This window comes from Manis pentadactyla, chromosome 10, assembly GCF_030020395.1.
Source record: "Manis pentadactyla isolate mManPen7 chromosome 10, mManPen7.hap1, whole genome shotgun sequence".
Lineage (NCBI taxonomy): Eukaryota > Metazoa > Chordata > Mammalia > Pholidota > Manidae > Manis > Manis pentadactyla.
In genome coordinates this window covers 45,460,353-45,532,441 of record NC_080028.1, presented here as the reverse complement: position 1 = coordinate 45,532,441, position 72,089 = coordinate 45,460,353, and the positions used below count along the sequence as shown (strand labels likewise).

Below are 72,089 nucleotides of genomic sequence, written 5' to 3'. Positions count from 1 at the left end.
AAGTGCCTCTCTTCCCTCCTCATGTGCCTGCATCTCTCCTCTTCTTAGAAGGACAGCCGTCATATCGAATCAAAAGCTTACCCTGATCCAGTATGACCTCGTCTTAACTAATTACATCTGCAACAACCCCGTTTCCTAAAAGGTCATTTGAGATACATATGAATCTGGTGTGTGGGGGGGGCACTATCCAAGCCCATAAAAGTGCCCCGCAAAATGCCAAGGGTGTAAGAAAAAAAAATACTGGGAAATCGTCACAGACAGGAAGAGACTGGGGAGGTATGTCAATTAAATACAATGCACTAACTTTATTGGGTGCTGTCACAAAGAAAAAACAGTAGTGGGAAATTGGTGAAATATGAAAACCTATATAGTTTAGTTCATTTATATTATAACAATGTTCATTAATTAATTTTGACAAATACACAATGGTTGGATAAGATACTAAGATTAGAAGAAGCAGGATGCAAGGTGTATACAAACTCTCTACTATCTTTGCAACTTGTCGGTAAATCTAAATTATTCCTACATAAAAAGTTTATTTTAAAAAGTAAAATGATGGAAACAGACTATACAAACAATAAGAAAAATAAAAAAATCAGAATATAACTGAAAAGAAAGCTATAATGTACTCAAACTTCAGATGACTTAATATTTTTAAGTTTCAATATTCAAGAAATGAATGGATAGACAAGATTCTGATCAGCATGTAAGAGTTTTGTGTTTTCTGGAATAAACTTTTAATTTAGGACAATTTTAGTTTCACAAAAAACTTGTGAAGATGGAATGGAGTTACTAATAATTTCCCCTATTGTTAATGTTAATATGGTATATTCATTACAATTAATGAACTGTTACATTATTGAATTGATAACTTATTATTAACTAAAGAACATATTTTATTTAGGTTTCCTTTTTTTTTTTTTTTCGCCTGATGTACCTTTTTTCTGTTTCCTGAGCCTTTCCCAGGATACTACAATACATTCGTCATCTTCTTAGACTTCTTTTGTCTGTGGCAGTCTCAGAATTTTCATACTTTTGATGACTGAGAATTCTGAGAACTCTGATCAAGTATTTTATATAATATACCTCAATTACTATTTATATGATATTATTCTCAGTTTAAACTAGGGCATATGTTCTCAGGAAAAAGACCACAGAGGTAAATTTGGCATTTTCATCACATTGCATCAAGAGTTCCTAGTAGCAATATGATTTATCACTGTGGATGTAAACTCTGATCACCTGATTGAGTATCATTTGTTAGGGTTCTGTACTGTAAAGTTGCTCTCCCCATTTTACACTGTAATCTTTGGACAGAAGTCGCTATGCACAGCCCACATTATAGGAGTGGGAATTATCCTCTGCTTTCTTGAAGATGGGATATCTGTATACATTACTTGGTATTCCTTTACAAGGAAAATTTATGTATTCTCCCCACTTATTAATTTATTCAATTATTTATTTATATCAATATGGACTCATGGACATTTATTTTACATTTTGAGTTTTATACAATTTATTCTGTTGCTAAATTTTTCCAGCTCTGGCCATTGGGAACCCTTTCAATTGGATACTGTTTCTTCTGACATACGTTTTCTAAATCACTTCCTTATTTTTTGAAACTGTAAGATGTTTCAGGATCATCTTGTGTACCCTTTATATAGCCCTTTGAAATCAGACATTCCTCCAATAATACTTGGTTCTTGAAAGGAATGCAAACTCAACAGTCCAAGAGGGTTTATTGCTAAATCTGAGAGGGATCCCTCTGTTCTGGCCAGCAGAACAAAGGAAAGAGACCTCTAACAGGCCAAGAGGCTTTTTATGGACAGGGTTTTGGCAGGCTCTTTGAGGGGAGGGGTCAAGGGAAAGGTGGGCTTGTAGCTTGCTGATGTGTCCTCTGGAGGATGCTTATAGCCTAGGTAAGATGACTCCTAGGTCTCTCTGTGATGGTGGGTGGGCCTATTTGAAAGGTGGTACTCAGGTCCAAATTCTATCAGTTCCTTTTATTGGAGAATGATATTTGAAACCAAGATCTGGGCTCTGGGTGTGCTCATTGCTACTATGATGTCATTTCCTTCTAGACCCTCTAAGAACACAGAACTGGAAAGTATATGTGAACCTACCAACCTGTGTGTAAATACATATATATAAACATTTCTATATGTAATATTCTGGATCTATTTTAAGCTAAAAATGAATTCAATACTGATATTGCCATTACCACATGGATCATTAAGGCTTCCTCCTCTTGCTTTTCCATAAGAGAATCCTGGCTCTACCACCCACAGTGCATTTACATAAATATTCAATTCCTATATACATATATAGCATTATCAGAATTGTTAACCTCTACAACCACACAAAACCACTTTGTTAACTAGAGTATACTACTCATGCACATTTTCTTTCCTTTTAGTCTTACAGACTCCACTCATGTTCAGTTTCTTAGGTCCCAAGGTTTCACCCTCACTCTCTTCAGGAAGGTTGTTTCACACATTTAAAATAGAGTTCGTTTTTTTTGGTCATATCCTGCATTCCATTCTGTGATCACCTGACCTCTCAGATCATTTCTTAAACATTTGTATAAATTAAGGTTTACTTTTTGTAATGCAATGTTCTATGACTTTGACAGATGTATGGTACCATGAATTCACCTTTACAATATTATACAGAATAACTTCATTGCCTCAAAATCCTCTTTTCTTACCTCAATAAGCTTTCCGTTCTCCATGGCAGTCCCTGGAAGTCATTGATATTTCTATGTTCTCTATAGTTGTGCCTTTTCTAAAATATCATATAACTGTATTCAAATGGCATGTTGCCTTTCAGATTGCCTTCATTCACTTAGAAATATTGATTTAAGGTTCATCCATTTATTTTCATGGTTTCATAGCTTGTTTCTTTCTCTCACTGAACATATAGATATGCCACAGTTTGTTCATCCTATTGAGGAGTACCTTGGATGTTTCTAGTTTGGGGTGATTATAAATAAAATGGCCATAAAACATTTATATGGAGTTTTTGTGTGAACGTGAGTTTTCAAATCAGTTGTGAATACCTGGGACTCCCCAGTTGCTCATTGTGTAGAATACTGCATTTGGACTTTTAAGGAAGTGTCAAACTGTCTTCTAAAGTGATTGTATCATTTTGTATTACTATTAGCAATGAATGTATGAGAGTTCCTGTGCTCTGCATTCTCATTAGCAATTGGTATTGTCAGTGTTTTGCATTTTAGCCTTTCTAAGATGTGAAGAGTGGTAGCTCATTGCTGTTTTAATATGCAATTACCTAATGACAATGATGTTGAACATCTTTTTATAGGCAGTGTCCTTCTCTATATCACCTTTAAGGAGGTGTCTATTGGAATCTTTCGCTTGTTTTTTAATTGGATTGCTAATTTTCTCATTGTTGCATTTAAGAGTTGTGTGTGTGTGTGGTGGTTATTGAAATTACAAGCCTAATAAGAAATTCATATGGAAAGCTAAAAACACTAAAATAGTCTAAATGACTTTGAAAAATAATAATGTAATTGGAAAACATGAAATATTTTATTTAAGATTTAATGTATACTTTAAAGACAAAATTTTAACACATATATCAGATAGTCAGAAATGAATGAAAGAGTAGTGGACATGATTTTATTCATTTATATATATTTTCTTGTGAATTTGTATTTTAGTAAGCTTATTAAACCATTATGTGTTATAAAGCAGATTAAGAGAATGTGGTGCTGGTAAAATAAAAGACAGATCAAGGGACAGAATAGAAAATCCAAAAATAGACTCACATGTGTATGTTAAATTAACTTTGAAATAAATGCCAAAGCAATTCCATCACATTATTTTTCAACAAATAGTGCCGAAAAAGTTGAACTTCTATAAGCAAAAATCTGAACCACAGCTTATATGTTTTATCATATACAAAAGACAATTCAAAATAGATTTTTACCTAAATGTGAAATCTAAAGCTTTATAATTTTCATCACCTGCTGAAACCATGTACCCATGCAATGAAATACTCACAACAAAAAAAGAATAAACTAATGATACATGCAACTAAAGAAAGGGTGAATCTCAAAAGCATCACACAAAGTGGAAAAAGAGAAACTCAAAACCTTCATGTTATGATTCCTTTTACACACCATTACGTAGAAAAGCATGACCAGAGGACCGGGAACCAGGGGACCCTTCCAGAGCCGTGGTTGAGGGGTGGGGAGGGACTGACTACAAAAGTGCATGAGGAAACTTTTTGGAGCAATGGAAATATGATTTATTTTGTCAAATGTTATAAAAGTATACACCTAAAATCTAGTGTTTGCATTTTTTATTTCTCTAAAGGTGGCCAAAAACCAGAAAAGAAAACAAAAATGTAAAGAGTTACTTTGGGCGGTGTGAAAACAAAGCAGTTTCAGGGTAGTTGATGTGTCTTTGAGACAGATATTTTGGGGGACAGAAAAGCCAGGGGTTTCTATGTTACTGATAGTGTTGGGTTTGTTAGCCTGGGAAGTGCATGGATGCATTTGTTTCAAAGCATCATTTTAATTTGCCGTCACTGGCTTCATATGCTCTTTAGTAGGTAGAACACATTTATCAATAAAAACAAAAATATAGTGATGAAGAGATATATTTTAAAATGTCAATATTTTCATCATATGCACATTATCTAATTTTGGATCTATATATTTTTACGATAAAAATATTAAATGTTAAACTGCAATGACCTCATTATTTTTAAATTACTTTTTGACAGTCTTCATTAAAATTGTCAAGTTACTGCTTTTTATTTACAGATGTGAGCGCTTCTTTCATGTGTAGAACGCTGACTGAGATGCAGCTCTTCCACTTACAAGTGTGACACCTCTTGGAATTTAATTCTCCAGGAGTTCCTGTCCCCAAAGCCTTTGCAACCCTATCTGAACGTGAAACTTTATATTACCATGGGGCTGGTGGTCGGGAGGCAGGGGATACGGGAAAGGCAAGGCTGACTACTCACCTTAAAAACAGCAAGGATAGTAAGATGGTTATTATTATCAAATAATAGTAACAGTGATTAAACAATTCTAAATTCTTTTTTCCTGGTTAACATTCAACGCATGGACCTTATTGTGATTGATATTAATGTAGAGTTTGAATGTGTACCTCAGGCTTTGGCCTAAGGTTTTCTTGATGATTGCCATCCAATTAAAAAAAAACTTTTCAAAATGCGACTGTATGGATAAGACTGTCTCATGTACTTATGGAATTGACTACGTAATATTGTTCCAAGGCTTATGATGTGCCCAGATTTTGTGATTTATATGGTGAAGATTGAATCTTTGATCAGTATTTTAAAGAAATCAGGAAGCAGCAACATAAAGAATGAAGCAGTCCCGGAGAAAGACCTTTACTCCCTGATAGCCTCTTCCATTTCCTCTTCTCCCCCAATAGTTTTGAGATGTACATGCCATGTTAGACCAAGTCATTCATATTATTTTAAATATTCTTCTTTAGGGCAGCTCAAACACAAGTATAATGGCATTTTCAAACGTGCAGAGAGACTCCATAGGACTCAGTATTTAGAGAATAAGAAATTCAAACCCAAGTATGGCCAGGAGCTAGTATTAGAAGAGTATTTAAGATTACTATGCATTTAAATTCATTCCACAACATTCCTCATCTGATACTGTAATGCCATTCAAAATGCTCACACATAATGCAAAAGGAGTGAGCAGGGATTGACTGCAAATAAGCATGAGGGAACTTTCTGGAGTGCTGGAAATATTATTTATTTTGTCAAATTTTATTTGACCCATTCTAAAATTGAACACAGCAGATAGAGGTCTTTTCATTGCTTCTCTGCACAAATAATTTACTCTCCTACTTATATTCCCTGTCATCACTGAGAAGCTCATCATAAATTATGCCTCTTAAGCCAGATTCCTGGATATCATCACTTTCTGTTTCTCCCAAGAGACTCACAATTTTTACGACCCTCATGTCAAAAAAATTTCGAGCTTCTTGAAAATGCATATCTTCCTCACTTCCTTCCTTTTCTTTCTTCCTTTTCTTCCTTTCTTTCTTTCTTCCTTCCTTTTCTTTCTTTCTTCCTTCCTTCCTTCCTCCCTCCCTCCCTCCCTCTCTTTCTCTCTTTCTCTTTTTCTTTCTTTCTTTTCTTTCCTTTCTCTTCAGTACACATATCTTATTTATGGATCATAACCATTCATTGAACCACTGCAAACCCAGGTCTTCCTTCAATCCATCCTAGGTATTCAAACTTTTACAGTTATTTTTCTATCTACTAAAACCCTTCAATGACTAATAAAACCCTTCAATAAAAAAGATCCAAGTTGGTGCTTGGAAATAGTTTTAGGAATTATTTCTGTAATTGGGAGTGTTAATTTTTAATTTTAGATTTTAGCCTGGGAAAAGAAGAGTGTTCACGTCATTATTACAGTACTGCCATCTCTGACTCACAGTGTATATCCATGAGTGGTTCCTTTCCTTATTAAGAAACTAAGGATCTGTTGTATTAAAAAGTTCTATTCACCTAAAAAATACATACATGCATTCATGATTGACAGAAAAAAGAGGGGATGCAAACCCAACGTCCAAGCAGGCTTATTGCTAAACCTGAGAGGGACCCTTCTTTTCTGACCAACAGCACAAAGGAAAAGGGGTCTCTACTCTAAGAGTCCTAGAGGGTTTTTATGGCCAGGTTTTTTGGCGGGCCTTTTGAGAGGAGGAGTCAGGGGAAAGGTGGGCTCGTGGCTTGCTAACATGCCCTTTGGAGAATGCTTGTAGCCTTAGTCAGACGAAACCTAGGTCTCTCTGAGAGGGTAGGTGGGCTTATTCAAAAGGCAGTACTCAGGTCCGGATTCTATCAATGATGATCCCAAATCTTTACATAATAATTTAGTTCAAAGTTAATATGTTTGGAATTCTTATATACATACACACAGATGTGGATTTACATATATTATGTGTATATTTAAATAGGTTTGTATATATAGATGTATATATGCATGTGTGTATAACTAGTTAAGTCTGTGTCTAGGATCCCCTGAGGACTTTATTTCTAATGTTTTAATATTTTCTTCTTTTTCTCTTCCTTTATTAGTTGATATTATTTGTTAATAGTAGGAATGGTGTTATACGTTTTGAAATTTGTCTAGGTAGATTGTTTGCTTCAGTCTATTGTTAGATATTGAAGAATGTAGAAGCAGAATGCCAGGTGAAACCATAGAAGACATTAATACACTTGTGGATCTATCTGTCCTGGAAAATAAAAACTGGGCATATAGCAGTTAGTTGCACACCAGAGGCCACTGAAGAGAAGAGATGGTACTAAAAATGGTCTATTTTTGTTGTTGCCAGAGCCAGCAGCCTTCCAGGCTTTCATTCATCTATTCATTATTCATTTGTTCAATAAAAATACAGTCCATTAGATTTGGGGGTTCTAGTGACATAGTTAATGATAGGAAATTCTGCCTCATTCATACTGCACATTGCTCTCAGCTCAGTACTCAGCCCTCATTAAACTCTGCAAATCATGAGATCACTCACTATGTAATCCATGAATTTCTTAGGATAACATCTTTAATGCTTTCTTATACTCTGCAGAATAAAATAAAGGGAGGAAAAGTTAAGCAGCTGAATATACTATAAATTTTATTCCTATAGTTCCTAACACATACAATCTCTAATAGTAATTCTTTCATATGGAGCTTTGCCAAATAGTATGTTTGACATGTAAAGGGGGAAACGAGACCATGCTGTGTCTAATATTCTGTGAATGTTATTTCAAGTGGTAATTAAATTCAGTTAGGTAGTCAACGAAAACCCTTATTCACAGAAAAAAATTGATCTTCTTTCTGTATTCTTCAGGTTCTTCCTGCCCTTCATTTACCCCAATTCTTACGACTCTCTTCATAAATTGAACTCTATTGATTTCACTTTGAGGGATTTAAGATGGCATTTTTAAAGGACTACATTTAAAGTTTTCCCTTAATGTCACATGAATTAGAGATTTAAAAAAGAACTGAATATTTATGAAAACAAATGATCATATAAAACACAGTTCTAGAGAACTGGAAAATGCACCACCAATCCTGAATCACAAAGTTGCTTCTAGATAAAAGAAAAATGTGTTTTTTTTACAGAAACACAAATAAGTAGAATGTCTTAGAAAATTATTATAATGTTTACTCCAGCCTTAGAGGAATTTAACTAAGCACAGGCAGCCTGGAAAAGGTCTAGGCAGAAATGTCATGGAAGGTACAAAATTATGGATGCCTTCCTTTTCTATTCTAGTTATCTATTCATTTGGCTCACTTCTTTCTGAGTATTTTCATGTACAGGACAACGGGAGGATAGCACATTTTATCTTAAATTTCTAGGTAATTTTTCAACATGTTTAAATAAATTTTATTAACAAATTTAAAGAGACTTTTAAACAATGTTTTTAATTTTATAACATGTTTTCTTGATGATATAGAAGAAATTTTAGAGATATTAACACATGTATTTTTGTTTATTTCACAGAAAATAAATTTTATATTTGTATATGTTTTTTAGTAAGCTTCTTAGGGCAACTTCTATTTTTTTTTGTATGAATTCATAATCTGCCTTGCTTGGATATGAGAAACGTTGGAGATTATTGACATTTAAATTTAGTTACACGAGTGAAGATTGACTTGTTCCCATATACCTAAAATTGTTAGGACCCAGCTTTTAGGTTAATAAGAAAAGGAGGCACTGATAATATACAAATATGTCTAGCTGAAAGAATGAAATTCGCATTTGAAGAGTTTATTTAAAGAAAGAGAATTTGCATTCAGCTTTGCTTTCCAAGTTGTATGCTTTTCACAAAATCACATTCATTTATTTGAAGGAAAGGTCATTCTCTGGACCATGTTCTTAAAGGCTAGCTTCACTTGCTGATTTATCAGTGTATATATGAAAGGATTTAAGAGAGGAGCCACTGAGGTATTGAGCACAGCTACTCCTTTGCTTAAAGTCACTCTTTCCCTTGCTGAAGGCTTAATGTACATGAAGATGCAGCTGCCGTAAGAGAGGGAGACGACTATCATGTGGGAGGAACAAGTGGAAAAGGCTTTTTTCCTTTGACTCGAGGAAGGAATTCTCAGAACTGTCCAGACAATAATTGTGTAAGAGAGAATTATTAGTGTTAATGTGACCATAAGTGTCACCACAGCTAAAAAAAATGCCATGAGTTCTAGAAAGCGAGTGTTTGTGCAAGAAAGCTGCAGAATTGGAGAAGAGTCACAGATAAAGTGATCGATTACATTGGAGGCACAAAAATCCAACTGCAGCAGCAGGACTATTGGAGGAAAGATGATCAGGAATCCTGCAAGCCATGAACTTAAGACAAGAAGAAGACAGGCTCTGCTGCTCATGATGGTCCTGTAATGCAGAGGTTTGCAGATGGCCACATAATGGTCATAGGACATGGCAGCTAGAAGGTAAAATTCTGTCACCCCCAATAAAATGAAGAAAAACAGCTGAGCCACACAACCGCTAAAGGAAATGGTTCTGTCTCCTGTTGTGATAGTGACAAGGAATCTGGGAATGCAGACAGATGTGAACGATATTTCTAGGAATGAGAAGTTTCGAAGGAAGAAATACATTGGAGTCTGCAGATGGGCATCAGAAAGGGTGAGGTTGATAATGATCAGGTTCCCAGTCACACTTAGCATGTAGGTAACAAGAAGAAATATGAAAAGTACAACCTGCCACTGTGGGTCATTTGTCAGTCCAAGAAGAATAAAATCTGTTACTTTTGTGTAATTTCTCATTATTCTCCTTCTTTATAACAGTATTCTTTGTTTTAGCTGTAAAATAGATGAAGAAATAAGAAAGCTATGACACTGGCAAAGAAACTCAAATACAACACATATACCCACACATGTATTAAAAAGATATTGTTACCTTTTGCTTTTAGAGAAAAATGATTTTATAGTTCATAGAAACAAAATATTTTTCAAAACTTATTTATTATAACATGTATTAATTCATTATTCCTATATATCCTTCATTGTATCTCACATATCTCTGTATAAATCTCTGTCACCTGAACGTCTTGATATATCCTAAAAACAAGAAGAAAATAGAAAGGTTAAAACCTCCTCAAAGAAAACCCTGAAGGTTTACTGCCACCATGCTGCAATACTCGTTTAAGATACTTTTGTTTTCTTCTTCATAGACACAAAATTTTTCTATTTTGAATCAATATTTATTTCTCCTTCTCCATTGAAGCTTTTACAGTTTTCAGAGATGACTCAGTTACCTATCTGGTAGAGTTATGTGGCCCTGGCAATAGCACAGATGTATTTAATGGATGTGAGTGTAACCCTGATTTAATCCCAATGTCTGCACTGCAAGACATGCAACTTTAATTGCTAGTCTGATGGAATGGGCTCTTCTAGGATTGTAAGCATATTGTTCTTGAATATATTTTATTTACTGCCAAAAAATTAAATATATTGTATGAGTCCGCTCTGATACATAAAGCAGTGCTTTTACTTAAGTCCTAGTTTTATTTTTGCAAAAGTGCAAGTGTTTTTACTAATTTCTAAATTCGTTTAGCACTTCTCCACAATATTGCCTATTCTTTTCTTGAGGGAGATGAAAGGGAAGAGTTCAACATCCTCGATAAGGTGTGAGAAGGCAAATACTGTTTCTTTTCTCTTTTTTTCATCGTATTTGGCTTGTAATATAATGCCAGATGTTATTCAGGATTCGTTTTATTGTTTTTCCTGTTTAAAGTTATAATTTCCCATAAAGGCTTTAGATGTGCTGTCATGTAAGATCATTTAAAAAAATACCTAAGTGTCCAGGCAGCCTGCCTAAGTTTGGAATGTCTCATTTGTTTTCTATATCCTTCAGGGGTTCCAGAGATTCTAAAAGGAATAATATTTTCTCAGGAAATATATTAATGAACTTACTAATTTTTTTACCTACAGAATTGCAGGAGGGATATATTCCTTCTTCCTGTCATCTGTCCTCTCTGTTTGTGATCATAAGATGTGCTCTTATTTTTGTTGTTTGGTTTTTCTTTTATATCATGGGTGCTAACCTTCACTATATATAAAATTCACAGTGTGCAAAATTAAAGTCTACAGTATATCTGCTCAGTGTTATAATATATCATATAAATTGTTTTAAATCTTTTAAAAAATGATTGCAGTGTCCTAATATTATATTAAAATGATTATTAAAAGATATCTAGATGATAACACAACCATGTAGTCCTATCAATCACAAATATCTGTTATAATGAACAAAAATATATGAAACTATTACATTGTAGTAATTTAAAATTTTTTCTTCATTTATGTATTTCACATAAATTGTGTGGTTTTATTTTATTTATACACAGTGCTGTTTCTAATTCATATCAGCATACATATACACTATTAAAACAAAAAGTATATTCCTGAAAGAAACTATTAAAGACATACTTACTTTTATGATAAACATGGTTGGTTAAGTCAACATCATGTCTGATGACTTTAATTTGTTTAAACATAGTGTTTCAGACTTCAAAACTCTTTGCAATCTGTTTCTCCTGATCTTATATTCATAACCAAATGTTCAAATTATTGATAGTAAAGAATAATTCCAAAAGCTCCTCCACAATTTTACAAAATAAGACATACATCAACCCATTTCTATACATGAATCCAAATTTCTCTAAGGATATGATGTCTCTCAGGTCTCCTACCAATTGCCACTTAAAGAGGTTTATCTTGATACTTGAAGTGAAGGAAGTTATAGTTGAAATGAAGGCTAAGGTATGTCTTTCCAAGTTTGATGGGCAAGATGGTATGATCTTTTGTGCAGAAGTAAAGCTATTCGGCTTGGCCATAATTTTATCTGTTTCATTTACAATGGACTCAGGGGGATTAGATGAATAAATAAACAAAAGGCACCAAGGAGATTGGTGTTCTCAAGGCACCAAGCATTAACCAATTGTCCAAATTAGTACACAGTTTAGAATAGAATATTTAGGTGATGGTGGCCTGAAGTTTTTTTTCAGAGCAGAAAAAAATATGCAGAAGGATTTGAATTTGTGTAATAATCCATAACTTCACAAGGAGCACAAACTAAGTAATGGACTAATAGAGATTAGCAATCTCTAAGTGGCAACAGACTAAACTGTGAACAAATGGGTTTTTCTCTAATCTTAGGGAAATTATTAATAAGTCATTGTGATATTTTAGAGCAAGGCTGAGGTCTCCGTTTTTCTACACCATAAGACATGGCAGGTTTGTTCTTAAGATTTTACATATTTCCCATTGAATGGTGACATCATGACTAGAATCACTACAAGTTATTCATTCAATAATTACTTTTTGGACATTTATTATGTATTGGGCTCAAGCTTAGTTTCCGAGAATACAGAGATAATAAAAACAACCCTTTGCATATCTTGTACCTCTTACAGAAAAGTGTGGGAATTCTACATTATTTTTGAAATCTCAGATTCCCTTTCTCATGTCCAATATCCACTTTCCTGAATCATTTTATTTTCCACAGCACTGACAAATCAAAAAGTCAGGAGGCCAAGAGATGTCTGAATTAAAAGGGTTTATTGATCCTTCACAGATGCTAGCCAGATAAGGACTAAGTCCTGGGACAGTTTCTGCTTCACCAGCAGCTAGGCCAGTTAAAAAGAAATAATTGTCCATTGGACTCAAGGGACAGAGCACATTTATGATGGGTCTTAAGGAAGGAAAGTTGTTTAAATTCACATTGGCTACAGATAAGGAAAGTGGACTAACTTGAAGTGGGGAAAGTCTGGGGACAGGTGGTTAGTCTGTAGAGAAGGCTCATAGACTATTGTTGATGATGGTCAGACACTGGTCATGCACGAGAGGAAGACAGTGGCCCTGGGAACCTTCGAAATGACTGTTGAAGTGACTTCATCCAGGAACATGGATTTCCTAGTTAGCTTCAGCCTATGGCTATTGACTGAGAACGTCCCCTTGTCTCTCTCCCTCATTCTTTGCCACTTAATGTCACATAATTTAAGACATTTCAGAATTTTTCCCTTGTCATTTTCCCCATCTCACCAAAGTATTTCATAGAAATCACTGATGAATGCCTGTTACGAATTTTAACATGTTTAAGACGGCCCTTTTATGTTCAGGCCATTGTCCCATGTTACTAGGAAGACTCATTCCTAGGAATTCATGTCCCATGGAGAAGGGAAATTTAAAGGTACAGTTGATTGAGATGAGATGTCCCAGGCCAATTATGGTCAACAAGAGGGTGACAGAGAGAGAGAGAGAGAGAGAGAGAGAGAGAGAATAATCAATCAACTTTCATCAGGTATCTTTAGTTTCCTTTCCTTAAAAAGCATCTTCTTTGGGAAAGATGTAGGTGGCTAATTCAATCTATTGAGCAAATATTATTTTGGCTGAGGTTTGGTTTCTAGCCTTACATAACTGGGAGAAACAAGTACAAAGTTTAAATGCAATAACAGTAAACAAAATTAAAGTGGGGCAACAAACATAATCTGAAAGATAATTTTAAGCCATGTGCTCCGTGACCTGAAACATCATTTTAGAATCTCCCCTAAAGCAGGGTTGGAACACTCAGAGCCCTTATTTTGTAATAGCAGCAGTGGAATTAAAGAAAAATTTAAAAATTTTACAATTGTGCTTGGGCTTTAGATTTCTATAGCCTGATTGTCCATCTTTAGTGTTAATAATTACAGAAGGGAATAAAAGAGAAGGAATATAGTTTAGGGAGATTTTGAGTCTTTCAGGACAAACAGGCCTGTCTTCACTCTGGTAGAAGCAGCCGGCGTTGAGATGTAAGCAGCTTCTCTCCAGAGTCAGGTGGAGTTTGAGATAGCAGATGGGAGTGCTGGACCATTCTGCTGGATTAGCCTTTTTATAAGTAGGAAACATGGATCCAGGAGTTAATTCCCAGGATTTTAGCTTCACATAAATTCATAAGAAGTACTGGCAACAGATCTTTCCAGTGGGATTGTAAAGAACTTCTGTGGAGATGTCTTTTTCAGTAAACAAAATCTCCAGGTTGGATTTTGGGCAATGGAAAGATATTCTCCTTGTTACTGTAAAAATTGTTTTACTAAATATTGATTTTCATTAACAGCCTTAATAAGCTCTTAGCTATAAATAAGGATTCCTCCTTTTATAACTAAAGAGTCTAAGGCCACTGGGAAAGATGCATAGGTCTTCCTGTTATGATTTCAGAAGAGGAAATCTTACATTTTCCAAAGGGAGTGGATCTCAGTTTCAAAAGAACTGTAAGTAAGACTTTTGATCAAGGAATTTTAAGTCTTCCATAAATTTGGCTGAGTGTTTATAATTCCATTTATACATTTTACTAATCCAGAGGATTAATGAAATGTAATATTGGCAAGATGGCGCATCCTTGCTGTATAATTTGTCCAGTAAAACTAGTTCCCCTATCTCTATATGGCACAGAAGGGGTTCCCTAGGCTGATATAAATTTCTCTATCAGTGTCTTAGCCACACATGTGACAATGGCATGACAAACAGGAAAAGCTCCAGCTCCTCCAGAAAACATACAATAACAAGAACCTACTGATAACCCATCCAAGGTGGCCATTAAATGAAGTCCAGCTACAGGTGTTCAAAGGGTTCAGACAGAAGAGGTGAAAAGCCTTCTGTATGTTATATTTGTATAGGTATATAACTGTTCTAGAAATTATGTATAATTCCAAGAAATCTAATAGGTCTTGGTATAAATGTTATCACTTGCAATTATTCTCTTACCTTCTAAAACTGTTACCATCAAAACTGAGTCTTAAAATAAAAGAATTGAACCTGAGTGTCAGGGAGATGCCCTAGCTGACTTTCACGCTAAGGTAACAGCAACAGAATCTATATGTATAAAATGTATAAAAACAGAATCAAATGTATAAAAAGGATCTCTATTTATACATTTATACAATTATAAGAAGCAGCTGGAGCTTTCCCTGTTTGCCATGCCATTGTCACAGTTTCAATTGAAAAAATAGAAGATTGTTTGGAGGCCTTGAGTAGCCATATAGCAGCAGGGATTGTGGGATGCCCTCTCCTCAAGATAGTGGAAAGGGTTATCGAGGAGAGAGGGAGGGACACTTCAGCAGGAGAAAGACACCCTTCAGCACCACTTGGAGGAGCTGGATGATGACCATGGGATGCCCTTAAGAAAGAGAAAATTACTGAGAAGACAGGTTGTGCTCCTGGAAGATATATTAGCAGCAGGGAGGGAAGAGGCAGCCAGAGAATCCGCGTTGCAGGAGGCTGTGTGGTGGGGGTGGGGAGGAAGGAAAGAGCAATGCCTTCAGCCCTGGAGATGGTAGAGGAGATGTTGGGAGAGGGTGAGGGGATGGGGCCAAGGGCTAATCTGTCACTGAGGCCACTGTCCAAGGCACCAGCATCTCCTGTATTAAAGGCCCACCTGGTTGTAATTAAGAAAATAAAAATGCAACAACTGAGGGCTCTCCAGAGGGAGAAGCTGCCCCCTCCCCAGTTTGTGGACCACTCTGTGCTCTGCCCCTATACGCAGGATGAGCTAGTGAACTGGAGCATTGGAACAAGTCATTGGAACTTCTACTTACATGGCTTTTGTGTCTCTGGGTTATGGGGGTGGAAAATATTGTTATATCAGGTTCTGAAATGGGTAGTCTGTCTTCTCCAACAACTCACCCTTCCCTCTGGCAGCAATTGCAAAGTGCCCATCAAAACTCAGGGAATCAGGCACTTCTGGATTTGCTGAAAGCAGCCATCAAGGCAGGTTGGCCTAATCAGGGAGATTTACCATACTTACCCACTACTGGGAAATGTATGCAGAGCTCCAGCAGGTGTTGCAGGACTGGGCATAAAAAATATCATCAATGATATGGATCCCCAAGGTCCCAGTGAGGAGTTGTTCACTGTAGGAATGAGAAACCTGGTTCTCCATACAGCTCCCCCATCTCTCTGTGGGTCCCTAGTGACTATTTTTGCCACCCACATAGGGCAACCAATAAGTGAGGCTATTCTTACTTTAGCAGATCTGGGGGAGGTTGAAATAAGAACATGGAATGAAGTATGGGCTATGACTGAAAGGAGAGGTGCAAAGAGCCCCTTGAAGGTCTCGAGGACCCAGATGTGATTTGATTTGATAAAGGCAGGGGTAGTGAAAGAAAAACTTGATGGGTAGTCCAGTAGGATCTTGTTAGAACTGCGGCACAATTAAAGCCAAAGCAGAAATTCCAGCTACTGAGGTCCAAGACATGAAAGCCAGAGACAAAGTCCCATGCCCTCCTTGTGTCCTTGCAAGACTTTCTGAGGGACAGTACTCAGGCTCTTCCTGGGCGCTCATCCCCACAGGATCACGATTGGGTGTTGTGGTTTGAATGGGGGAGGGTAAAGTCCCCACCTTGGGAGATGTGGTGGGGACCAGAAACCACATAGGAATTAAAAATTCATTGATCCCCTGTAATGTACAATATGTCCTGCCACTGGTGGAAACAGGAGCTGAATGCTCTGATTTATGGGAACCCTGAGCGTTTTCCTGGGACCTTGATGGTTATGGGGGTAAGGCAATTAGAGTGAAAAAAGCCCAAATCCTATTGGGGATAGGATGTTTACCCCCAAAAGAGAATATTGTGTACATTTCTCTCATCCCTGAATATATTTTGGGTGTAGATAATCTGCAAGGACTGTGGTTACAGACCACAGCAGGTGAGTTCAGACTGAGGGTACATGTCATAAAGGCAGTTCTGAGGGGACATGCCAAATACCTCCCTGTAGCTCTTCCTGTACCTCAGCGGATAACAAATTCTAAGCAATATAAATTGCCTGGGGGTGGGTACAAGGATATTGGAGAAACTCTATAGGAGTTGGAGAAGGTTGGCATCATAGAGCCCACTCATACTCCCTTTGATTCCCCAGTGTGGTCAGTGAAAAAGCCAGATGGATTGTGGCATATGACCATGGACTACAGGGAATTGAATAATGTCACACCACCTTTGCATGCTGTTGTCCCCTCTATAGTAGCACTTATGGACAGCCTCAGTCATGAACTAAGAATGTATCATTATGTTGTGGACCTTGCTAATGCTTTCTTCTCTATTTATATAGCACAGGAAAGTCAGGAACAGTTTGCCTTCATAGGGGAAGACCAGCAGTGGACATTCACTGTCCTTCACAGGGATACCTCCACAGTTCCACTGTCTGTCACAGACTTGTAGCCCAGGACTTGGCCACACATAGAAACTACAAACATTGTGACTGTATCATTATTTGACGATATCATGCTCACATCTGATTCTCTTGCAGATTTAGAAGGGGCAGTTCCTACACTGCTGCAAGATCTATAAGAGAAAGGATGGGCTGTGAACAGAACTAAGGTTCAAGGACCTGATTTCTCTGTGAAGTTCTGGTGAAGGGTTGTCTGGTCAGGTGAAACTAAAGTTATCCCAGAAGCAGTCATAGGCAAGGTCCAGGCTTTCTCTACCCCTACCACTGTGTCAGGATTACAGGAGTTTTTGGGTCTTTTGGGCTGCTGGAGAGTGTTTATCCCACACTTGGCACAAATTCCGAAGCCTTTATACTTGTTGGTACAAAAGGGCATCAGGTGGGACTGGGACAAAACATGTGCAGCTGTTTTATTGCTGCTAAGCAAGCAAAGCCATACAAGCCTTGCCTGTAATGGACTCAACAAGGCTCTGTGAGCTAGATGTTCACATAACTTAAGTTGTTTATGGATGGGGTATTTGGCTTGAATGGACAGGCCAAACTATTGGATTTTGGTCACAACAATGGAAAGGAGCAGATCTCTGGTACACCTTGATAGAGAAGCAACTGGATGCTGTGTACCATGTCTTGCTGGCTATGGAGCCCATCACCAGAACAGCTCCAACCAAAGGAATAACTACCTATCCCATCTCGGGTGGGTGAGAGAGTGGCATGGAACAGATGCCTACACTGGCCAAATGGGGTGCATATTTACAGCAGCATAAATCCCTCTCTATTAGGCCCTTAATAGAGAACTCCAGCACTTATTGGGGCCAGTAACCTATACCAGGGGAAAGAAGGAAGAACTTGCTTTTGACTCATTGGTAGCTGAAAGTCCGTATCAGGAGGGAAAAGCCCCTATACCTGAAGATGCTTAGTATACATCTCCAAGTTGTGGGCAGCCCCAAAGTGGAGAACTGTGGCTTCCCATCCTAAGACTGAGACAATATGGATGGAGGATGGAGAGGGGAAGAGCAGCCAATGGGCTGAGTTGCAGGCAGTATGGCTCATGATCACCCAGGAGCCCTCCCCTATAGTTGTTTGCAGTGACAGCTGGGCCATCTATCGGGACTTGACCCTGTGGTTACCAACATGGTACCATGCCAACTGGATGGTTGGTCATCAGCCCCTTTGGGGGCAAGAGTTGTGGCAAGACCCTTGGGCCTCTGGTCAGACTGAGACTGCTACTGTACATCATGTGACTGGCCATTTGCCTTTGGCATCCCCAGAGAATGATGAAGCAGACACATTGGCCCAGGTGCGCTGGCTAGAAGGAAAGCCTGCCTCTGATGTAACCAAATGGTAACATCAGCATTTGTTGCATGTGGGGCAAAAGACAATGTGTGCTGTAACCCATTGGTGGGGCTTGCCATTGACCTCTAAAGAAGTCAGCTAAGCCTGGAAGGAGTGCCTTGTGTGCTCTAAGAGGGACTTACACTTTGTCAAGCAGCAGCATGGGGCAGCAATAGTAAAAGGGCTGTTACCCCTTGTCAGGTGGCAGGTAGACTATATTGGGCCTCTGCTCATATAAGAAGGATATCAGTATGCCATTACTTGTGTGGATATAGCTATTGCACTTCTGGTAGCTTTTTCTGCACATCATGCAGATCAGCAAACCATCAGAAGGGGCCTAGAGCATCTCTTTTAAGTCTATGGCTGCCCACAAGTGATTGAGAGTGATCAAAGCACTCACTTTACTGTACCTGAGTTACAAGAATGGGTGCAGCAATTAGGAATAAAGTGTACGTTTCATGTACCATATAACACTACTGAGGCAGGCATGATAGAGAAGTACAATGGTTTGTTGAAATCTGGCCTGAAGTCAGACACCAATAGTCTATGGGGTTGGTCAGTCCACTTATGGATGGTGCTACAGCATTTGAATAAGAAGCCCCAAAAAGGAGCTTTGAGCCCTGTGGATATACTAACACACTTTGCTACCTCTCCTATACAACTTTATGTGCAAATCAAAGAGAAGTTATTAAAGCCAGGATATGTCCAGCACAGCAACATCCTGCTGTTAACCCCAACTGTGTTAAACCATGGAAACTGTTGAGTGGACATGTCCCTGGACATTTTGACACATGGACCAGTGATGGCTGGCCCTTCTGGCACTTGGGGAAAAGGCCTGGAAGCTGGCCTTCTGTGTATTCCTGGATAACAGCAGAGTGGCCCCCAGAGATCATGGTAGTATACCCAAAATATCTGGGAGTTAAGAGCATCTTAAGGGGAAGTTTTGTTTTATCTTTATGGCCAGTGCATATACCTTTTGTAACCCTGTATATTGACCCATCTGTAACTCCCACAGGGACAGGGTTGAAAGTCTGGTACTCTGGACCAGGATGAGATCCCATTCCTGCCACTGTCTTAACACAGGACCAGTCTCTCGCATGTATCCTACCTGATTGGACAAGATTTGCCTATGCTGTTGTCATTAAAACATGTATCTTATCACCCTTAAGGTCATTTTCTTCTACAGTCCTTGTATCCTGGATGTGCCCCCCTGGCTGCAGTTGCCTTGTGATGATTGTTCTGAACTCTCTACCTCTTCAATTATTGACTGCCTGTAGAATGAGAGAGCTATGGACTTAATCTGTTTAGGACTTTGAACCTAGCTGAAGCCTCTGGCTTGAGGATTATCATGATTTTATTGCAGTTATTATTGTATATTATTTGTCTGGTTACAATGCTCTTTTTTTCTCACAAAGGGGTCATTGCAAAAGATGGGGAACAAGCAGATTGTGAAGCAAGTTTTCTGGAGGGGTGGACTTTTGTAAAATTGCAATATTTCCAGAATCTCTCACCTGGCTTTAGTGCATCTCCATATCAATAGGTGTTTCCAAGGGGTGGAGAGAAATAGCCTATCTCCATATCCATAGGTAATTACAAGGTCCAGCCAGGGCATATCTCCACCAGAGAGGTTGGGTCTGGCCCTGTCTTCTGCAACCAGGTCGTGAGAAACACAAGAGAGCAGAAGTGGAGGACTGCTAGTACACAATAAATGGGTTTCTCACTTCATTTCTCCTTTGTACTGATTTTGATTTCAAAGGTATTTTGCTCTGGAATTTTACCCTGGAGTTACAGTTGGTATTTTAGTTGAAGTTTAATTGGTAATTAGGCCTGAGGTCATATTTTCATACGAGAGGTTGTTATATATATCAGTTGGTTATCTAGTATGCACATGTGGGTAAAATTGTAATATTTCCAGAATCTCTCGCCTGTTTTTTGTGCATCTGCATATCAATAGTTGTTTCCAAAGGGTGAAAAGAATTAGTCTATCTACATATCAATAGATAATTACAAGGGCATGCAAGGATTTATCTGGACCAGAGAGGCTGGGTGAAGCTCTCTTCTGCTGCAGACTGGTCAAGAGAGACATGGGATGACGGCTTATAAGAAATAAATGGGTTTCTTAACTTTATCTCTCTCTTTAACTGATTTTGGATTTAGAGATATTTTCCCCATGATTTTCCTCCTGGAGTTAAAGAACAATAAAAAATAAATGAATATGTTAATATTTAGCATTTTCCTTCATTTTATAAATCAAGAAAGAAGAATGAAAACTAATAAAATGAATATGAGTAAAACTTAAAAAAAGAAGGGAACTGAATAAATAATGAGTAAAATTCATGTATAACATTTTAATAAAAGCCTTTCTTCTTTGTGTGGTTCAACTTTTTCATGTTATTGTCTAGTTAACAAAGCAATCAATGCTCCTTAGAATTTCCTAAGTCCTTCTTCTGAGATAAAATGTCTTGTAACATATTCTCCCTAGATTTCCTAATTTTACCATTCTACAGTGATCTTGCTGTAGAAATTGTTGTTGTTTTAAGATGGTGGTTTTGTATTTCCTTCACTTCTTCTGCATTTATTAATTGGCATTTTTCTCTAAGAAAGTTAATCCTATTCCACTTAAATTTTTCCATCATTTATTTTTATACTGCATGTACTATTGAATATTATTTAGGGGGTTATAATTCAATACTACATTCTTCATTTTGTTTTTTAAATTCTCCAACTTCAGTCACTGGCTGTCCTTTCAATTGGCTCCTGAGTCATTTCAACATGACACCTTTAAAAATTTTTTCTTGAGATCCTCCTAGAGTCTGTCAGTGGGCAATTTATTAATCACTTAAGAATCCAGTGGAATTTTTGCCATCCATTCAAGGTGATATAGTAAATCCAGAATTTCTGATAGATGCACTTATTTCAATAAATTCAGCACAGTGTGAAATTATTTCTTTTTCCCTAGACATAAGCCATGAGAATTCATCCAAACATAAAACACCATATTAATGTGAAAATAAATTAGCTAAAACTTGTAAAACTTAATATGTAAGCCTTCTCCTTCTGACTTTGTACCTGTTTACCATCTCTAGGATAATGCCACATTCTGAAACATGTTATAGGTCTGAGAACAGTCTAGAAATGGTGTACACAAATTTAACAAGAAATTTAGAGCTAACTCCTTCATGTGAAGGAATTATAGTTTCTAAATGATGCAAGGTTGACTTCATGGAGCTGAGGAAGACAGATGCTTCTGATGGTTACAGAGTTTAGGTGGTGCTTCCAAGTTCAGGTACTCAGAGTCCTCTGAATCCACATGATGCCTTTATTTCAATTCTCTATATCCCCAGTCTTACTCAATCAATTCACATTAGACATGTGGAGAGGTTGTAAATTAAATGAACTTACATTAAGGAACCTATAGGACCAGGATTTAATATTAGCTATGTCATCTCTTCAGTTAAGAGATTACTGAAATGTTACAACTACATTTTATTTCTTTAAACAGTCTAATGCATTGGGAAGCAGCCAGCCCACTGCACAGTATTGTATCCTTATTTGAGTTTATTTGACCTTGTTTTTAGTATTAATTCTGTATGCACTAATAAAAAGTAGGTATTTAATTCTAGGTGACCTCTGCTTTGTTAATGTGTACATGTAGACTACAAGTGTCTTATTGTCTAATTTGGAATCATTGCTGACTTCTGATAAAACCAGGTTAATAAATTGGTCCCAGATTCTTATTGTTTTGTGAGTCTGTTACCTGGATATGCTTTCTGTATATCGATTGTAGTTGCAGAGAACAGAATTCACCCTAGCTACTTAAACATAAATCTATTTAATATAAAGTAATGATTGGCTTAAGGAATTATCAAGAGAGCTAAAGACAGATTTTAGGATGAGCTTCCTAGAATGATCTCAAAGCCTTTTCACAAAATTAAGTCTTCATGAAAACTGCTCTTGAGGAATCTAGGAATCTAGTGCTATTCCTTAGGATTTAGGGTCATCTGAATCTGCTATGATCCATACCAGCAATATGGATAAATTAATAAAAAATGTTTTTGGAATAGTGATATCCAAAAGAAGTCTAAATTATTGACATCAATAAATTAAGTAAAAATTATTATAATCATCAACTTACAGATGGGGGTACCAATACTATACATGGACAGTTGTCTTAATGACACTATTGTGATTCATAAAGCAGGATTATTTTTGTCTAAATTGTATGTGGATGGCCATATGCCATTCAATTAATACTGGCATTGTTTAAGATAATAGTAATAGTTATAGTTTATTAAGCACTTGGAAGGTACCAGACAAGTTTGTAAGCTCTTCTTAAGCCTTGTTTAAGTAAATATTCACAACCACCTCTGAGAGAATTCCTATTATTCTCCCCAATTTTCATATTAATAAACTGACTCTTTAAGAGTTAAGCTAATTTGTCCAAGATAGGTCAATGGATTTGTGCTTCTGGAGATTATACAGAGTAAATGAAGGAGTAGGTGAACAACTACTCAGACTTGATGAAATCCACCTCAAGAAAGCCACAGATACCTGTGGAGTGACAGCAAGAAAATATCCCTAAGTTAATAATAATGTTATCATCATGGTACTTCTATATTGTCTAAATGACATCTCAAGTTAAAAAAACATTAAAAGTGTGATATCTATGGGAGTATAATTATGCAATTCATCTGGTAACTTAATGATTACAGGAGAGTGTTTGTCCTAAATATGTCCACAGTGGAGACCCAGAGAGGCAGATCTAAAAAGAAAATAGAAGTTCTGCCTGTTGAATAAGGAGCTTAAGAGGTGGCTAGCACTGCTCATGGTTTCAGCTATGTCTATCTATGGTTCTGAAACACAGGAAGTCCTAGAAAACCCAGACATAGAAACTTATTCACACAATATGTCAGAGAAGAACAATGATGAATTTAAGGCAAGAGATATTAATAGTTTAGATAGGAAGTAGGCATTTTGTGACTTCCATTCATTTGTTAATTTAATAAATATTTTAGTGATTACTACAATAAGCCTTTTGGTATGCAGTAATGAACAAAATGTTCTCTTTTCTTGAGAAATGCTCATTCCATTAATATATAAAGAACAATGAAATTCCAGTACATTGTGGATATTTCTACCATATAATCATCATGTTGGTAAGTATACTGCACCATTCCCAAGGCTCGTGTGATCCAAAATAACTATAAAAAATAGCAATCCAGATCCAGTTATGTACATGGAGCAAAGAAGGTTGCTTGAGCTCAAGAACTTTAGCAGAGGAGACCTAACATCAGATAGAGGTGTAGGGCATGGTGAATAATAAAGAGCTTTGATTATTTAAGAATACAAAGGTTTACTGTGACTCAAAGCAGACTGATGGAGAATGACTGCATAATACCGATGAGTGAAATATGAATTATCAACCACATATTCTATAGCTATGGTCAACGTTGGTGTGAATGTCAGTGCCCAATCCAAAAATGCCATAGTCTTGCCTATAGAGACTAAAGTAACATGCAGTTTATACTATATCTGAGATTACCAATTGAAGGGTTTGGGGAATTTGAATTTTTTTGGTTAAAATGACTTTCTGTAGTTAGCTTTAGGGATTTAAGTCTAATTCCAAATGAATAATTCTTCTGAATGTTAATTTTCTGGGATACATTATTTTGGAAAGAAATCCCCAGAAGCCAAGCCTAGCATTCTGAATGGGCTCATTTAGTACTTTTGTGAAAAAATAAATAATCTAAATAGCCCATTCTTATTCTGAAATTCTACGATTCCCTTGTGTATGTTTATTTTGCAAGATTTCTTCCTTCATGCAGGAATTGGTACAATGGCTTATTTGGGGGTCATTGCTATGATTTGAATCACTGTTCTGATATTCATTGCCCATATGTAAATTATTCATTTCCTATGAAACATTTGAACCTACATTAACATTTAACCTACATTAAAACATAATATTCATACGAGGAAGGTAAGTATTGGTTTTATAGCATTACTTTTCTGGGCATAATAAATTGAATTAATAAAATTAGCTTTCTTTGAAAGCATAAAAAGGAAGCAATTGTTATTTGTCATTTTCTGTTTATTTCCACATGATTCCCCTACACTTCTCTTACTTTTACTACTGTGTATTTGCAATCATGATTCTCTTTGCTCAGAATACCATTTAATTTTATTTATTACTTTTACTGGAAATTATTACTGGATCATAGGAAATGTGAGCAATCCCATCTTTTATATTGATCTAGAAATTGGTATACGTTTTCATAAGAACTAAATTCAGTATCTAAATGTCTACTTTTTTATCTGTTGCCCATAATCCTATAGGGTTAAAACAGTATGTCCTATTAACCCAAATGTTTAGCCTATGTCTGTAACCTAGTTTCTTTAAAAATATTTTTAATAATAATATCTGAATGAATTTTCACAATCACATAAGAATTAGGAAGAAATTATATCTGTGAGATTCTTATTCTGCTTCTAGGAAGGTGTTAATAGCCACATATATTAAGATAAGAAATAGTGTATGCAGAATGACTTATTTAATTATTTACAAGATACAATCTTAGAGTATCGAATATATATTACTATGACTGGGTTTTCTTTAGATTGTGTTCATTGACATAAATTCTTTCAAATAGATCTGAGATGTGTTGGTAGTACATGGATCAAACTGAGTAGATCATTTGATGATTCCCTATTAAGGGCAGGGATAGAGAAAGAGTTTTAGAGACCATGCTAATCCTTTCCCCAGTAGCCATTTTTGCTCAGGAAATATGATTTTTATAACAAACAAAATGAAAACTGAGAAAGAAAATAAAACTGAAAACTAAGATGACAGCGAAAGCAGACAGGATTTATCATATGCTTGTGACTTTATGGCTAAAATGAATCAACATTCAGCAATTATTGTGAAATTGAACATAATTCTTCGAGGAGAGAAAGCAGGAAAACTGATATTTTCTTTGTCCATGATAACATTCCTTGGTCTGTAGGCTACCAAGACCTAACTTGTTATATTTACCAAATTAAATTTTAATTATGTGCTTCTTTTTATTTCCCACTAGACTGAGATAAATTAGAGCAGGCCTCATCCTTTTTCATCTCTATATCCCCAATATCTGTCATGATATAAGTTTAAATAAGGCCTGAAGGCATCAATCACATTAGAAAGTCCTTTAACAATTCAAATATTTAACATGAGCTTCTATTCCTAAATTGTTACAAATGAAAGTCAGTGTGAGAATAAAAGTCTGGGTTTTGAGGTTAAAGAAGAGTGATTCAAATTCTGGATGTGAAAGTTGCAGTCTCTGTACTGAACTTTCAAACTCAATTCCTTTCTGCTCATTCACCTTTAAATTAGGAATAATAATGCTCATTTTCTAAAAGACTTTGTAAACAAATATTGCATATGATTTGCCTTAAGCAGAGTGTGTAGAATATTATCAACAGATGTCATTTCTCTTCCCTATATCACAAAACCCTAAAGTCAGTTCTAGATGCTCCAATTAGAGATTGGTTGTCCAGAAAGTTGAACTCTCACTAGTTTATCATAGTTTCATGCAGTTTATTTTACATTGTCTGTTCTTGACCTATTTTTTTTTAATTTTTGGAGGTATTGAATCTACCTAAAGGAAAATAGTTCTCACTAAAAAAGCGTAATAATCATAGGTACCTCATAAAGTTGTTAGCAGAATTAAGTGAATCCACACAAAGAAAATAGTGGATCTGGAGAATAGTGATGGCGGACAAAAATCTGTTTTATCTTTTGCCTCCACCTCCTCCTTTTCTTCTTCATTAGTATCATAATTCTAATAATATAAAGAGTTTTAATGTATGTGAGTGTCTAATCTTTTAATAAAATAAAGTCAATATTTATATTGTATTCCCAACCCCTGGTGATTGTGATTATTTGATTTCAAGGAAATGCCAAATAGAACAAAATTTTTCTAATAACATTCATTTCTATTACCTGGTAAGGATGAAAAGTTCAGAAATCCATTTCTATCCTAACACTCATTCATCAAACTAAATGCCCTATATCTCTTCAAACACAAACAACTTCTACTCAAAATCATAATCATTAAACCATATTTTTACTTCATCAAAATACATTTGAATAAACATTTGAATTTACAGAAGATCCTGAAGCAATATTTAGTTCAAATTTATTCAGTTCAATGTTTGGTGAATTTTAATATTGGAATGGAAAAGAAGAGAAAATATGTAAGTGTGGTGAAGGAAAGATCATTTCCAGAGTATGAATAATAGAACAATTGAAAAGAACTTTATTATTTTAAGGCTACTAATGCTTTCATTTACCAGAGAGAAACATAGCCTTTTGGATAGTGTCCTTAAAGGCTTGCTTCACCTGCTGGTTCCTTAGGGTATATATGAATGGATTCATCATGGGAGCAACAGAAGTATTCAGAATAGCTACTCCTTTGGTGAATGATGCCTTTTCTTTTGCTGAGGGGTTAGCATACATGAATATGCAGCTTCCGTAAGAGATGGAAATGACAATCATGTGAGAGGAGCATGTAGAAAATGCCTTTTTTCTCTGACTGGCAGAAGGCAGTTTCAGAATTGTCCTAACGATGAACATATAGGATAGAATTATTAATGCCAATGTGAAAAGCAGAATCACTATTGCAGAATAAAAACCAATCACTTCTAGGAGCCATGTGTCTGAGCAGGATAATTGCAAGAGGGGAAAATAATCACAAGCAAAGTGATCAATGACATTGGAGCCACAGTAATCTAACTGGAGAAAAAGAATAACTGGTGGGAAGATATTTAAGAATCCTGCCAGCCAAGCACAAAAGACAAGCAATACGCAGACTCTTTCGTTCATGATGGTCGCATAACTCAGGGGCTTGCAGATGGCCACGTACCGGTCATACGACATGGCGGTTAGAAGATAAAATTCATGATAAGATATGATAGAAGATAAAAATAAAATGCCCATGAAGATGAAGAAAAACAACTGAGCTGTACAATTGTTGTATGAAATTGTTTTATCTCTGGTGATAATTGAGCCCAGAAACCTAGGAATACAGACAGTTGTAAAGGATATTTCTAATATGGAGAAGTTCCTGAGGAAGAAATACATAGGGGTCTGTAGATGGGAGTCCACCAAGGTCAGAGTTATGATGGCCAAATTTCCAGTGATACTTAGTATATATGTGATAATTAAAAAGAGAAAAATCACAATCTGAAACTCTGGGTCATCTGACAGCCCTAGAAGAATGAATTCAGTGGGTACTGTGTGGTTTTTCATTGCTGATTCTTTTCTCCCTCATTGAGAACAGAAAATGTATGCTGCCCCTATAGAACATAAAAAGTTAAAACAGGATTGAAGATAGAGTATAAACATTTTTAAATATTCATGATGATGAATAATCTATGAGATACAAAACACCTGTTCCCTTGTAGCAACTCTGTCCAATTTCTTTTTGACCATTTATTCAATTAGTGAGTATCATCTGAAGTTAAATATTGATCTATTTTGTTTGAAAAATATACTACCATAGACCATGAATAGTGAAGTCTTGTGGTAACATTTAAACAGAAACCATTTATTTTAATGTTTCCTTAAAACTCAGATTCTAATTATTCTTTACAATACTTAGCTCCTTTTATAGAAACTATGAAAATACTCCTATAAATTTTTCTTTCTTCAATATTATAAAAACCAGTCTGGATTGAAGATAATCTAAGTGCAGGATTTGAAAGTTTATAGAGGTGATTTAGCTTACCTCCACATTGTATATTTTTAGGTACACAATACTTTAGGAAACTTTCGTAAGATTAAACAATTAGTCAATATAATAATCATTTCACTTTAGAAAATATGTTTATCCATGGGAATTTTTGTTGACCATTCTCTCCTAAATTACTTTCTAAAGGGTTTTATTGATGCTATCAGTCTCCCCACATCATTTTTTTTTCTGATAAACAGGCCAGAAAGACAAGAAGGTAAACTCCTATTACTAAAATAAATAATTGCCTAGAAATAGTTTAATTCACACAATGCACAATTATTTTTTTTTAACATTTACTGGGAAGCAAATAGTCTTTTTGATACGGAATATCTTTTTTAAAATCCTATTTCTGTAACAGAACACCAATGAAACTAAGAAAGAAAGAAATTAACAATCCAGGACTTATTTCTGTGTTCCTGCATTCTGACTATGTTAATAGTCTTCTTGGTAGTAAACAGTTATTTATTTTTTAATATTGAAAGGGTTGTAAATTCACAAACACATATGCAAATAACAGTTTAAAACATTTGATCAATTGCATTAATATATATTATATTGACGAATAACAAATTTACTTGCTTTCTGATTCTTCTTGATGATTTAGTCTCAAATTTTATTTTTTGATTTGCCTAAATATTTACATAATTTCACAGCTGGTAAATTGCATTTGTAATTTATTTGGTCTCTCTACCTCTCTCAAAACAAGTATAGTGATTTAACTTTTTCATTGCTCTCATAGTTCCCTTTGTTGTTTGATTAGTAATATTTGACCCACAAAAATATCCTACATTCCTAATAATTGTAAAATATTTTAACACTATTGTAACACGACTCATTTTTGCTTTTTGTTTCTCAACTAACTCCATGTACAAACTCTATCACACCTTGGTTGACTGGTAAAATACTCTTCCATGCCCTTTGGTATGATACAAAGCACTTTTTAAATAAACATTTTCTTTGTATTTTTACAAATACTGAATATTAAAGTTTTGTAATCCTACAATTATACATCCATAAACTCTAAGTAATATTTTCTTTAGAGTTCAGAGATTGTTGTATTTTCCCACTAAGGATGCTTTGAAAAACAGAAAATAAGGAATGTTCTTCTCTATGTATGCCATACAAATGGAACTGGACTTTTTATATATATGTCTTTTTTTGTTGTCTCAGGGGACTTCATTAAGTAAACAGAGTGCCAAGGAGGGGTATCATTAAAAAATACAGTTGAATCAATTTTAAAAATATTGATAAAGAAGCATAAAAAGCAAGATTATTGAGGACAATAAGGCAAATGTGTAAGTAGCATTAATATGGAGTGTATGAAAGATTGTCTTAGAAGTTGACTATTTTATGATTGTACAAGGATTCCACATTTTTCTTCCAGAAATTCTGGACTTATTCTCAGGAGAGTAACTGTGCTTACATGCCTTGAATTTTGGCAACCTGGAGAAGAGATTTTTACTATACCAGAGTGAAATAGTACAAAACACTATTTTGGATTTCTAATAAGACCAGATTGTATTCTGAAATAGGCAACATGTTAAAGAATGTTATCCTTTAATTGTGTCTTTGAAATTAGGGAAAACTTGTGCATTGTTCATGACCAATGTCCTAGAATATTTGCTAAATGTAGCTTTTATTGCCTTTTGACTACTTTCCTTCACTGTATTATTATTCACTTTCCTTAAAGTCTTATTTATAAATACTTTGAGTATGACATCTTCTCATTGGGAGAATACTTATGAACCAAGAAAAGAATTTGGAAATCTTTCATTGGATGTTTTTAACTTGCTTATTTCCATATTTTCTTCAATGAAAGATGTAAATTTTATTATTAGAAGAATATAATAGTCATATATTATAGTACATACATATATAATGTAAATTTTACTTTTAACAATTTATCATTATTTCTTTGCATTTATAAATATAGACATGAAGCATGGGTGCATTTAATGCTAGGTGTGCAGATTATTCATAGAATTAAAAGATGAGAGTATTTGAAAGTGGGATAGAAGAAAGAAAATAGGAAAGGATGAGCAAGCCACTAGTTAACACATAGGACAATATACAGATACTGAACTGTCTTGCCTTTGTAAGTGCTACACATTAAAATAGGCATTAAAAATATAAATTTATCATTTCAGTAGACATAGTGAAACTGATGTTCTACTTATGAAAATTCTATTCCTTTGCTTTTATGTTTGCAGCCAGAGTCATTTTATTCATATTTCATTTTTCGAACTCCTTAATAATAATAAAGCAATCATTTTTGATATTTTATTTATCATCAGGCATTTACTATACCCTTTAATTATCTCATTTTTTTCCAGACAACAAAAATCCTTATGAGGTTAGCATTATTATTATTATTATTCAGATAAAGAGTTTGAAACAGAAAGAAAATAGTTAAGTATCTTGTCTTTACCGATGTGTAACTGTGCACAATAATGTGCTTGGAGGAAAGGGAATGTGTTTCTATTTTACAAAGCACTGTATTTCATTTGAAAAATCCTATTAGAAATATTTCATCTCCATTATATCTTCTCTCAGACTCCTAGATGCTGAATTGCCTATTTCTTTCTCTGCATTAATCACTCTATCACTCTCCTACCTTCTACCATTCCTACTCCTAGTTACTGATAATTCTCAGACTTTCGTAGGCCTCCTAATAATTTACATTTAATTTAGACTGATTATGTCTATTACATTCCTATTGGCAAGCTAATAGGACATCTGCTTTTTTAATAATGGTGTCTAATTGTCTCCAAGGCATTCTGAGGTTGATGAGCTACTGTTTAAAGCCAAAGAAACACATAGTTCAGTGACCAGATCTCACTCTTCTTAGAGAGTGGAGGAAGAATTTCAATTAGGAATAATATTTTCCTTAATATGTTCAAAACCCAAGTATAACATTTATAACTCAAAGTCATTAAAGCATCTAAATATTTTAAGACTTTCTTTCAAAACCTAAATTGACGTCATATTACTGAATAATTATAGTGCATGTTACTCATAATTTCAGTGATACAATATCATCCTTTATAGATAAGGACCCATCAAGATATTTGATTGACATACCATTTATGGGAACCATTATTTAATTTAATTATTGTTTTACAAATTAATTTATAATCTCAGAAATGTATTTTATTGATAGATGATGTTGGATATCATCTATTTCCAGGGATAACCCACATCATTAAAAAAATTTTTTCAGTGAAATAAATAAGGGCTTATATTATTTCAAAATTACTACCATTAGAAAGTTCAAAATGCAAACCTTCATAAGAAGAGTTATCATGACTGCATGAAAGGTCAATACACACTAAATAAAAAAGTGTTGTCAAATGGTCTAATGTAAAATAGAACAAGAAAAAAAATACCAACAAATACATTAGGAAATTTTCAATTATTTCTTTGTCATAGAAAGTTGTCTAGCTATGATGAAACATGTGTTTTATTTGAACATTATTTTTAAAAGCTAAGTTAATGTTATGCACACTATTATATTTATTATATAAATTATATGTTAATGTTGGATAAAATAATTAATGGTCTGATTGCTGTGACACTGGAACCATTCTAAATTATTCAAATGTATTTATTTATTCAAAAGTATTTATTGAATACCCATTACATGGCAAAAGCATATTCTAAATGAGAAGGATGAGTGACTTTTGGTAAATGTTTACCAGAAGGGGTGGAGGTGCTGGGCTGGTCAATTTATATGATGTGAAGTCTCCCACCATGGCAGATTGCAAGCTACCAGTGTAAACTTACTTCAGGCAGACTTGAGAAGAGACACGCACACCTGGTTCTTGAGAAGTGGTATAGACAGACTCCAGCACCCCTCTATGCGAGCACATCATTTTGCCCATAAACTACACAAAGATCCCTGCTTTCACATGGTGAGGGATATGAGACACTGTAGACAACAAACAGTGAACAAGATTGGTTGGTAAATTATATGGTATTATAGGTTAATAAATACTTTTTAAATAAAGAGAAAATTGAAAACCCTTGGAATGGGGAGCTACTATAATAATATCATTGGGGTAGGTCTTATTGAGTGAACTTTGGAAAGAGACCCAAAGGAGGTAAGGGTGTTGTTGCCTATGCAGACTCCTGGGAGAGGACAATTTCATGTTTAAGTAACATTTAGTGTAAATGTACTAAGTTCTTAGGAGGAATATCATGTTATTTGCAAATAAAGATTTGTTTCCTCTTTTCCAATGCCTTTAAATATGTTTGTTTTTCTTGTGCAGGGCAGAGAAGTCCTTGGTTGACAGCTCTCAGCTCTCTAGCTTTCTCTGATTGGTGAAATGAGGACAGGGGCTGTGCTGTGCCTGTGCTTCTGATGTTTCTTATCTGGGGAGACCCTGAACATTTCCTGAGTCACTCTTGGTCACTGTGGATTCATCTGATTAACTCCCTGAGTCATATCTGGCTCTCTGGCTCTATAGGATCAACTCCCTGAGTCATTTTTCAGGGACTCTTTCTTTTTCATCCAGCTCATTTCTGTCTTTCTGCCTAACACTTAGAGCCCAAGATCTGGATGCTTTGTGGGCATCTTGCTATTGGGTTATCAGTATTCCTTGAAACTTCCATTGAACAGAGGAGGAAATACATCTTGGAAAATGAGTTTCACATTGACATTTCTTTTTGTAAATTTTTTATTGAAGTGTATTTGAAATATATTATATTAGTTTCAGGTGTACAACACAGTGATTCAACAGTTGCATACATTATGTTTACCACAATAAGTATAGCTGCTCTGTGACACCATACAAAGTTATTACAATATTATTAGCTATATTCCCTGTGCTGCATTTTTTATCTTCATGACATTATTTTGTAACTGGAAGTTTGTTCCTCTTAACCACCTTCATGTCCTCTGCCTATCTGTTTACCTCCTCCCTCTGTCAACCACCAATTTGTTCTCTGTATTTATGAGAATATTACTGAGCCATAAAAAAGAATGAAACCTTGCCATTTGAGACAACATGGTTGGACCTAGAAGGTATCATGAATCTAACACAAACAAACAAACAAAAAATACAGAAACAGACTCACAATGGCATTTTGTATTTCGGTCTAACAACCCAGAATTTTTCCACTTCTTTTCCATGCCACCTTTGTATCTCTCTTCCTCCATGGTAAGAAACCTGGCTTCCACAACAATCTAGAACTGTATTAATTACTCAATTCTACAACACACACAAAATAGTTTCAGAATTGTTATACTCCCATTATTATGAAAACAAAGCAAATGTTTTTTGCAGCTGCTCTCTTACAAATGACCAATTGCCAGAGTACTGTCTTAAAAAAACTATTTCCTTAGTTCTTTGTTCTTTCTCCTACATGCTCATCAATCTGTTTTAGCAGTATGTTCACTTGTGTGTATTCAGTTTTCACATTTTCTTCCCATATTGCTCAATTGATTTTATTTTTGGAATATGTGAAACAAGAATATTTTAAACATTAAAATTATGACAATAGATATACTCAGAAATATATCACTTACTTTTTTTTTGCTCCATTGATCTCTCTCTCTTTTTATGCCTGAGTACCTGTCTTAATTATAGAAACCTTATGTTATTTTATTATTGTTACTATTTTATATTGAGGTACATATAATATTTATCTTATATTTTAATAGCTCTGTGGTTGGTCTCTCACATTGGTCTTATTTCTTACAATTTCTTAGTTATTACTGCTAGCTTGTTTTTCCATATGAAGTTTAATATTGGTTTCAGTATTAGTGTTCTTCTATTGGGCCAAATGACCAAGACATTCTAATGCTATTTGAAGTGTCACTGACAAATGGGGGTGCACCATGGCACCTCTTCTTTTCCACAAGTGGAGACTCATAACATAAACTGTGATAGAGAGAAATCTATTATGGGTAGATCCTTTCCTTTTGAACAACATTTACTTGCTTGCTACTGGGTCCTAGTAGAGTCTAATGGCCAAACTGTAGGACATCAATTGCTTATTAGATTTCAACTTCCCATAATGAACTGTTATTGGACCATCTCAGCTATAATGTTTGTCATTCACAGCAGCAGTCTATCATCAAATCTATAACCAAATAAATCATAGGACATCAGACTAGAGCAGGACCAAAAGGCACAAGTAAGGTTTATGTCACATGACTAAGACTCCTTTGAACCAAATTTTTGCTTCATTACATCCTCTTCCCCTATCCATGTGTATGGCCTTATTGAGAATACCTAATAACTGGTTCACCAGGGAATGAAAATATGTACCTAGTTATAGATGTTCTGCACAATATGCTAGCATCCATTCAAAAGTGAATTATTTACAAAATATATGCTTTGTAAACAATATTCATATACAAAAACTACTGGTATATCTGTATCAATATTAGTGAATATAGGTGTTATGGAAAAAGCTTACTTCAGATAGAAAGGAATAGGTGGTTTTTCATAATGGTTAAAAAAAGTTATGTTCACTGAGAAGATAGAACAATTCTAAATCTGTGTCTGCATAAAAGCGCAGTGCAAACAAATACAAAAATTAAAAATTGACATAACTACAAAGAGAAAGAACCAACTCCATAATTGTTTTGGCAGATTTAAATCACTCAGTAACAATACAAACAGTGAAAGTACAAAAGATTTAAATAATATGATAATGAACTTGACCTAGTTGACTTTAATTGAACAGTGCATTCAACCACCATTACTCACAGTTTTAAATGTTTATAATACTCTGACCATATTCTAATCCATAAAGTGAAATTCAACTAATTTAGGAGGATTTAATTTAAGGAAAGTATATTTTATGACTCCATAAGAGGGTTTTCTGAAAATGTCATGTCCAGAGGATCCATTTACAACAGACTGAGGCCTACAGCTCAGCAGCCTCTCTTTCAGGGAGAAAAGAGGAGAGTGCAGCATGTGTCCAATTTTGGGGCTCTTCAGGGACTGCCAGGGACTGGAGTATCTGCAGCCTGTTATGGGGCCATTATGGAACCTGACATATATAGATGCCTGGCAGCTGCTGGAGACAAAAATGAGCTGGGTGACAACTGTCACTTCAAGGACCTGAGATACCACAGACAGAAGCAGGGAGCAAGAGGTTACGAACTCCATTTTGCAAAAATGGGCAAAATCTTCTAATTGGGAATCTCCAAAAAAATATCCGAGAAAACAAGTCCTCAGATAAGCTGTGGGAGGCCCCCAGAATCTCTAGGGGTACTGAGTGGTGATGGTCTTCTCCTGTATGAATCCAGTTTCCAGTTTAAAGACTGAGATTGGTGATTGTTTTTTCAAATGTGTAGATCTCAACATGAAGTAAAGAGGAACATGAAGAAACAGAAAATAACCCTATCAAGGAAACAAAATAAATCTCTAGAAAAATACCCTAAAGAAATAGATGCACAGGGACACATAAAAGAGAATTCAAAATAATTGTCATAAAGATGATAAATTTCACAAAGTGTACATCTTCATATTCACAGTGCAATGCACTGATACATACTGCCTCTATGGACTGAATTTCATATACAATAATGCAAAACATGTAGATTCTTTAAATATTAAGAAATTATCAATGTACATCCTGAAAACACACAAGAAATTGCATACTAATTTTGAAATGTTCACTTGAAGTAAAATGTAATATCATATATACCTTTTAGGGACTTAAATTAACAGAATTAAAACTATTTCTTACATTGCAATATAGAGTCTGTCTAAAAGAAATACATTTCATTTCCAGAGATAAATAAACTTTACCATATTTTTAAATAACTCAATAACCAGTGTGTTGGAGAAACTTGGATATGGAAGTGGAAGAAAAGAACTGGGAAATATAAAATTAACTGTAATGTGGCATAGAAAGGGACTTAAAAAAACAAGCATATAGATATTGAGAAATGTTGAGATTTTACTGCTCTTTAGAGTGTCCTTGGATTTTGCCAAAATACATATTTCATTTATTTGCAGAAAATGCTACTTTATGGACCACATCTTTGAAGGCTTGTTTTACTTGCTGGTTTCTCAGGGTGTAAATGAAGGGGTTCAGCATGGGGGCAACAGAGGTATTGAGAATAGCTACTCCTTTGGTCAATGATGCCTTCTCTTTTGCAGAGGGATTAGCATACATGAACATGCAGCTTCCATAAGAGATGGAAATAACAATCATGTGAGAGGAACAAATGGAGAAAGCCTTTTTTCTCTGAATGCTAGATGGGATTCTCAAAATAGTTCTGATAATGTACATATAAGATAAAATCACTAATGCCAAAGTGAAAAGCAAAGTAATCAAAGCGAAGTAAAAACCAATTGCTTCTAGAAGCCATGTATCTGAGCATGATAGTTGTAAAAGGGGAAAGTAGTCACATGCAAAGTGATCAATGATATTGGAAGCACAGTAATCCAGCTGGAGGAGAAGCATAAGAGGAGGGAAGATGGTCAGAAACCCACACAGCCAGGCACACAGCACAAGAAGGGTGCAGAGTTTCCTGTTCATGATGGTTGTATAATGAAGGGGCTTGCAGATGGCAATATAGCGATCATAAGACATGGCAGTTAGAATGTAAAATTCAGTCACCCCCATGAAAATAAAGAAAAATAGTTGGGCTGCACAATTGTTATAGGAAATAGTCTTATCCCTGGTGATAATTGCCCCCAGAAATCTGGGAATGCATACAGTTGTAAAGGAGATTTCTAAGAAAGAGAAGTTTCGGAGGAAGAAGTACATAGGTGTCTGTAGATGGGAGTCTACCAAGGTTAGGGTGATGATAGTCAGGTTTCCAGTGACACTTAATACATATGTGATAAATAAAAAGAGGAAAATCATAATCTGAAGGTCAGGATCATCAGAAAGACCTAGAAGGATAAACTCTGTGATCATTGTGTGGTTCATCTCTCTCTCTCTCTCTCTCTCTCTCTCTCTCTCTTTCTCTCTCTCTCTCTCTCTCTCTCTCTCTTCTTTTCTCTTAAACACATTTAGGTGGAAAGAGTACTAAATGGAAGAGATGAAATATGTGATTCGTTGTGATCAATATCATCATCCTTGATACAATTTGAAAGCACTTTCTGTAATCCATGTTGATTTTCTTTTCTCTTCACTCTCTTGTTTGCATTATGTTTTACTACGTATTTGGGAGTTGAGTTCCGCTTCATTTACTAGTTCCCTTATTTTGAATCTAGCAGGAAAAGTTAGGAAATCTTCACACAATTAACCACATCATTGAGAGATGATGGTAAATAAAAACCAATACTTCTTGCTTTGTCCAATTTTTACAAATTATTATTGCATTTTTTGTTGAAATTATCATATGAAATATGCATTTTCCTTTCTTTCTGTCATGTGTTTATTAGAGGATATCACCACCTGAAAACAGAAATGACTTTGATTCCATCAGAAGGTAAAAGTGAAATTTAGAAGACTAATGCAAAAAACCTGTTACACTTTTTAGAAATCAATTAATGATTTTCTTAACAAATAAAATTGACTTTTTAACTTGCAATTATTATTTAATATAATTCATTTTATTTTTAATATTAAGATTGGTGGGTATAATTACTGAAATAATAAAGAAAACATTCTATATATATTATATAGTAATATGTTACATATATATTTACTATAGGATAAAATGAAAAGCCTAATTCGTTTATTTAAAAAATAGAGAAAGTATTCACTTACTTACTTACAGATATGTCTTAAATTCCATTGATATCATTAATGTTTGACATCTTCTATGACTGCTAGAAATATATAGAGAGAAAAAATTTATTTTCATGTTTTTAGGGACATGCATGCAGTACTTATCTATTTCTTTTTTTGCACCAAAGCACAAATTGGAAAAAAAAAACTACTCTCCTCAGATCTTAGCAGCTCTTTTACCCAAATTGTAGTTAGTGCATTTTCCATTTGAATGTCTTTTCCAAGCTATTGAGCTTTATGAAAAAATGTTTTATTCTCTTGTAATTCTGACCCACAATTATCTTTTACATGAGACCACTGCTCATTCCATAAGGAGATTCCAGAAATATATAAGAAAACCTCTCTCATCATCCTCATGCAGTCAATTAATTTCCAGCTGCATTGGATACACTATACTGTAGAGTTTGGTTTGTGAAAATTGTGACAGATACTTCCTCCATATTTTATAGTCAAATTTCTGCTTGCAGGATAGAATGTAAAAGCGTTGCTTCTTTGCAAGACACTAGCAAAATTCACACTAATCATATTTGATTTTTTTTTCTTTGTATGATGGCTAAAGGGAAGTAGGTCAAGAAATAAAAATGGAATGCCAGAAACCTTAAGAAGATGTGGAAATATGCTATAGTCCTCTTCAATAATGTTTTTCCTAGAAGCTGACAAAAGCCTTATTTAAAGAGAGAACTGGGAGAGATATTACAACATTGGGTATTGTGAATACAGATTCTTATACTAGGATCTGGCTTCCTTCTGGTCACACTATAGGTCAAGTTTTCTAAGTCTACTTGTTTGGACCTTGAAATAGACTTTCACATTGATCTCCAGGGTCCAAGGCCAAGTCCATTCCACATGTCTGCTGCCTTTTAGACCAGGAGGGATTTCTAGAAGCCATCCTTGGATTTCTCAGTAGCCTCCCAACTCCTCCACAGTGAATCTCCCTTGAGAACAGTTATGTTCATCTTTTTGGCCCACAGAGGACTTAAAATGTTGACTTCTACTAAATAATTACTTATATTAATCACAATTACTTAATATTTCATGAGTTATAAAAATAGTTATGAAGTCTACTTCCTTTCAAAAAGACAACTATTAAACTAATTTATGTTTAATCTTCTCGAAACAGAAATGATTTCCACATATATCCTTTTTGTTGTTTACCCTTAGGCTTGCAAGTTCGTTTCATAATTCTGAGTTAAATAATAACTGTTTTAATGCACATATGCTCACAATTTTTAAAGAAGATGTTACATAGGCTAAATAATTTAATTCTCATTACAAAATGCAATATTTAATAGCAATCAATTTTGTCCATTGTATTGTTCTTCTTGGCCTTTACATTTATCACGTACTTAACATTCTAATGAGAAATATCACATAATACTAATATTTTGTTTATTAGAAATTCTGATTAGTGAATTACAATTATACATAATTATTAATAAGACATGTATTTGTAATTAAATAAACTAATAATTCATATCATGTAATAACTACTTGTTACTAAGTGTTATATACTTAAATGAAATATATAAGCATGCATTTAACACATGAAAAAAATATGGTAATGAATTTATATAATCAATTGGTAATATAGTCACCAATGCAGAAAACTCATGGCTAGGGTGCTTGTTTGGGATTACTTCTTGGAAGAGAGGAATTAGAAGAAAGTTTGAAGAATGGTGGAAGAAAAGATAGGCATAACTTAAGTTTTTGACAGTGTATATATTGTGTTTATTCAACTTGTGAAGTCGCATTTTGGCAGATGTGGCTCTATATCATAGGGAGTGAGACCCTGTCCACTTCATTCATTTTTTCCCAGCATTACTGAGATATAACTGACATATCACATTGTGTAAATTTGAAGTATATGACATGTTTATTTTACACACTTACGTGTTGTGACGTGATTACCATGGTGGAGTTAGTTGACACAGAGCTACCATTTTTTTGTGGTGAGAACGATTAAGATTTACTCTCTCAGCAACTTGCAAGGATATAAGACAGGATTCCTATAGATCACTTTTGTGGAGATAGTTTAATGCTGTTATATTTTCACCCTAAAAGTCCAATTAATAAGTAACAAGAAACTCTATCATTATTCATGGAGGGCAACTGTGCAGTAATGCTTCCCTTGATTGCATCCTCATACTTGCAATTTTCTGTAATTGCTATTTAGATGTAGAGGCTTAATCCACGTTTAGGTCTGAGAACTCTCTTGGAAGACTACTCCAGAAATGGAATTTTAAACTTCCAACAGGAGATACATGTTTGTCTTTTCTTTACTTCTTAAAAGCCATTCTTGATCAAAGGTAGAAGCTATTTATTCATTATGTACTTCAACGAGGTTATATTCTTAATCTGTCATTTACCATTTGCATATTTGTTATTATAGTTTACACAGAAGGGCCCAGATGAGTGCCTATTTTATACCTTTTTCAGTATTCTATTGGTTCTCTAGTATCTTTTTGAATACCTGGTTTTATAAAATTTTGCATTTGTTGTAGGTTCCATTAGTGATTGACATAAATATTTTAAGGGCGATTTGAACTGACAACACTGCCTCTTTGGAGTGCTTTGGCCAGGGGGAAGCTCTTCAGGTTGCCTTCTGTTTCAGACATGACGGTTTCTGCTTGATTCCTTCCTATCTTCTACTGGTAAGTTTTTCAGGTTCATACTACACTTTCCTGCATTGGAACTGGACTGAGTCTTTTCTCCAAAGAGTCTTCCTTATGTTGGTCAAGAAATGGTAAATCAAGGTAAGAATTTGGGCACTTAGTTGTGGGACTGATACCAAAAACCTGTCCTTGTCACCAGTCAAATCACAAAACATAACGAGAAGATTTTGAGGAAAAGAAAGGAATAGTTTTTTAATTTCCCCCAAATCCTCAACTGCCTATAAATCCCCTAGACAACGCACCTCCCTGGGCTCTCTTGTCCCCTCCTGGCGTGAGCCAGGAGCTCTGTCTGTCCTCTCACTGTGTCTCTCAATAAAAGTCTCCCTGGCTCTTCTACCTCAACTGTTGGCTAAGTTCATTCTTCGACTCCGCAAACAAGAACCCCGGCATCACCACCTGTTAGTGGTTACAAAGGTTTTGGGGCAACTTAAGTCCATTTTCAAGTTAAAGTTAATGTTAAATTTTAAACCCAGATATTTGATTCCGTTTTTTTCTATCACAATCCCCACTGTCAATTTTCACCTTCCATTTCAAGGGATATGTGGATGACAAAGTTCATCTGCCTACTTCTTGTGGAATTAAGGCACCAAGTGATCAGGATTTTTTAAATGGAAGGCATACACCTGTTGTCACCAAAGATGATACTGTTGTCCCAAGGTGTGAGTGTGGATTTACATAATTTGGGAAGACACCACATTATGATTGTGAACCCAAAATAAGGGAGTAAGATTATCAGAAGACATGACAGACAGAATTTAAATACTTTCATAATTATGTACTTGAAACTGCTGGGGATCCAGGAGAACAATCTGGAAAGTCAATCTTCTATTCCTGTCCCAAATCCTCCTAAAAATGGAGTGTGTTGATGATCTAAATTATGCTGTAACTGAGTAGCTTATTGGCAAGTCCTTTCAATAGTAGTTTGAAACTGGGCAGAAGTGTTAATGTACATGCAATAAGAGGTATTTGCTATAGTGCAGATGCCTCCTTGTTCAACCAATATATAATCTAATGCCATTCTATTATGTAATACTGCTATAGCGAAAGAATCAAGTGATTTCTGTAAATTTGCAGGTGCTTTGGCTGTGTCATTAGCCAAAATTATCTAGGTGCTAGAAAAATTTCCAAGTATATGTTCATGTGCAGCCACATCCCACCAAAGTATGAAGGACCAGCCAAAGAAATACAGATCCCCATCAAGAATTCTCCTAGGGAGATCTGAGGTTACTCTGGTAAAAAGCTTGAGAGAACTAAGGCATTGTTTAGTTTCCTTGATAGGATGAATGGAGAAAGGGGTGAGTAATGTTGCTAGAAGGCATTGCATAGGTGTAGAAGTTCATCAGGTATAATTGGGGGCCCAAAGGACTCCACCTATCTTACTGTAGCTCCAGGGAAAGGTGTTCCCAGCCCAGGGTGAGTACACTATGAAACTGGTGAAACCAAAATAAGTCAAGGGGAAGGGTGGTTTGGGAGAAAGGCTTTTATTCCTTACAATCACTAGCCAGACTCAGCACCACCCATCTCCTCCAGCCACAACTTGTGCTCTGCGGCCACAGTGCATTCTCTAGTTCTCCCACTACTTTCTGGGAGGAACTCCATGGGTGGGTCCTTGGTGACTGGCAGATTCAAGACCAATTATGTACCAGAAATGGAGGGGAGGACAGAATGGCCATTTTCTCTCCACCCCTTACCCCAGATCAACAGGAGGTTCTGCAGTGATAAATAGCTACTGATATGTATATGATCTAAGGCCAGGCAGGAGATTCTGGACATTTTACTTCCCCAGTTCTCTGGGATTAGGATCACTTGGTTTCTGCAAAATCATCTTCCTGCATTATCTGACCCTGAAACTCAGGAAACAGGAAGAACAAAGAGAAACTGCCACCTGTTAGTGGTTACAAAGTTTTGGGGCTATTTAAGTCCATTTTCAAGTTAAAGTTAATGTTAAATTTTAAACCCAGATATTTAATTCACAATCCACACCTGCAGAATTCTTACCTCACAATCTACATGCCCCCAATCTTCTGCAGTGGCCTATGTGTGAAAAACTGGAGTACTGCAACCAGACTAATAACATACAATAACAACAGGAATTATGATACAGGTAGCAATAAAACCATGACAATCCTCAAGCGTGAGAATCCAGCTGGGTAAAAGTTCCTACTCAAGTTAATTACATAGCTCATGCATTCCACAGGAGGCCAGCAGCTGAATTGGTAGGGAGCTCCATGCACGCTCATCAAGGAGCAGGTGTGGCTAGAGGGAAGGCCCGATATACAAAGACTGTAGAAGAAAATAAACTTAAGGGCAGTAAGACACATGTTTTGATTATTTGAACATAGGCAAATCTTGCCCATCAGGTAGGATACATGCAAGAGAGTGGTCCTTTGATAAGACAGTGGCTGGAATGGGGTCTATTCTGGTCTAGGATATCAGATATTCACCCTTCCTCCTGTTGGAACTATGGACAGAATGGTATGTAGGGCTATGGGTGGCATATGCATTGTCCATAAAGACAAAATAAAACTTCCCAAAAGATGCTCTTATCTTCCAGTGGTTCTGGGTACTTGATTGTGATCTTTGGGGTTCACACACAGGAGGCCAGCTTCCAGGCCTTGTCCCCAAGGTGCCAGAAGGGCCAGCCATCATTGGTCCATGTGTCAGAATTTCTATCACCATGTCCACTCAACAGAGCCTCCAGGGTTTAACATGGTTGGTGCTGGCAGCAGGATGATGCTCTGCTGAACATATCCTGGCTGCAATAATTCCTCATGTGTTTGCACATGCAGTTGTGTAGGAGAGGCAGCAATGTGTATTTTAGCATGTTCACACAGCTCAGTGCCCCCTCTGGGGGTCTCATTCAAATGCTGTAGCACTGTCATCAAGTGGACTAACCAGCCCCGGAGACTACTGGTGTCGACTTCAGGCCAGATGTCAACAAACCATTGTTCCTCTCTATCATACTTGCCCCAGTAGGTTTATATGGTACATGAAACTTGCACTTTATTCCTAATTGCTGCACCCATTCTTGTAACACATGTCCAGTAAAGTGGTCCCACTGATCACTCTCAATCACGGGCTGCTGGCCATAGGCTGCAAAGAGGTGCTTTAGGCCCCTTTTGGTCATATGCTGACCTGCATATGTGGACCAGCAGCTGTCCACACAAGTCATGGCATACCGATATCCTTCTAATATGGGCAGAGGCCCAATGTAGTCTATCTGCCACCTGACAAGGGATATTGGCCCCTTTACTATTGCCCCATGTTGCTGCAGGACTTGGTGTAAGTCCCTCTAAGAGCACACAAGACACTCCTTCCAGGTTTTGTTGACTTTTTCAAAGGTCAACACAAGCCCCACCTATGGGCCACAGCCCATATTGTCTTTTGCCCTGCATGCAACAAATGCTGATGTAACCACAGGCCTATATCAAAGGCACTTTTTCCTTCTAGCCGGTGCACCTGGGCCAGTGTGTCTGCTTCATCATTCCCTGGGGATGCCAAAGGCAAATGGCCAGTCACATGCACACTCATGACTGACTGTTTTAGTCTGACCAGAGGCCCATAGGTCTTGCCACTTTTGTCCCCAAAGGGGTCAGTAACCAACCATCCAGTTGGCATAGTACCATGTTGGTAGCCACAGGGTCAAGCCCCAACAGACGGCCCAGCTGTCAGTGCAGACAACTATAGGGGAGGGCTCCTGGGTGATTATGAGCTATAGAGCCTGCAACTCAGCCCATCTCAGCCCATGATCGCTCTTCCCCTCCCCATCCACCATCCATATTGTCTCAGTCTTAGCATGGAAAGCCACAGCCCTCCACTTTGGGAGCTGCCCACAACTGGAGCCGTCTGTATACAAGCATCTTCCGGTATCGAGGCTTTTCCCACCTGATAAGGATTCTTGGCTACCAATGGCTCAAAAGCAAGTTCTTCCTGTTTTCCACTGATGTATGTCACTGACCCCAATAACCACTGGAGTTCTGCATTTAAGGGACTAGTGAAGAGGGTGCTATGCTGCTGTAAATATGTGCCCTATTTGGCCAGTGCAGGTGTCTGTGCCATGCCACTCTGTGGCCTTTGGGTCCAGTCTCACACCCATCTTGCACGGGTTAAGTTGTTATACCTTGGTAGAGCTGTTCCAGTGGTGATGCTCTGTGGCCAGTGAGGCGTGGTACACAGCAGCCAGTTGCTTACACCCATAGTCCTCTTTCACAGTGGCTTGTGTATAGGGGTGGAGCATGGCGTGCTCCACAAACTGGGGAGTGGACTGCTCCTCTCCCTGAGGAGCCTGTGGTTGTTGCCTCTTTATTTCCTTAACTACAAATGGGCAGGTATCACCATGGGAGGGGCTGGTGCCTCAGGCAGCGGCCTCAGCAGCAGCTCTGCCCTTGGCCCCACCACCTCATCCTGACCTGGCTCCTGCTCCCCTGATGTCTCATCTGCCATCTCTGAGGCTGAAGGTGCCACCCCCTTCTTTCACCCCACTCACGGCCTTTGTAGCTCACATTTTTCTGCTGCCCCCTCCCGTGCCACTAGTATGTTTCTCATTAACACAATCTCAGTTCTTAATCTCTTTCACTTCTTTTTCAGAGCATTCCACAACTCATCTCCCTGTTCTTCCTATTGTTGCTGAAGTGCATCTCTCTCCTCGGTAACACTTTCCAATGCTGTGATAAGCAGCCACCCCACTTTTCCTGCCACCTTGTGATCACTCAGTTCCCCTAATGAGCGCCTGATTTTGCAGAGGGCCAACTCCACTGCCTCTGGTGACCCCACCCCTTCCCAATTCTAGGGAGGGCCCCACTTCTCTAGGAGGCACTTGACCCCAGACAAAATCCTCACTGGGGAATCCCTGGGTGAATCCCCACCATCCACAGGTGGAACCTGAGTTGAATAACAACCACACATAAGTGTGACCTTGGGTGTCTTCCCATCACCCCTGTTGGGTGTCCAAGGGTATCTCCCCACCATCTATAGGAGCATCCCACCCAAATATCACACCCATGAAGACAGCTTTTTGGATTCACCAGATCCTGCAAACTCATGGCAGGTGTTTCTGGCCCAGGGTGTCCCCTATGAAACTGATGAAACCAAAATAAGTCAAGGGGGAGGGTAGGTTGGGAAAAAGGTTTTTATTCCTTTCAATCACTAGCCAGGTTTGGCACCCTCCATCTCCTCCAGATGAGGCTCACACCCTGCAGCCATGGTATGCTCTCTACTTCCTACCTGCCCCTTCCAGGAGGAGCTCCATGGGCAGGTCCTTGGTGACTGGCAGATGCCAGACCAATTACCTTCCAGGAATGGAAGGCAGGAAAGAATTACTGTTTTCTCTCCACCCCTTTTCCCAGATTGATGGGAGGCTCTGCAGTGGTAAACACCTACTGATATGTAAATGGACTAAGACCAGGAGGAAGATTCTGGAAATTCTGCCATGTACCTTACAGTTACAGATGAAAACATGTCCTGTAGGAGCACAGAAATACACTGAATTATTCTTTTTAGGATCTGATACAACCTATCATATTTTCAAGGCCACCCATTCCATCCTGGTGGAGTCTGAGAGTAACAGGTCACAAATATAATATGATTTGGGGACAGGAAATGAGACAGTTTTGAGCACACATAGGCAAGGCCTCTTTAGGCTCAGGCGGATACATGTGGAAAGACATAGGAGTGGAAATACCAGTCCCTTAAAATAGACTGGACCTAGTTCTGTAATCAAAAGTGTACTGACACAAGGTCAGTCTTGGGGAATGAGCTATTCTCACTAGATACATGAGGGTAGAGGCAAAATTTGTGGAATACCAGTGTATTTAGGAACTGCAGAGAAATTCATGCCTGAATGTACGAAAGGATCACTGTGCCCTGCTAGGAAATGGGCTTTGGGGAGGAATATCCAATAATCAGACGCGGAGTGGAAGCCAGGGTCTGGGTGACATGGACTAGGGCACCTGTCCTTCCACCCTGGAGAAAAAGAAAGAGCAACAGACATAATCAGCAAACACATGTCATTTTTAGGATTTATTCTGCTTAGAGATATTTTAGGTCTTTTCAAGGATAGCTGGTCCGTGTATCTTCTATCTTCAGGGAACATTCTCACTCTGGTGTGATACATCCATGGTTTTACTCCTGCCAACTTTAGAGAGGTGTGGGCAGTCAGGAGCACATCACAGCATCCCTTCCATTTTTCCTCCGACTGTTGTTAAAGTGCTTGGTCTTTCCAAGTTTTTAGTAGGACATAATATCCAGGACAGAATGGATGTAAATAGACATCAAGAGAAAGAAACAACCTGGAGGAAGCAAACTTATGAACAGGAGTTAATATTTGACTGATTTGCTGAGTGTACTGCTTTATCCTACTTTCTTCTAATATTGACAAAGTAGAGAACTTACCTTATGGTTTCAGGAAGGGTCTTCCATATATTCTTTCATGGGCTTGGTTTAAGCCTGCTTCTAGGGGTTACACAGAAAAATAAGACATGAGCAGGTGGCGGGAGATTAAGGCCGGTAAAGCCCACTGAAAGGGACTCGAAGGGTTAACCAGATAAAATTTGAGAACCAGAAAGGAATCACAGTTAATGAGTTAATTAGTTGAAGTCCCAAAGGCCAGGAGCAGCTTGGAATGTCCAGATATTCCCCAGATAAAGAGAAGTATCCGAGTGCAGCCCAAGTCCTCATTTTATCAATTAGATCATGTCATTGTTAAATCTACTTGGCCTGCACAAAGGCCCAGCTTATTCTTTAACCTTAACCTATGCACTGTTTTTTCCCCTTCTTCTGGCCCCTTAATTGAGCAACTTTATACATCATGCCTTATGCTGACCCTTACCCAAAACGCCCCTTACCCTAATTCCTGAAGCAAGCCTCCTCTCTGAGGTTGCCAGCACTCACCTTTCTTTGAGTGTGTCACTCTGTCTGTCTACTCCAGATGAGTAGGGAAGGACTGCTTAGAGGCTGCAAGTTCTGCGGCTTGCATGTTCCCATCACCTGGGTGACCCAGACGGAACTTTGGCTACACAATCATGCTCCTTATTAACTTACCTGAAAATCTGCTTTCTTTGCCATCAGGAAGTTCTCAGAACATAATCTCACTCGTGCTCTAGGGCTCCCCCAAATTCTGGGGTGGTAGAGACTCAGTTCCCACAATGTGCAGATTCAAGCAGACACCAGATGCCAGGCGACGCTGACTTTAGGAGTTGGGAGGGGATTATGCCCTATGCCAAGTAGGAGTTCAATGAGCTTCCCTTTACTCCCTCTGTTTTTCCTTCCTCTCTGCTATTTTCAAGTAAGCCTTCCTTTGTCTACCTTGACTCTGGCCCATTCCTCCCTTGGAGTATATTCAAATAAAACCCTAGCTCTCCTTCACTATTGTGTCCTTGCCTTTCACCTCTTTGTGGCAGCACGACAAGAACCAAGGAGTACAAATCAACCACTAACATAGTGGTCACCCTAATTCTGAGTAGGGCAAGCAATGACACCTTGTCTTATTTTAGACTAGTTTCTTGGCACAGTTTAGCATAGTTTTTTAAGAGTATGATTTATCTTTTATGTTTTTACCTGCATTTTTTTGTGGCCTGCATGAGGCATGTAGTTTACATTTTATTTGTAAGACTTTACTTACCTTCTGAGCTACTTTTAGATAAAGGACAGTCCATTATCACTTTGTGAGAACAGGAGTCAATATCTAGGAATTATTGTTGGCACCACCTCATTGGCTTCCTCTGTAATTGCAGGAAAAGCTTCTACTTAGCCCAAAAATGTGTCAACCAAAACTTGTAGATATGAAGTTCCCTGTAGTCTTAGCCATGTTGGTGAAGTCAATTTGCAAATACTGTAGAGGACCATTTTCCATGTATTGTACTCCCCTTTCCAATGAGACTCTTCCAGCTTTAAGAGTATTGTGAGCACATAACTGACAATTCTGAGAAAATTGCTGTACAGTAAATAAAGCCTCTCAAATATGGGGTTACTAAGTCCATCGGATCATTTCATACATAATGAGTAATGTCATACAATCGTCTCATGGGTTTGACCAGGGCTTCTGGTAGCAATATTAGTCTGTGAGAGTTCAACTGCCATGTGGAATTTTCATCCCACTGATCAGAAAACCACTCTTTGGCCCTCTTTTCATCTTCTTCTGCATAATGAGGAATCTGTGCAAATCTAACTGACGTAGCAGGTTTCCTAAAAAGGAGTCCCTTTTGGCTGTTTTGTCTGCAGCTTTGTCAGCTGCCTGGCTTCCTCAGTCTGCATAGCTCCAATATTTGGTGCCCTGGACAACACATAATAGCCACTCCTTCAGATTCAGTCACTGCCTGAAACAAGACTAATATTTCAACTGCATATTTTAGGTCCTTATTTCCTGCTGTTGGCAACCTTCTTTCTTTCCAAATTGCCCCACAGGCATGCGCAATCATGGACACATATTTAGAGTCTGTATAAATGTTTACCTTCATTCCACTGGACAACTGGAGGGCTCTAATCAGTGTAATCAATTCTGCCTTTTGTTCTGAGGTTCCAGATGGCATGCTGCGACCTCTATTACCTGCTCTGCTGTGACCACTGCATATCCACCTCTCAGTGGCCATCTCCCATGAAGCTGTTTCCATTGGTAAACAGGTCCCAATCTGGCTTGGGTAAGGGCAGTTCAGTGAGATACTTCCAGCTGGCAAAGCCAGTCTCTAAAATTTCCAAACATTTATGCTGTAACTGCTCCTGTTCTTGGGCAGGCAATACAGTAGCAGAGTTTAGAGTTGACACAGTCTTTAATTTCACACTGGGGTTGTCAAGAAGGATGGCCTATTTCCCTAGCTGCCCTGCTTCAGCCAGTAGCCTCCTTTGTGTTTTAACAAATTCAGGACCTGATGTGGACCCTGGACTACAATGGGCTGAATCAAAGCCAACTTTTCTGCTCCCTGCAGTAAGTCACAGGTGGCAGCTATTGCTCATAGACAGGGAAGCCAGCCCCTCACAGTTTGCTCCAGTTGTTTGGACAAATATGCCACCAGTCATGGCACATCCCCCATTGTTTGTATTAGTACTTATATTCCAATTCATGTACATAGAACTTAAATTCTTTTTTAAGATCAGGTAGGCCCAAATTAGGGGCCATCATTAGTTTTTATTTAGGGTTTTAAATGCATTTTGACATTCTGTTATCCAAATCAGAGACTCTACATCCAAGCCTTTTAAAGCTTCATATAGAGGTTTTGCAATACATCCAAAATTAAGGATCCAGATATGACAAAAATGGGCCATTCCAAGGAACCCCCTCAGCTGCCATCTTTTCCCAGGGACTTTCAGATTTAATATGGCTTGTTTCTGATCTGCCATAAGGCTCTGGGTCCCTCTACGTAATTGGAAGCCCAAGTAAGTGACTTGCTGTTTACAAATTTGAGCCCTGTGAGGCGACACATTATATCCATACATAACCAAATGATTTAAAACTGAAATAGAATAACCAAACAATATTCAAAGTCTGGGCTTGCTATAAACAGATCATCCACACATTGTAAAACAATGCCCTAATCTAATTGTGAAATTTTCAAGTTTTTGCTAAGATTTCACTGAATAAAGAGGGAGAGTTCTTAAATCCCTGTGGCAGTACAGTTCAACACTATTGAGTAGTATCTTTAGTCTCAGGATCTTGCCATTCAAAGTCAAATGATAGTTAAGCCTCCTTCAAAGAATGCATCCTTTAATTCCAACACCGAGGACCACCTGTAATCCCCCAGGACCACCTGTAATCCCCCAGGACTGTATCAAGAAGGTATCTCGGTTTAGTACAGTGCAATGAATATTTTGTACAGTATCACTAATGGTGCTCAAGTCTTGTACAAACCTATATTAATCAGTATGAGGGCTTTTTACAGGAAGAATTGGAGTATTGTAAGGAGACAGGCATGGTTGAATCAGATGAGGCTAAAAAATTTGGCCAAGATAGGTTGAATTCCCTCCAAAGCCTCCTTCTTTTAGAGGTTGTTCCTTTTTTAGGGGACATCCAGCCCCTTCTTTTAAATGTATCCCTATAGATATTGAGCTTAAAGCTTACCCAGGGATCCTATCTGCCCACACAGGTTTATTTGCTCTCTCCTGGATCTCATAGGTATGGGTGCCACCTATTCAGTTTCTAATCCAAAATTAGCCTTGTTCAACAGAGAGTCAGCAACCACGGTAGGGGTGACTGAGCAACCTTGAATGAGACCATTACTACAAACCCTGGAGTGCCAACTGGGAAAACAGTTAAGGCACCACTTTCTGTATATGCCTGATTGTCCCATTCCTCTCTTAGGACAAGACTTGCTTTGTAAGTTAAATGCCTCCCAAATTTTCTCACCCAAAGAAAAAGAGCTCTATCTCCAGGTCCCTCCTGAACATGCTCTGTGCCTTCAGTTTTCACTCACTACAGAAGAACAGAAGGATGAAGACCCTTTTTCTCCTGAGAAGTTCATTCAGTAACTCCACTATTTTTAGTTTTCTTGCTTGCTCTATTGCTCACCAACAATGGAACTGAAGAGTTTCTTGCTTTGATTGGTTAACATAATTTATATGCCAAGTATAATATTAAGAGAGCCTTCCTTGTCTACATTATAAAAATATCATTATGCACAATTTAAATAATGTGGGTGAAAAAAGCCAATAATATTGTACAGGTTCTTAGCAAAGGCTATGCAAAATTTGCAGGTCTCAATAGAATTTCAAATATGTATAGAGAAAACAAGTTTTTATTCTGTTTTGTTTTTTCAAATCAGGCTATCACATTGGCTATTCCATGGACACTGGTTTTATAATCAGAATTATAGATCAATGATTACATAGAAACTACAGACAGTTTTAAAAGAAGACACAAACACAGCCACTCCCAAGTTATAAAGAGTGTTTAGCAAAGGAGCTCAGGATTTCCTGCAGCTGTGACATGGATGTAAGAAGACAATAAATCAAAAGGTTAAAATTTCAGTATTCCTTTATTGAATCTTCTTGATGGTATTCATTCATATTAATAAATACATTGATTTTTTTTGTATAAAACAGTACTTTAAAGTCAAAATCTTTGAAAGTGTACTTAACTGGTTTCATAGGGACTAAGTTGAGGGAATCAGCATGGGGCAACAGACATATTGAGAATAGTTACTGCTTTGGTCAATAATGATTTTTTTGCAGAGGGATTTGCATACATGAGTATACAGAAAATAAAGAAAAATAGTTGGGCTGCACAGTTATAGGAAATTATTTTATCTCTGGTGATAATTGCCCCCAGACATCCAGGAATATGTACAACTGTAAGTGAAAGTTTAGAAAGAGAAGTTCAAGGTAAGAAATTCCTCAGCATCTAAAATTGATACCTACCTGTGTATTTAAATGCTCTTTGAGTTTTTGAGTTTTGTTTTTTAGTTGTGTTTCTATAATCCTTTACATAAAGGTTTTTCATATCCATTTTTATAGATGCATTCTAGTCTTGGTTTTGTCAATATTAGAAAAGAAAAATTTCCCTAGGTATGTGGGGATGTCACTTATTTTTTGTTATTATTCATTATGCTTACATATTAGTTACATAAATTCTCTGAATGTATTGAAAAATTATAACGCAAAAAAATTAAATTCATTTCCTAAAATAACCAGAGATAAATATTTTTAAATATCACCTTAAGACAACTCATAGGTATGGAGTTGTGGGTAGTTATTTTGTCCATAGTATTTTTTCTTCATTTTCAAACTGTGCATATCCTTCACTCACAATAAGAAGATAGTAGTATTTTGAGAATGCTGAAAATGTGTCACTATCATTATTCTCAATTTTTCACTAATCTTGGTTCTTAATTTACTTCTTAAATTAATTAAATTAAAACTTTATGATGAATTCTTAAGAATAAAATAAATAGTCTGGAACAGTATTATGGATGTATACCTACTATGTCATCAAACTTTACAATTAATGATTTGTGGTCAATATTTCTTTAAATATATGCCCAATGAATATTCTACCCACAATATTATTTTATAGAAAATTCCAGAGATTGATAATTTTATATGTAAATATTTCAGAATTTCTTTAATTTAAAGACTTAAAATAGCAACAACCACTTCATTGCACTTGACAAAAGCAATATTTTCTTTATATTACAAATATCTTGACATGTAAGTGGTAAATTCCTAACTGTTTCATGAACATTAGGATACTTTAAATTTTTTAAGATATGGTTAGAGTTAGAAATCCCATTAATATCCATATATTATGATTGGTTAATAAATTGGTTTAGTTTATAGTTTTCCGATATCTTTTTTCAGTTACTCATTGACATTTATTTGTCAAAATAGACTTTAAACATTTACTTTCATGTACATACAACATACCAAAGCTTATGGGGTGTTCCAAAGGAATAAGGGGAAAATTCAGAGTGATAAGTACGTTCATTTAAAAAGAAGAAGTATCTCACAGAAACCCACTAATTTTGCACCTCAAAGAGATAGAAAAAGAATAAACCAAGCCCATCATTAGAAGAAAGAAACAGCAGAAGTTACAGCAGAAATAAATGAAATAGCAAATAGAAAAACAATAGAAAAAACTGACAAAACTAAGGTTTGTTTTTTGTAGAGAGAAACAACTAAGACTTATTAAACCAAGATAAAACAGAGATGACTCAAATCAATAAAATCAGAAATAAAATAGCCATTATAACAGATCAATAGAAATTGTAAAAAGGCTCAAAAGAAACTACTATGAAAAATTATAAACCAACAAACTGGATGTCCAAGAGGAAATTAATAAATTCCTAAATATACAATCTACCAAAACTAAATCATGAAGAATTAAAAAGCATGAGCAGCACCATTCTAACCAGTATTGATATTTATTCAATATTAAAAAGATCTCCCAATAAAGGAATTCTCGGTACCAGATGGCTTCACTGGTGAATTCTACCAAACATTTAAGAAAGAAATGACTCTAATTTTTTCAAGCCTTTCCTTATCATTAAAGAGGACAGACACTTCCAAACTCATTTTATGGGGCCTGCATTATCCTGATATCAAAATCAGACAAAGAAAATATAAGGAAATAAAATTACCAGCCCAAATCTCTGATGCATATAGATATAAACATCTCTACAAACTCAAAAGCATATTAAAAGTCATATACAATAACCAAGTGTGATTTATCCCTGGGATATGAGGGTTGTTGAAAATATGAAAATCAATGTGAGACACTACATTAACAAAATGAGGGATAAAAATCACATAATCTCATGCAGAAAAAGCATGTGGCAATGTTCAACAAATGCTCATGATAAAAGCTCTCACCAAACTAGAAATAGAAAGAGATTACCTCCATATAATAAAAAGCATATATGAGAAACCACAGCTAACATTATACTTAATGGTGAAAAACTAAAACCCTTTCTTCTAAGATTAGGAACAAGCAGGGATTATTTTCTTATTTGCATTCAACGTATTATTGAAAGTCCCAGCCAGAATAATTAGGCTAAATAAATAATTGGCATGCCTATTTGAGGAGGACGTGATCTTACTATATAGGAAAAACCCTAAAATATCCTTAAGAAAAATTATGAAAGCTAATAAATGACTTTAGTAAATTTTCAGGATAAAAAAATCAAATTAAAAAATCAGTTGCATTTCTATATACTATTAACAAACTATCTGAAAACAAATTTAAAATGTCGATTACAATGGCACCAAAAAGAATAAAATACTGAAAGGTAAGCTTAACTAATGATATAAAAGATTTGTACATTGAAAAATACAAAACTTTGATCAAAGAAATGAAAGATGACACAAACAAATGGAAAGCCATCTAGAATTCATGGTTTGGAAGCATAATGTTGTCCATGCTACCTAAAGAGATCTATAGATTCAGTGTAAGCTCTGTCAAAATAACAATGGCATTTTTTACAGAAATAGAAAAGAAAATCTAAATTTCATATGGAACCACAAAAGGCCATGAATAGATAAATCAATCTTAAAAATAAAGAACAAAGCTGGCTTCCAGGTTTCAAAATGTATTACAAAGCTACAGTAATTCAAAACACTATGGTACTGGCATAAAGATAGATGTATATATACTGATGGTGCCCATAATAAATTCATGAATATACAGTCAACTGATCCTTGACAAGGGTACCAATAACACACAATAACAAGGAGGCCAAAACATCAACAAATGGTGTGGGAAGACTGGATATACACATGCAAAAGAATGATATTGTACTCTTACTGCACACACAAAAATCAATTCAAAATGGATTAAAGATTTAAATATAAGACATAAAGCTTTAAAACTCCTAAGAAGAAAAGATAAGGGGAAAGCCTCCTGACATTGGACTTTGCAATTTAATTGACATGACACACAAACACATAAGCAAAAAACCAAAAATAGAAAAGTAGAAATACATCACACTAAAAAGCTTTCATAGCAAAGGGAACAATCAACAATCAACAGAGTGAAAAGAAAATCAATAGAGGGAAGAAAATATTTACAAACTGTATTTGGTAAGGGTTAATGTTCAAAATATATAAGAACTCCTACAAGTCAATGACAAACAAACAGAAACCCTGGTAACCTAATTAAATGGACTAAAGATTTGAGTGGACATTTTTTTCAAAGACATTCAAATATAAGGAAACAAATGTACAATAGGTATATGATAGATGCTCAATGTCACTAATCATCAGGGAAATTAAAATCAAAGCCACAGTGATATGTCACCTCACATCTGTTAGGATGGCTATTATCAAGAAAACAAAAGACACTAAGTGCTGGCAAGGATGTGGAGATATTAGAATCCTTGTACAGTGTTGGTAGGAATGCAAAACTGTGTGTGTAGTCTCTGTGGAAAATAATATGAAGGTTCTTAGAAAAGTAAAAATAGCACTAACACATTATCTATCAATCCTACTTCCAACTATGTATTTAAAATGATTGAAAGCAGGATCTCAGAGATGCATTAATACTCCCGTATTCCCTGAAGCAGTATTCACAAGTGTCAAGATACGGAAGAACCTAAATGTCCATGGAAGGATGAATGGATACAGAAAAAGTGGTAAATGTATACAAAAGGATACTATTCAGCCTTAAAAAAGAAGGAAATCCTGTCATACGTAACAACATGAATAAACCTTTACACTAAATAAATTGGCATTCACAAAAGGATAAAAACTGTATGAATTTATTTATATGAAATATCTAAAACATTCAAACACATAGAATCAGATAGTGGAATGGCATTTGCCAGGGGCTGGGGGAGGAAAAGATTGGGGAGTTCTAAACTAATGATTTTTCCCTAGAGAAACCATAGGATGGTGATAAGAATTCATTTTAAACACAAATCAAAATCATAACATTTATATTTCATGTATAAAGTAAAATTTGATATCAATATTTATGGTGTCTCCTCCATTATTGGTGATAATTTTTTTCTTTAAAACCTCAAAATACAATTTTACTTTTTCAAATATTGTTTAAGAAGTTGCAAATAACAAGCTTCATAAAATGAATGTCTGAAAGACATACAAAAAAGTTATTTAAATTGAATGAGAAGGAAATTAAACAAATGTGCCTGTAAACTGTTAGAAAATAAGTAAGTGAATGAACAAGATGAAAAGGAAGCCACTGTGATTTGAAAATGCTCCTGAAATTTCATGGTTGTGTTTCATAAAGTACTCTGCAATGTGTCCCTAATTCATTACACCACATAATTTCAATTGTTTGTAAAAAATAGTCTTCCATACCATGTTCATGAATGCTCTCTTGATGTGCTGATGATTTCTCAGGCTATAAATGAAGGGGTCCATGCTGATGGGGCCTACCAAGGTGTTTAAACTCAAGCATAAAATCATGTATATACAGTCAACTGATCCGTAACAGGCGTACCAATAACACACAATAACAAGGGTGCCAAGAAGTCAACAAATGGTATGGGAAAAGTGGATATCCATATGCAAAAGAAAGAGCAACTCCCTTGCTCGGAGACACTTTGTCTTTTGCTGATTGTTTAATATATATAACTATGCAGCTGACATTAGAGATGGAGATGACAATCATGTAGGATGAACACTTGGAAAAGGCCTTTGTCCTCTGACTAGTAGAAGGAATCCTCAAAATTGTTCTGATGATATACATGTAGGACAGAATTATCAATGCCAAAGTGAATATGAGAATAAACACAGCACAGGAAAACCCCATTATCTCTAGGAATTTTGTGTCTGAACAGGAAAGTTGCAGCAGGGGAAATAATCACAGGTAAAATGGTCAATAATATTAGACCTACATGAGCTGAGTACAAGGTTCAAGAGTGACATGAGTGTAGGGAATATGGTTAAGAATGAGAGTAGCCATGAAGAGAAGACAAGGAGTGTGCAGAGTCTACAGTTCATGATGGTCCTGTAATGCAGGGGTTTGCATATGGCAATATAATGGTCAGAGGACATGGCAGCCGGAAGGTAAAATTCAATGACTCTGAGGAAAAGAAAAAAGAAAAAAAGTTGAGCAATGCCATCACTGAATCTACTGACAGTTGTGAATGAAGCCTCTAATAATGAGAAATTTCTGAGGAAGAAGTACGTGGGGTTGTGGAGGTGGGAGTCCATCTGGGTGAGGGTGATAATGGTCACTTTCCCATCATCCCAAGTGATGCTCATGTAGGTGATGGACAGGAAGACAAAGATCACCACCTGAAGCTTGGGGTGTTTGGAAGAATTCACCTGGTTGTGTATCTAGGACAGCTGCTCTCTGTTTTGGAAGATTATTAAACATTAATTGAATTATTAATAGATATAGTCCCATGCACATTATTTTCTCTTGTGTGAGTTTTGACAAAATACTTCTAAGGACTCATCTAGGTTGTTAAATTTGTGGTCAAAGAATCATTCATAATTAATTATTATTTTAATGTCTATGTCCTATGTTAGAAACTTAGATGATTAGTTACAGATATTTCTTTTTTTCTAATATATGCAGTCCAAGCTATAAATTTCCCTCTAGGCACTGCTTCCTCTGTATCCCACAAATTTTGATAAGTTCTTTCATTTCACTCATTTCAAAAATGTTAAAATTCTCTTGAGATTTATTTTTTGATGTGTTATTTAAATCTCCACATAATTTAGGATTTTTCAGTTTGTATTCATTGATTCCTAGTTTAATAACATTGTGGTCTGAGAAGACATTGAATGATTTATATTCTTCAAAAATTTCTAAGTGTGTTTTATGGCCTAGAACGTGTTCTAGGTTGGTGATCTTGAGAAGAATATGTATGTGAGTATTGTTGGTTGATGTGTTCTATAGCTGTCTCAATTGATGTTGATTGTTAAATTCAGCTATGTCCTCTCTGATTTTATTATTGTTGTGTCTGTCCATTTTGGACATACCTTGAACTTTCAACTATGATAGTATATTCATTTTTTCTCTTTGCAATTCTGTTTTTTCTTCCTCACATTATTTGGCACTCTGTTGGTAGGTACATACATTATTATTTTAAGATTACACTGATATGCTTGCTAATGTTAAATGGACAAAACAAATCCCACTTTGTCATGGTATTCTATCCTTTTTACATACTCTTGGATTGACTTGTTTAAATGTTCCTTTAGAATTTCTGTATCTGTTATGCATAAGGTATATTATTTCTATATTGTACTGATTGTTCAGCTTTCCTCAACAGAAAGGAAAGTTGAAAGCCTTTCAGGGTGAGTATTTCAGCCTTTCTGGTGGATGTTCCCTTAAGAAAAAGTTGTACTTCTATTTAAAAAGTTGTGTTACTATTTCAAGAAAAAATTGAAAAAATACAGCACTATTAAGCTAACTGGGGATTCAGACTTCAGAGGCCAATGATAGTGGTTTCAATTAAACATAATGTGAAGTGATAATGTCACAGACTGACTGAAATAAAGAGAATCCAGGTGATGTAATTTTAACCTGCCTGTAAGCAGGAAGCAGTGAGGGTGGGAAAGTCTTAGTTTAGAAAGTGCTCAGTCTTTATAATGAGTTACAGAAATCCTCTATGCTAAAAAACTAGTAGATGACATTTAAAAGTATATAAATAAAGCATTTCAGAAAATACAGTGATTAAAAGTTCATTTAACTTATTCAGTATGTTTTAAACAAACTCCTTGATGACACAGAATCCAAACTAAAAAGCATATTGAGAGAGCTTCAGGTTTTGGTTTTATTAGATTACTTCATTATGTTACATGTATTTTTTTCATTTTTGATGCTCTTAAAATTTTTTAAAGTTAGACACTGCACCAGGAACATTAGAACATTTTTCTCAAAATGGAAAATGTATGTATATAAATGATCAAGGGATAATGTAATCAATTGTTTCAATAACCATTATTCCTGAAATCATATTTATGACTCAAATATCTTTTTAAGATCTGACTCATTAACAGATTATACAAAAACCTACAAAACTTTCCATTCCATTACAGGCTATATCGACTGCTCTCCCTGGCTATGTTTTATTTTGGTGTTCTAGATGGCATTTTCCAAACATATTTTCTTCAAATCAAGAACAAACTTAAAATAGAAAGGAAATGAAAATTAAATTGAGGCCTAATTCACAGACATTTCTGCAAAAAAGTCACGTGACATACTGTGTTCCTATGAAAAAATTATTTTATTATATGTAATATTTTAAAATTCTGGTCATGACACAGAAATTGAATCCCTGAATTTCCAGACTATGGCAAGAATTAAAACATCCTAAAGAAAAGGTTTAGTTTATCCTACTATTTTGGTTTCACTGGTAGGAAGTATAGTTATATATGTATATTAGATACAAATGGAAAGAATAAATACATTGAATTAGCATTGTTCTCCTTATTTTACAATCATTTACAAGCAGTTTCCAGGTAGCTTCAGAAGTATTCAAGGTGTTAAAGAGTGCTTTTTGAGTATGGCAACACCTAATAAGTATTGTATGTCATTATTAATTTTTAAAATAAACCAGTAAGAAAACACATTTTTTAATCTACAACTGAAATACATCTAAATGTTAACAATGTACTAACAGAAAACAGAAATCTAGATTCTATAGAATGTACTTCAAAACAACTATCTTATTTTTAATACACACTTTCTAACTTGAACATCAACACTAATTGCTAACCCACGCACAATTTAATTTTTTTTAAGTAGAGTTAACACAAAAATTGGTAGTATTACAAAAAATATAAATGAATATTAGTTTTAAGTAGGTAGTAATTAAGTGCAAATAAAGAATGATAAAAAGTTTACATTGCATGCTACATTCAATATATTTTAATTAAATATATTTATATTCTAGACTAACTAGATTTCAATGATAAAAGTGACAGATTAAAGAACTTAGCTCAGTGTTTCCAGATATCAACAGGAAATGATGTAAAGTGAAAATCATCTATAATGAAGTCTATAAAGAAAACAAACTTCTTTGAGATCAAGCTTTTTGAAAATAAATCTTGAAATGAGATAAAGATAAATATCAAAGGAAGGAAATCAAAATAAAGGAGGAAACTATGTATTGGAAGCTACGATTAGATGCACTGGTATTGCCAGGGTCCTTTTGTTTGTTTCTTTACATGTGCTGCAAAAGGATAGTCATTTGTTTGGGAGAGAAACAACCCTGTGTATCATATTCATGAAGGATTTTTTTACCTGTTGGTTCCGTAAGGTGTAGATGAAAGGGTTCAAAAGTGGTGCAACAGAGGTATTGAGAACTGCAATTCCCTTGGAAAAAGATACTCTCTGTTTCACTGATGGTTTAACATACATGAAGATGCAGCTGCCATAAGAAAGGGAGATCACAATCATGTGAGAAGAACATGTTGAAAAAGCTTTTTTCCTCTGATTAGCTGAAGGGATTTTTAGAATTGTTATCGCAATATACGTATATGATATTATCACCATTGCCAAGGTGACCACGAGTGTCATCACAGCAGAAATGAATCCCATCGTCTCGATGAGCCGTGTGTCTGAGCAGGAGATCTGCATGAGAGGAGTTGTGTCACAGTAGAAATGATCTACAATGTTGGAGTCACAGAAATCAAGGTTTAGGCCCAAGATGAGAGGTATAAAGATGGTAAAGAACCCAGCAAGCCAACAGCAGAAGACAAGCTGTGTGCAGATTTTAGTGCTCATGATGGCTGTGTAATGCAGGGGCTTACAGATGGCAACATAGCGGTCATAGGACATGGCTGCCAGCAGGTAAAATTCAGATGCTCCGAGAAGGAAGGCAAAAAACACCTGAGCTGCACAACTGTTATAGGAAATGGTTTTGTCCCCAGTTGCCATCATCACCAGCAATTTAGGGATGCATGTAGTGGTATAGGAAATTTCTAGGAAGGAAAAATTCCGAAGGAAGAAGTACATGGGGGTCTTGAGGTGAGTATCCAGCAGGGTGAGTGTGATGATGATCAGATTGCCAGTGATGCTGAGCAGGTAGGTGAGCAGCAGGAAGGTAAACACCACCACCTCCAGCTGTGGATCATCAGTCAAACCTGCTAGGATGAACACTGTCACTCTTGTGTGGTTCCCCATTACTGTGCTCTACTTGGTCAGGTCTAAATGCAAAAAGAAGAAAAAGAAAATGAGGATCCCAATGGAAAAGTTACAGTAATAACTTGTGGTGAAGATCATGTTTCAGCTGGAGCAACACACGGCTCATTCACGTTCCAAAGATGGTCACGGCAGGAAGAACAGTAGTTTGCCTTCCAGGGTATCTAGAAAGAGAGTTCAATCTTTAGTTTGCAAATCTACTAAAGGATAACCTAAATGATGACAGTAACTCTTCATTGTTTTTATGTGAATAATTTATAAACAGGTTAGAGGGACTATTCAAAACCTAGAATGAAAGTTTTTTCTCTCTTGGATTTATGCAAGACTTTAGGATGTATGCTATTTTTGTTTAATATAAGAAGTTTGCATATGAGGAGCAAGTCAGCACCTATTATTATTAGTGTTTCAGCCCATGTTGCATTTCTCTCTGTCTCTCACACACACAAACATGTTTCCTGAACATCTGTTATGATCACTACCCTACCTACCTCGCACTGTGAGAAAATCAGTAGCCACAATGCTAATTTCCATTTTCGTATGCATGTTGTGCATTTGAGAATAGACCTGTTAAAATCAACTGAAGAATGAGGGGAAAAGTATAAAAGTAGATAGAAATATAAAAATATGTATTCAGGACATTGTATGAAGTATGAGAGGTCAAAGAAAAGAAAGATCAAAACAAAGCTTACAGAAACCTAGAGAGGTAAGAAAGGTTTTTTAGAGATAGGAGAGTGAGTTTGGTGAAAAATTCTAAAGAATATTAAAAATAAGTTAATAAGCAAGTAAAATTTTGAAAAATTAAAGATACAGAAATTAGTAATATATAAGTAACAGTAAGTTAATATTTGTAAAAAAAATTATACAACCAAAAATTTACCAATCATATTTCTCTGCATGTACTTCTTTTCTTTTTGATTATTTTATCTTATTATTTTTATTAAGCAAAGACTGTAATGATGAATAATATTGAGATCAGCATGGCATAAAAGAGATGAGGAATGAGTGTTTGGTAATTATTAAACACGTAGTGAATCTCAGAATAGTGGTGAAATGAATTTCAGGATGCATACTTTTCCCTAAGATAGTATATTTAAATGTTCGGCTAACACATAATTAAGAAAATGTTAATTATAGAAAACTATTCTCAACATCAGGTATGTATTAAGACAGTTATGTTGTTTAGTTCTGCACAGGTAGTAAATGGAAGTTCAGGAATAGTTTGAAAGAGTGTGTTTTCCAAAGTTGTCCTTTCAAAAACTTTTTTTGTAAATAATTATAGACAGATATTAGTGTGTATTTCTTTAAAAAAAATTAATAATATCCCTAAAGAAAATTATCTTCTTCATCATCAAAAACAGAAAAAGTTTAAATTTTAGTGGTGGACCCTAAATAACACAATGTTTTCTGTCTTGATAATATCAAGGTAATTGTTTCCAACCTCTAAAACATGCATTATTTTTGAAAAGGCACATACATAAATTAAAATAAAAATATAAAGTAAAATAAAATTTTTTTCCTTTAATATCAAGAGGAGTTTATAGGAGGATTCTAAGATACAAAAAATAAGACCTTCTCTCAAAGTTATGTTAATCGTGTACACAGTTTGGGTGAAAAGAGATGACTGACAATTTTCCCTTTACATTCACACTCCTTTTACATTCATGTAACTGTAGCAATTATTATACATCTTCCCTCATTTACACAAATCACACCCAAGGTAATAATGTAGGAATGTATATACCTAATTACATTTGTTCCATGTCAAAAACACCAACTCTTACCTAAACACACTGTAAAAAGTTAAGAAAGGTCACATTAGCAAACCATTAGAAGGCAGGCCTGTGAATGCAATACGCTTAGTTGTATTACTTATTGTGACTATCAGATACATTTTTAAAAGGAAGAGTTTTTAATACTAAATTATGATTGCATTCTATTTGTATTCTTTCACCATTTTCCCTAAATCAAAATTTAAAGGGTGAGAAGAGATAATATTAAATGTATAATGCTGAAATTAGAAAACAGGGGCTAAAATATATCTTACAAGAAATGGTCTTTAAATTTTAGATATGCCAATTCTTTTCATATTTTTGAGCCCTAAAACAGTTTGCGAAAAACACTTAAAAACTCAAATACCGTTTTTAAGAAGATGTAATCGCACAGATTTTTTTCGACAAAATGTAACTCCTCTGCTTCCACATTTCGCTGCTTCATCACCCAGCTGTAGAGAGCACACGGGCAGCCCGCTCCTCTCTGGCGGAGCTCAGGCTAACTGCAATCTACGTCTGTTTTTCTTTGCATAAATGGCAACTTCGTAAACATTTTGTTGTTCTTTTTTCAAATTTTAGACTCCTGTATTAAATATTCCCATTACTACCATTTACTTATTCATGTAATAAATATTTTTCTAAGTGTTATTTGCAGTGCTATATAAATTAACAAACACTAATCTCATGGGGTATTTACGCTTTTTGAACTCCGAAGGTGAACATCTAATGATTATGATGAATTCTCAGTAGGATATGAGATGCAAGAACACTATTCCCAAAGGATCAAATATTTATATGTGTACAAAGGCTTTTCATAGGCACTAAATATTTTTTAAAATAACTATGGAAAAAGAAGACACTAATTTAAACTCTCCAGATAATTCAGTAGAGATTTCCCTAATATATGCTTGCCTTCCCATACTGATGTTTTGCAATCCTATATATAGACACAAGGATTTGGAAACAAAATAGAATTATTTTAATTGGCAATAAAAGTGACAATATAAATTGGAGAATTTAGCCAGTCATAGAAAAAATTGTACCTCAGGCTAAATACACCATGATTAATACTCCAGATACAACTAGCATCTCATGTCCTTTATGCCATTTGATTTCTATTCTGGAAGCCACCTTTCCTCCAAATAGTCTTTGTGTTGTTAACCAGGGAATCTTAAAGTAGATCTTAAAAATTTCAGAATTCCAAAGCATTCTCCATTTCTTCTATATTAATAGATTATTAACCTATGCCTATAATTAGCCTTCCTTGCAATTTATTGTAGCCATGTAGCTGACTTCTGTTCGAAACTGTAAATAGAGATAATGTGCAATTTCTGTTAGCGGGTTGAGCTTGTCCTCCTCAGTTCTTGTCCCCCCCACAGCAAAGCACTGAAGGGCAGAGACACAGTTGTGAAGCAGAGTGAAAGTTTAATTTGAATACATTCCAAGTGAGGAGTGGGCCAGAGTCAAGGCAGACAAAGGTTTACTTGAATAAACCAGAGAGGAAGGGAAAACAGAGGGAGGAAAGGGAAGCTCATTGAACTCCCACTTGGCATAGGGCATAAACCCCTGCCAACTCCTATAGCTGGTCACCTGGCATCCAGTGTCCGCTTGAATCTGCATTGCATGGGACCTGAGTCCCCACCACCCCAGGATTGAGGGGAGCCAAAGAGCACTGGACGGAGTGAGACTATCTTTTGAGAACTTTCCAAAGGTAAAGAAAGGAGATTTTCAGGCAGGATACTAAGGAGCAGGATGGTATAGTGGCATCTGCGCCCAGGTCACCCAGGAGATGGGTACTTGCAAGCCAGGAGCTCTCAGTAGCCCCTTCCCAACTATCTGGAGTGAAACAGAGAGAGTGACACACTCAAAGAAAGGGAACTGTGGGCAACCTCACAGAGGAGGTGTGCTTAAGGATTTGGGGTCTGGAGTTTTATTGGGCATTTTGGGTAAGGGTCAGCATAAGGCATGATGTACACAGGTGATTCATAATTCCTCTGAAGTTTTGTCTTAAAACAGGGTTATTTAGGTGACTGTGTGGGTCTGGTTCCCATCATTCCTTGTCTGCATAGGTTTATTTATACTTGCAAGGTCTTTCTCCTGTCCTGGTTACAAAGTTACTTGATTCAGGGGCAGGAAGAAGAGGAAAAAACAGCATATAGGTTAAATTAAAGAATACACTGGGCTTCTTTGCAGGGTAAGTAGCTATCACAGTGGCATTACCTAATCTGTACAATGAAGACATGGGCTGTGCTCAGATGCTGTTCTTTCTCTGGGGAATGTCCAGACATTCTAAGTTACTACTGACCTTTGGAACTTCAACTCATTAACTCATTAACTCAGTGAGTCTTTTCTGGCTTTCTAATTTTATCTGGTTAATTCTTTGAGTCCCTTTAAATGGACTTAACTGTCCTTATTCTCAGTCCACCCTGCTTATGTCTGTTTCTGCCTAACATTTCCAGGGGTAATTACTTGGTAAATAGGGCTTGCTCTCCTTTCCTTCTTTATTCGCCCACCATTGTAGGGAAGACAGGTGGCTAGCCCCTGGGAGCCATGAGTATGAGCAATCACCCTGGGGAAAGGGAATCAGTAAGAGGAAACACACCCAGCTTCTGGACACCATCGCAGGCCACACCAGATCAGAGACACAATGACTTCATGGAAGAGTTTCAACATACCAGCCTGAATATTTAAATAAGACAAAAATATTTTTCTTGTTGTTGTTTAACCTTTGGGATACTTGTTTTTCTCACTTTCTACCAAACCTTTGTTATTATCAAAACTAGTTTCCTAGGACTGATATTTCATGTTTAATTTCTTTACTGTGTCCTATTTTTAAGAACATATGTTCATATCTCTTTTTCTAAGAATACTTCTGGATATTTTTCCTAATTTTCCAGTTCAAGAACCCCTGTTTTCCACTTCCAAATATTGGATAAGTGTTTCCTGAACATCAATACTAATCATTTAAAATCATATATTTGTGAGATCCTGAAGAAAATATCATTTCCAATTATTTTACAGACTGTGTGATAAATATATGTAGATGTCCTTGGGCCTCTTCCTATTTCAGTGATTTTCATGATTTTGGTCATTTGAGCCTCCCTCTGGTACTCATGTGAATTTCTGTTGGATATTTAAAACTAGGCAAATGTTAAAGGCTCTGAATGATGGTTTGTTCTGACAAATAGGATTTAATTTACTGTGGCACACAGGTAAAGGCACACAACCTTGACAAAAGCATGTCATGAGATTGTTCAAATATGATCCATACTTTTCGTGAAACGATGAATTCACTGTGCTTATTGTTAGGGTATAAGATCTCAGTGTTCCCCACTAAAAGCCAAGTATTTATCTATGCTCTTCCACTTTGGCAAACCATAGCGTCAAGTTGTTGTCTTCAGAGACTAGGAGATTTCAGGAATGTCCTCTTAGATTCTCAGCTTCTTCATCAGGCAGATGCTACTTTGTACTGGTGGCCTCAGTTTACCATTGCTTTTTTACTAAGGATTTATCAAATGAGTTTAGGGAAGTAACATTGCAAAATGTCAGGCTCTTTAGTCATCCATTCCCTTTTACGGAGGTTTTTCTGTCTCTAAGAAATGTCCTGGTTGCATTGATAGATGCATTTGTAGAATTCAGATTATTTCTCCCCCGTCCCAAGTGAGAGGGGAAAGCAGCGGCCCACCATTTCCTGCTGGGGCATTTTTCATGCACTGCATACAAAAGAGCGAGAGACTTGAAGAGAAAACTTAAAGAATGTGGGGATGCACTTAGTAAGTACCCTTCTCTCCGTTTCCCTGGCTTTTCAAGTCCTCAGTGCTATTTTGCTCTAATCACACATGTAATTTGTGTTTTAGGGGGTGGGTTGTTTTTCAGCACTTTTATTTGGGAATAATTGACCCAGTTTCTGTGAATGTACAAATCTCATATTATCAGTATTGTCAAAATAAAAGATACAACAAAAAGGAAGCATTGGTACATTGCTATTAACTAGAGACCTAAATTTATTTCTATTTCAATAGTGTTCTCACTATTTTCTTCTTTTTATTGCAGCATCTAATCCAGGATACTACATTGCATTTACTCATGCAGTGTCCATAAGTGTTGCCTGGACTTTGCTCTTCAGTCTTTTCTTGTTCATATACTTGTTAGTTTTGAGGAGACATGTCAAGCAATTTAAAAAATGTTCCTCAGTTTGGATTTCATTCTCCCTTTTTTTATTAAGGATTAGTGGGTTAGTGTTTAGGAATTTGGGAAAGAATACTAGAATGGCCAAGTACTGTTCATTTCATCATATTAGAGGGTAAATGAAATCAACATGACTTATCACTGTTAATATTTTCCCTGACAACTTAATACATAGTTTTCCACTAAAAAGCAATGCTATTTTCCCCCTGTCTATAATATCTCCTTGGAAGCAAGTCACTAAAACAGCCCACATAGGCATATAAACATGAGCGACTTCTTCATCAACATATCTCCCCGGGCAAGGGAAACAAAAGCAAAAATGAACAAGTGGGACTATATCAAGATGAAAAGGTTCTGTACAGCAAAGGACACCACCAATAGAACAAAAAGGTATCCTTCAGAATGGGAGAATATATTCATAAATGACAGATCTGATAAAGGGTTGACATCCAAAATATATAAAGAGTTCATGCACCTCAACAAACAAAAAGCAAATAATCCAATTAAAAAATGGGCAGAGTAGCCGAACAGACAGTTCTTCAAAGAAGAAATTCAGATGGCCAACAGACACATGAAAAGATGCTCCACATCGCTAGTCATCAGAGAAATGCAAATTAAAACCACAATGAGATATCACCTCACACCAGTAAGGATGGCTACCATCCAAAAGACAAATAACAAATGTTGGCGAGGTAGTGGAGAAAGGGGAACCCTCCTACACTGCTGGTGGGAATGCAAATTAGTTCAACTATTGTGGAAAGCAGTATGGAGGTTCCTCAAAAAGCTCAAAATAGAAATATCATTTGACCCAGGAATTCCACTTCTAGGAATTTACCCTAAGAATGCAGCAGCCCAGTTTGAAAAAGACATATGCACCCTTATGTTTATCGCAGCACTATTTACAATAGCCAAGAAATGGAAGCAACCTAAGTGTCTATCAGTAGATGAATGAATAAAGAAGATGTGGTACATATACACAATGGAATATTATTCAGCCATAAGAAGAAAACAAATCCTACCATTTGCAACAACATGGTTGGAGCTAGAGGGTATTATGCTCAGTGAAATAAGCCAGGTGGAGAAAGACAAGTACCAAATGATTTCACTCATCTGTGGAGTATAAGCACAAAGAAAAACTGAAGGAACAAAACAGCAGCAAACTCACAGAACCCAAGAATGGACTAACAGTTACCAAAGGGAAAGGGACTGAGGAGGATGGGTGGGAAGGGAGGGATAAGGGTGGGGAAAAAGAAAGAGGGCCTTACGATTAGCATGTATAATGTGGTGGGGGCATAGGGAGGGATGTGCAACACAGAGAAGACAAGTAGTGATTCTACAGCATCTTACTACGCTGATGGACAGTGACTGTAATGGGGTTTGTAGGGGGTACTTGGTGAAGGGGGGAGTCTCATAAACATAATATTCTTCATGTAATTGTAGATTTATGATAACAAAATGAATTTTAAAAAAAAGAAGGGAGAAAAAACAAACAGCCCACATATTAGGAGAGAAGGTTTAATAAGATCCACTTCCTAGAAGGAATATCTACCTGCCTGACTATATATCTGTCTGTCTATCATCTATCTATCTATCTATCTATCTATCTATCTATCTATCTATCTATCTATCTATCTGTATTTGTATTCTTCCTTCAGGAAGACCAGTTCCTTCTCCCACACATATCTGTGACACTGTGGACTCATGTCAAATTCGTTAAATTTTCCTTGAGACTTCCTTCCTAACAGTATATTTTAAAGAGTATTTCCTAACTTACAATCATTTGAATATTTTTTAAAACCATTTGACATTTGCCCACTGGTTTAGAATATATATTTCAAAATTATCTTTGCCGACCTCAAAAAATTTATAGCACCGCCCTTCAAGTGTAAGCAATTTATGATCATATATCCCTAAAACATACCTTTCATCTCTTGTATTTTTGCCATTAATTTCATTAAATATACAAAACATTTTTACCATCATTGTTTCAACACTTAAATTTTACAGTGATTAAAATTAGAACACAGATTATATTTTACCTTCCTTTACTCCATTTTGAAGCTCTTCATTTTTTGAGAAATTCAACTTTTTGATGTGTAATTTTGATTTTGCTAGAAGGAAATCCTTTAACATCTCTTGTAATGTAAGTTTGCTGGCAATATATTCCTGGTGTTTTAATTTATTTAAGAAAAATTTCACTTCACTTTCATTTTTGTAATTATAATTATATGTGGTCACTCAGTTGCTTTCTGCTTATAATGCTTCTGAGCAGAAGTCAAGTATAACTGTTACTCTTTTTGCTATGTAGGGAATATGTATTTCCCCCTATTGCCTTAAATAGTTTCTTTTTGCTTTGGTTTTTCTTCGCTTTGTAAATTTATTTTCTTAATTATTGCTTTTTTACTATTATTTTCTGCTAGTGTTTTCTAAGTTTCTCCAATCTACTGTTTCAAATTTGTCAGCAATTTTGAAACATTTTAGTTTATACACACACACATACACATACAATTTAGAATCACAAGTGCTCCATCATTAGGATGAGTGAAGTGACAATAAAGACTGTAAAGAAGAAGGGGTTCACATGGAGTCTTAGAGCTCTGGGGATTCTAATATTAAGGAATCAGTCACAAGAGAAACCAGCGAAAAGAAACCCCACTACAGTCAGAGAAAACCACATAATTATATGTCATCTAACCAGGGCAAATAAATTATATAAATAAAAGGTAGTGGTCAATTGTGCTAAATGTTACTGAGATTCATTTCAATGACAATAAAAATATGACTCAAGAATTTGGAAAGGTGGAGTTTGAAAGAGCAGAGTAAGTGAACTGGCGGATTACAGAGCAAAGAAAAGAGGACTGAGGACAAAATGTGAAATAATAACATAGAGACAGTATTAACAGGTAAAGGTAGATAAAGCTGATGCTCTCTAAATTCAAATTACAAATAAAGCAGGGAGACATTTATTAGGAATAGAATATTTCAAGTATTTTGATTACAGTGGAAAACCTACTTCAGCTTTCAGTAAATAGTATCATAATGAGGTACACAATAATAAAGTAAAAAAGAAAACGGCATCTGTCATTAAAAACTCCACATTATGACCAACTAATAATTAAGGAGTAGAGATTTATACAGCCTGAGTCAGCTATCTTTGGGAAAAAAGAAGCACTAGGTTTGGGAAATACAGTCTAAACCTAGGAAATTGCTGTAGAAATGTTCATAAAAAGTCCTTCTTCTCTCTAGCACTTATCATGGGAGAATTACCTTTACTTTTTAGATTCTAATCATAGATTGATGGTAAATGATTTACCATTACTGACTTGCACATGATAAAAATACTGAGGTTTTATCTACAATAAGAAGTTTAAATTAAAATATGACTAAAAACACATCTAACTTATGCAAGAACTTCAGGTAATTGTCCTCTTGGCTGTCCCCTTCACTTCATTGTTCCTTAGACTGTAGATGATGGGGTTCAACATAAGAGTGATGACAGTGTTGGACAGTGACATTAGCTTCTTATTCTCAGGTAACAGAGGTATTTGGGTGGTAAGTAGGTCAAACTGGCCATTCCACAGGAAAGGAACACCACATGAGGTGTGACAAACAAGCAGAGAATGCCAGCCAGTAGCAGAGGGCATCTTCAGGGTGGTTACGATAATGTGGCTGCAGGAGACCAAAATGAAGAAAAAGGGAAACATAATAAATAGTAGCATGGAGGCAAATACTTGCATTTCATACATGGTTGTACCCTGAGTGATTAGTTTCAACACTGGAGGACCACCACAAAGAAAAGTGGTCTATGATGTTTCATCCTCAGAAAGGAAGGACCATTATCTGAGATGTCTGCAGCATTGAGACAGGAATGCCAGACACCCTAAAGCCTCTAAGTCATCCACAAGCACAGGGACCATTCATTATGCTGAGTAGTGGAGAGGGTTACAGATGGCCACAAAGCAATCAAAAGCCATCAGAGAGAAGGAAACATTCAGAACTGAAAAAAAAGAAGTACCACAGCCTACAAATGAGATGATTTTACTGGGGACCACTACATCTACCAGCATCTTTGGCACCATGACCAGCGTGAAACAGATTTCAAGAAGTGATAGGTTTCAGAGAAAGAAGTCCCTGGGTGTTTGAAGAGCATGATCCACAGTGGTGACTGTGACAATAAGGAAGTCACCCGACAAACTGACTGTATAGATGTCCAGGAGCAAAACAAAGAGGGAACCCTCCATCTCAGGGTTATTTGTAAAACCAAGAATAAATTCAGCTACTCTGGCGTGATTTTCCCAAGTCATATCTTAGACGAGTTTCTCAGTAAGAAGCAAAGTATATGCATCAAAGGAGATTCTTTAAATATAGATAGAATCTTAAAAATATCAACAGAGTGCATAAATGCATCTGTTCTCAGTTGCCTAACTTGCTATTTCTCTGAAGCAGAGAATGTTTGCAATAAGAACAAATCAAGGGAAAATAAATCTTTTGCACGAATCCTACTAATTGCTTATCACCTGGGAACAATTTTTCACTCATAAGTGGTCATAGTCTGTAGCTCATATTCTTCACCAGAAACATGCTATTTTTTCAGGATTAGAGATAGTTTAGAGAGATAATAATTGAAATAGAATCATCTACTAATTTTTAAAAGTAAACCCAGTTGCAAAAAGACAAATTACAGCTAGTGTGACCTCTTTAAGAACTGATTATATCATTAGGTAGTTCTACTGTAGTATATTTTACACCATCTATTGTACATACACTTATATACATTTATATACACATATACATGCACATACACATATATGTATAAGAAATGGTAGATAAATGTAAGCAAACAAATAAACATAGCATATATTTATAATTTTTGTTGCTTTTCAG

At 36.2% G+C, this 72,089-nt stretch overlaps 4 protein-coding genes and 1 pseudogene across 4 annotated transcripts; all 5 read right to left on the bottom strand.

The window, feature by feature from the left end:
- Nucleotides 1-8,854: 8,854 nt before the first annotated feature.
- On the bottom strand, nt 8,855-9,793 carry LOC130685119 (olfactory receptor 6C75-like). The gene has a single exon (XM_057508303.1). The coding sequence runs from the start codon at nt 9,791-9,793 to the stop codon at nt 8,855-8,857; it is 939 nt and encodes a 312-aa protein (XP_057364286.1).
- A 17,086-nt stretch (nt 9,794-26,879) lies between these two features.
- Nucleotides 26,880-27,845, bottom strand: LOC130685118 (olfactory receptor 6C3-like). The gene has a single exon (XM_057508302.1). It carries the CDS (start codon nt 27,843-27,845, stop codon nt 26,880-26,882), a length of 966 nt encoding a protein of 321 aa, XP_057364285.1.
- An 8,446-nt stretch (nt 27,846-36,291) lies between these two features.
- Nucleotides 36,292-37,227, bottom strand: LOC130685117 (olfactory receptor 6C3-like). Its single transcript, XM_057508300.1, has one exon. The coding sequence runs from the start codon at nt 37,225-37,227 to the stop codon at nt 36,292-36,294; it is 936 nt and encodes a 311-aa protein (XP_057364283.1).
- A 19,810-nt stretch (nt 37,228-57,037) lies between these two features.
- LOC130679062 (olfactory receptor 6C74-like) lies at nt 57,038-61,230 on the bottom strand. Its single transcript, XM_057486783.1, has 2 exons — nt 60,349-61,230; nt 57,038-57,171 (listed from the first exon to the last, which is right to left on the bottom strand). The coding sequence occupies exons 1-2, from the start codon at nt 61,228-61,230 to the stop codon at nt 57,163-57,165; spliced, it is 891 nt and encodes a 296-aa protein (XP_057342766.1). The 3' UTR covers nt 57,038-57,162.
- Nucleotides 61,231-70,577: 9,347 nt separating this feature from the next.
- LOC118918453 (olfactory receptor 10A7-like) lies at nt 70,578-71,509 on the bottom strand (annotated as a pseudogene).
- Between the last annotated feature and the right edge of the window lie 580 nt (nt 71,510-72,089).

Excerpts from the sequence above, each read along its gene's own strand:
- LOC130685119 (XM_057508303.1), bottom strand. The coding sequence starts at position 9,793 with ATGAGAAATTACACAAAAGTAACAGATTTTATTCTTCTTGGACTGACA.
- LOC130685118 (XM_057508302.1), bottom strand. The coding sequence starts at position 27,845 with ATGAAAAACCACACAGTACCCACTGAATTCATTCTTCTAGGGCTGTCA.
- LOC130685117 (XM_057508300.1), bottom strand. The coding sequence starts at position 37,227 with ATGAACCACACAATGATCACAGAGTTTATCCTTCTAGGTCTTTCTGAT.
- LOC130679062 (XM_057486783.1), bottom strand. The coding sequence starts at position 61,230 with ATGGGGAACCACACAAGAGTGACAGTGTTCATCCTAGCAGGTTTGACT.